The following is a 72,089-nucleotide window of genomic DNA, read 5'->3' on the forward strand; positions in this document are numbered from 1 at the left end:
ATATATATATTGTTCCTAAGACATTCTTATGGGCTAATTCTTGTATTTAATTGGTAAGGGGTGAATTTATTAAGCCCAACTTACTAGTCTTGATTATATTTATTTTCCTACACCCATTATTTTATAAGTTACTTAAGCCCACATCATTTAATGTCTTACACCCTAAATATTGTATGTATTCTTGGTATATAATTTGAAGATCAAAATACCCTAAAGACTTTCACTCCTTCTTCCTCCTACAACATTTCTACACGCCATTTTCATCAAGAATTTCCCTAAAATTGATCTTCATTTCTCCTACAAGTTTCCAAGTCATGATTGCTCTTTTATGCTTGATTAGGAGTGGGTAAGTGCATCTAGCCTAGAATCTTGCATCTTGTGTTTTAGATAGTCTTTTTACATATTCTTATAAGTGTTCTTTTGGGGTTCTTTGGGAAAAAGATGATCAAGGTGAAGGTGGGGCTTTGTGAGCTAGCTAAAGGCTTGTTGGAGTAGGAAAAGCTCTTTGAGGTAACCATCCATGTCCATCAAATCTATTTTATTCACCTATTCTATATATGATGATCTTGGTGTTGGAAATCCTGAAATTTCTTGTTATTTGGCCTATTTCTTGGATGTATTTTGTTGGTTTTCATCTTGATCTTTTGCCTTGTGTTGTATGATTAATGATGTTATGGATTTCCTTATTTTTGGACTCTAAATTGGATGAAATGTGAGTGTATTTGGTCTGATTTTGTATTCTGGAAGTGGATATGTTGATCTGGGTTGAACTGTCTCTGGAAGGGAATTGGGTTGGCCTTGCGGAAGACCTGAACTGCACAATGTAACCCGTGATGGCGCTCCGCAAGGTGGCGACGGTTGGCTTGGGCGGAGGAGGGTGGTCCGCCGAGGGAGGCCGTCTCCCTCTCGCGGAGGAGGCTGGCGGAAGGCAGTGGTCCGTGAGAGTGTTCCGCAAGTTCACTGGGAATTGATTTCCAGTGAGCAGTTTCTCTGTTGTTGTTGTCTGTTGTTCACCTTTGTTTCTGATTATTGTTGGATTGTTTTGTTGGGTATTTTACCATGTCTTTGGAGTATTTATTCATGTCATTTATTGGGTATTTTATACCATAGCTTGGAGTATTGATTCATGTCTTTGGTTTCCATTTTTGGTATTCTTGATCTATTGATTCTTTGATTCATTATCTGGGAGTTGGTTTGTGTTCATGTTTGAGATGAACACTTTGTTTGGTTGCTTTGAGTTGATGTTGGAGTATGAGGTTGTGATGGTGGTTTGGTTGATGTTGTTGGTGGTTGTTGGTTGGATTTGATTGTGCTACTATTGACTGTGCTACTATTGACTTCTGACTTTGGACTTCGGTCCCTGTGATTGGGTTGATTACCCCTGTGATTGGACTTCGGTCCCTGTGATTGGACTGTCGGTCCCTGTGATTGGACTTCGGTCCCTGTGATTGGACTTCGGTCCCTGTGATTGGGCTCATCACCCCTGTGTACCGGTTTTCCGGGTTGGACTCGTGACTTTTAACTTCTGACTATGTGGTTTGACTTGGTTTGGTGGTTGGTTTGGCTTTGGTTGGGAGGTTTGAGTTGGGGTTCCTTCTTGATGGGTTGTTGTGAATCCTTTGTGTTATTCGGTTGATATCTTGTTGTTCTCGTTGAGTTTGGTTGGTTCCTTTTGGTTCGTTGTTCAGTTAGTATCTCGGTTGTTGGTTCGTTATTGCATTACGCTTTCGTTATTGGATATTGGCTTTGTTTGACTGAGTCTTGGTTATTGATTCGTTCAGCTTATTGTTATTGAGTATCGGTTTGAACTATTGAACAGTTCGTTGGTGTTTATATTCTATATGGGTGTGTAAACCTATTTATAAGCTTATGTATATCTATATCTCCTTGCGGGTGTGAATGGTGGTTGCTTAGCATTCTTTTGCTAATGGTTCTCCGTGTGTTTTCGAGGTATGGTTCTCCGTGTGTTTTCGAGGTATGGAGTAGTTATGCGAGAGCGCGCTAGAGCTTTTTCCATATTATGATGCTCTTGTTAGTGATTTGAGTACTTATGACCTTGGATTGTGGATTTATTTCTATTTGATATGTGACAGCTTAGTTCGTTTTATTTCTATTTGATATCTATGACAGCTTAGTTCGTTTTATGATTAGCCGCAAAGGAGAAGACGCAAAAGGAGAAAAGAGAAGCCTATGGACCAAGCTGATGTTCACGCCGAGAATCGAACCCGCGTCCAGCGCCTAAGGAGAAGTGACCGAACCATTGGACCATTCTGACTCGTTGGCTTTTAATCGCAAGATTGAGTTTTTAATTTCTGGAAGCTCAGTAGTTGCAACCGTGCGGTTGGGATGAGCGGAGCAGTGCTCCCCGTGAAAGTGTTCCGCGTGTGTATACGGAAGAAGGCAACGGATCTACATCCTCCGTCAGTGCCCCGCGAGGAAAAAGGGAAGCAAAGCAATGGGGTGGGGTCTTCCGTTGAAGAAATCCGCAAGACCAAAGGGCACATGCGTCTTTTCCTGTTTTGAGCGTGTTATAACCCTAATTCCCCCGCCTTTCCTCTCCGCTTCGTCTTCTTTTTCCTTCCCGCAAGCAGAGAGCAGACGGCAGAGCAACAGAACACTCAGGTCCGCAGATCTCTTCCGCCACGGTCCGCAAGCTTCTCCGTCGTCTACGCCAGTTCCGCAAATCGCCCGCAAGTGGTCCGCAACAGCGACACCCTCGTCTTCATCCGCAACAGCCCAAGTTCGATCCTCAACAATCACAACAATGTCAAAAAGAAATCAAACCGAGGTAGGAGAAGGCTCAAGCAACATTCGTTACAACATAATCGATGGTAAAGCCCTTGACCCGCTACATTTTTCGCCCGAAATTGTGAACATGTTGAATTTTCAAGGTTTATTGAATATGTTTTTGAGGATTGAGAATGTTGTGTACCCCAACTTGGTTCATCAATTTTATCAAAATATGAAGGTTAAGACTACCAACCAAGTGCCCGTGCTCACTTCGATAGTGAAGGGCGTAAAGATTTCTTTTCATCCACCTAAGTTGGCTAGAATGCTTAATTTACCGTTGGGAGGAGTTAATGAGTACGAGCGTACTAATTGGGTGGAGACACAGGAAGTGGGGTTCCGTGATTATCTGAGATACATGACAGGGCAGAATGAGAATATTGCTTTAGATACTCGCCCCGACAAGCACAACCTGACGGGTGAGCAGAGGATTCTGACTTTGTTGGTTGGGGAGAGTTTGTTGCCTAACCAGAACAACAGCCGACAGGTTACAGCTATCGAGTGTGCCTTTGCATACTTTCTGAAGCACAGAGTGAAATTTGATCTGCCTACTCTGATGATCTTGCACATGGATTTCTGCAAGACAGTTAAGAGGCGCAACCGGCCTTATGGAATGATTTTGAGTTGGTTATTTCAACAAAGGAGGGTCAATGTCACTGGGGAGTTGGTCAGGCAGCCGGTTCACAGCGCGTTCAATGCGCCGGTTCAAAGGCAACGCAGCAGCGGCTTTCCTCCTTTCATCCTCTCTGTTCTTTCCTACGGCGACGGCGGCGGAAGCTGAAGGCCAACGAGAACCGGCGGCATCCCTCTCTTTTTCCGACGGTACGAGCAGAGTCACAACTCGGCGAGCTTTTCCGGTTTCGCGACGTTGCAGAGTAGCGGACAGCAGCGACGGAGCGCTCCTCTCCGTTCGGCCATGCAGCAGCAGCTAGCGGTGGACGTTGGCGGTTCTCCCTCCTCCGCGCGACAGCTCCGTTCGGCCAGCAGCAGCGGTGGATGCGGTCGGTCTCTCCTCCTCCGCACGTTGAAGCGAGCAAGTGCAGCAACGGCATGCCTTCCTCCGTCAAACGTGAGCACCGGTTCGACAAGGAGGCTTCGACGATGGTGATCGGGAGTTCAGCGGATGATTAATAACTTGGTGATCGCGCAACATAACACAAGGAACAACGCGACTCAGTGGTATGATGCTTGGATGTTAGGCTTGAGGGCTCGGGTTCGACTCCAGGGCTAAGCAGTATGTTTTAAGGTAACCTCTTATGGTTTATTAATTAAGCTTTTAGTTATAGCATTAGTTATAGTGTTATAGCTTAAGTTTAGATTAGTATGGTTTATAATAATTGTGTTATATTAGCCTCTAAGCATGGACTATAGATAATTATTACGGACCGAGTAGGAATATTAATATTATTATTAGTAGCCTATAGTGATGGTATTAGATTATGTTAATTCCTCAGGTTCACGATTATGAACCGAGCTTTGAGTTTGGTGTTGCTATGGGTTAAGTACGCTTTTGGATTAAATACGCTTCAAAGGTAACCATCCATGTCCATCAAATCTATTTTATTCACCTATTCTATATATGATGTTCTTGGTGTTGGAAATCCTGAAATTTCTTGTTACTTGGCCTATTTATTGGATGTATTTTGTTGGATTTCATCTTGATCTTTTGCCTAGTGTTGTATGATCATTGATGCTATGGATTTCCCTATTTTTGGCCTCTAATTTGATGCAATGTTGGTGTAATTTGGTCTGAAATTGCTCTCTGGAATTGGATCATTTTCGTGTCTGCTTTGTTTCTGGAATCTGGGAATGGGTTTGACCTTGCGGAGGACCCCAGCGGCACTATGTAACCCGCTGGAGTGTTCCGCAAGGCCACGGCGGTGGCGTTGAGCGGTTGCGTGGGTTCCGTTAAGGAGGACCGCCTCCTCCTTGCGGAGGGGTGCGGCGGAGGTCAGTGGACCGTTGAGGTGTTCCGCATGAACACTGGGAATTTCGATTCCAGTGGACTGCTTTCTGTTGTTGTTGTCTGTTGTTGGCCCTTTGTTCTGATTATTGTTGGATTGTTTTGTTGGGTATTTTGCCATGGTTTTGGAGTATTTATCCATGCTTTTTGTTGGGTAATTACTATCTTGTTTTGGAGATTGATTCATGTCTTTGGTTTCCCATTTTTGTACTCTTGGTCTATTAATTCTTGGAATTCATTAACTGGGAGTAGGTTTGTGTTCATAGTTGAGATGAACACTTTGGTTGGTTGTTTTGGGATAGTGTTGGAGTATGAGTATGAGATGGTGGTTTGTTGGTATCGTTGAGATTTGTTGGATGAACTAACTGTGCTACTTTTGACTATATTGACTATATTTGGGTTCATTACCCCTGTGATTGGACTACGGTCCCTGTGATTGGGTTGATTACCCCTGTGATTGGACTTCGGTCCCTGTGATTGGGCTTTTGCCCCTGTGATTGGGTTCATTACCCCTGTGATTGGACTTCGGTCCCTGTGATTGGACTACGGTCCCTGTGATTGGGTTTTTACCCCTGCGTACCGGTTTTCCGGATTTGACTCTTGACTTCTGACTATGAGACTGATTTGGTTGGTGGCTGGTTTGGGGATTTGGAGGTTTGGAGTTGGGATTCTCCTTTGGTTGGTTTGTGAGTCCTTTATGTTATTCGGTTGTACCTTGTTATTTTCGTTGAGTTTGGTTGGTTCTTTTGGATGACTATTCAGTTGGTATCTCGGTTATTGGTTCGTTCTTGTGCTATACTTTCTTGGTTGGATATTGGCTTTGCTCGATTGAGTCTTGGTTATTGATTCGTTCAGCTTCTTGTTGTTGAGTATCGATTTAAACTGTTGAACGGTTTGTTGGTGTTTATATTCTATATGGGTGTGTAAACCTATTTACAAGCTTATGTATATCTATATCTCCTTGCGGGTGTGAATGGTGGTTACTTAGCAGTCTTTTTCTAATGGTTCTTTGTATGTTTTCCAGGTTTGCCTTAAAGTCTATGCGTGAGCGCGATAGAGATACACCCGTATGAGGAGGCTTAGATAGTGGTGATGTTCTTAGATTTACGCTTTGGCCTGTGAGCCATTTGAGACTTTATAAACTCTTGACTAGTGTTTGGATAATGCTGAACATGATTTGAGGATTATCGTTTATACAGTTCAGTTCTTTATGGTTAGCCTGTGCATCTAGGCTGTGTTTTTTTACCTAGATGTGGCATGACGCCCCTTAGGTTTTAAATTCGCTTCCGCTATGTTCTGTTTGGTTGAGTTAGGCAGCTGTTGTGTTGAGATTTTATCTATCTCAGCCTGTGTGAGGTTGGGGGTGTCACACTGGCGGAAGGCAGTGGTCCGTGAGAGTGTTCCGCAAGTTCACTGGGAATTGATTTCCAGTGAGCAGTTTCTCTGTTGTTGTTGTCTGTTGTTCTCCTTTGTTTCTGATTATTGTTGGATTGTTTTGTTGGGTATTTTACCATGTCTTTGGAGTATTTATTCATGTCATTTATTGGGTATTTGATACCATAGCTTGGAGTATTGATTCATGTCTTTGGTTTCCATTTTTGGTATTCTTGATCTATTGATTCTTTGATTCATAATCTGGGAGTTGGTTTGTGTTCATATTTGAGATGAACACTTTGTTTTGGTTGCTTTGAGTTGATGTTGGAGTATGAGGTTGTGAGGGTGGTTTGGTTGATGTTGTTAGTGGTTGTTGGTTGGATTTGATTGTGCTACTATTGACTTCTGACTTTGGACTTCGGTCCCTGTGATTGGGTTGATTACCCCTGTGATTGGACTTCGGTCCCTGTGATTGGACTGTCGGTCCCTGTGATTGGACTTCGGTCCCTGTGATTGGACTTCGGTCCCTGTGATTGGGCTCATCACCCCTGTGTACCGGTTTTCCGGGTTTGACTCGTGACTTCTGACTTCTGACTATGTGGTTTAACTTGGTTTGGTGGTTGGTTTGACTTGGTTGGGAGGTTGGAGTTGGGGGTTCTTTCTTGGTGGGTTGTTGTGAGTCCTTTGTGTTATTCGGTTGATATCTTGTTGTTCTCGTTGAGTTTGGTTGGTTCCTTTTGGTTTGTTGTTCAGTTAGTATCTCGGTTGTTAGTTCGTTATTGCATTATGCTTTCGATATGGGATATTGGCTTTGTTTGACTGAGTATTGGTTATTGATTCGTTCAGCTTATTATTGTTGAGTATCGGTTTGAACTATTGAACAGTTCGTTGGTGTTTATATTCTATATGGGTGTGTAAACCTATTTATAAGCTTATGTATATCTATATCTCCTTGCGGGTGTGAATGGTGGTTGCTTAGCATTCTTTTGCTAATGGTTCTTCGTGTGTTTTCCAGGTATGGAGTAGTTATGCGAGAGCGCGCTAGAGCTTTTTCCTATGAGGATGTTTAGCCTTAGTTGGTTTTGTTTAGACTTTGAGTTGTTGGGCCTGTGTGCCGTTGAGACATTATGATACTCTTGTTAGTGATTTGAGTACTTATGACTTTGGATTGTGGATTTATTTCTATTCGATATCTATGACAGTTTAGTTCGTTTTTATGGTTAGCCTGTGCATCTAGGCTGTGTTTATACCTAGATGTGGCATGACGCCCTTAAGTTTTAAATTCGCTTCCGCTATGTTTGGTTTGTTGGTTGAGATAGGCAGCTGTTGTGTTAAGTTTTATCTATCTCAGCCTGTGTGAGGTTGGGGTGTCACAAGCACGATGGTTGGAAAGCCAATACGACAATCATTTCAGAACATGGCAGCAGTTGCATCGTGAATTCATGAACGAGTTCTTTCCCATTACAAAGACTATGAGGATTAGAAGGCTTATACAGGAATTCAAGCAAGGAAGACTTGAAAGTTTGGGAGAGGCTTGGCGAAGATTTAAAGTTCTTAAAAGGCAATGCTCACAAGATCCGAGCAACACTGAAAATAACCCAAAAGAGAGAGTCAACGCCATTGATGCCAAAGAAGAAACACATGAGAAATGTGATCCAATGGATGCTATCCGTGGAACTTGCCAATGTAAGGTAGACAACCAAAGAAACGAGGCTACCTCTTGTAGTCTTAATCTTGAATTGAAAAATGCAAGCAGTGCATGCACCATATCCATGAAGGAACGCAAGAATGAAACCACTTCGGAAGAATGCCCGAAAGAAGAGGAACTACCAAGAGACAACATCAAAAGCTCAGAAGGAAAAGAAACAGCTCGAGAAGGTAAATTTAAAGCTTTTATTCGAAAATTATTTAATAGTGAAGAATGCCGTGAGTTGTTTGAGAATGACATTAGTAATAATTTTACATGTTTAAGCCAAGAATCTTCGGCTTGTTTGACTGAGGGAAACCCCAGAAAGAAGGGTGACCCTGGAGCTTTATTGATCCCATGTTCTATACAGAACATGGAACCTAGAAACGCTCTTGCTGATCTTGGTGCTTCTATCAATGTCATGTCTTTAAATCTTTTTGAAAAATTGAACCTACCATGTTTGAAACCGACGAGGCTGACTCTACGTTTAGCTGACGGAACCACCTGGTATCCTGAAGGCTTGGCGGAAGATGTTCTAGTAAGAATAGGAAAATTTCTTGTGCCTGTCGATTTTATTGTCTGTAAGATGGGAGATGATGATCCCCCTGAATCCTCAATTCTTGGAAGACCATTTCTGGCTACTTGTCATGCACGAATAGATGTTAGTTCAGGAGAAATCACCCTGAGATTCGAAGGACAAGCCAAGAAGGATGACAAGAAAAAAGCAAAAGAAGGAGCTAATGACGATGAAAGGGCAAAGGTCAAATCGAAGGCGAAACCAAAACCGAAGCGGAGGAACGATAAGCTTACCTGGAAGAACACGTGGGTACCAAAATGCTTTCTACCCACTACCAAAGAATATGGTTGAATCAAAACCAAGGTATGATGCGTCTAGCCAAGGACATAAACCGTGGCGCTACTTGGGAGGCAACCCAAGATTTTAATAAAATGCTTTCTATTATTGCAGTACTTTCGTTTTTAATGTTTTTGTTCTAATAAATTGCTACAATCATTTGGAACCATGTTTTGAGGACTAATTTGTAGGATTCGAGATTAGAAATTGCTTTGGAAGAGCTTAAATTGGATATAGGTGTGGAAGGGAAAGCCAAAAATCAGAAGAAAAAGATGCAGTGAACCTACACGAGGCTCACACGTGTATAGCCGTGCGTGGGAACAAAGCAGTAAGCTCCCACGCACGATCACACGCGTGTTGCTCGACGTGGGAGCGAGGCAGAAAGCCTCCACGCACGGTCACACGCGTGTGACCGGCGTGGAAGGCTTCTACGGGTTTAAAACCCTTGTTCGGCCATTCCACCATATTTTACTCCCAAAACTTATTTTTCTCTTCTCTTCTCCACGCAAGGAAGAACCAAACTCAAGGTTTGAACATACTTTTCACTTTTTACCATTCAAGGAGATTAAAACATCCATGTCAAGGATGGGACACACAAAAGAGATTGCGAAGAAATCGAAACATGATAAAGGAGAATCGAGTCGGTCAAGGACACGGCAGCAAGCTACAGTTCAACAGGCTATGCAAGAGCCGGGATCAAGGTCACTACGACACTTGACACCCATTCAACTTGCAACAGTAGACAACTACAAGGGAAAGCAGCTTTCTGTTGGCCGTTACTTTGAGGACAATGTTTTGAGAGAATTCAGTTGTTTGAATGAGGTAAATGAACTTTTGAGGCACCAACAGCTTCGCTATCTGTTTCAGTGGAGAGGACCCACTTATGGACCTGTGACCTATGAATTCTTAGCAACCCTGAACATCAGGAAGGAAGTCAACGATGCAAGGGAGTCCATCTCATTCACTCTTTTCGGCAACCACTACAGTATGTCTGTTAACACTTTAGGTGTTACACTCGGTTTTCATGATGAGACGAGCGTGTCCATGCCTTATTTCAGAGATTTCAAAGACGATTTTGATTTAGATGAAGTTGCTAGACGATACTGGAGAAGCATCACAAACAATGCCCCGTACAACTCTTCGAATTTGAAAGCAAAGCTCATCACCCGGAATGCTTTGAAGGCTATCAGATTAGCCTTTGCTATAAATCTCTCTGGCCGAACCACAAATAGAAACAAGGTATACATGCAGGATTTATTCTACATGTGGTGCATGGAGAATAATGTCGGTATCAACATGGACGTTCAGGCTAAGAAATGGCTCCAAACCCAGCAAAAGACAAAGGTTCAGACTGTATTTATTGGACCTTTCGTGACTAAACTGTGCTATGGGTTGGGCCTACTGAACCAGTTGATGGGCGAGAGATCGGATGGTTGCTCAATTCCTTTCACCGTGGGTGAGTTCTTTGCTGCAGAATTGAGGCTTGGAGGTGATGATGCACCTGATTTGAATGATTCTGATGATGATGAGGATGAAGAAGAGAATGAGAAGGAAGAAGCTGCGCAAGAGCAAGGTTCTATCCCAATGGATTGGCCCTCGACACAGAGACAGCTCCATGAGGAACAGATGAATTATTGGCGTGAGCAGCGCACATGGCAAGAAGGCCAGTTCACTTCTGTATTTGCGCGATAGGATAGGCAGGACGAGCAGTTCTTAGCATTCCAAGTTAGTCAGAATGAAGAGCTTCTTCGTACAACAAGAGCAGTTGAGGAGAATGCTAGGATGATTCAAGAGCTTCAGGCTCGATTTGATAGTCAGTTCCACCCTGTGACACCCCAACCTCACACAGGCTGAGATAGATAAAACTTAACACAACAGCTGCCTATCTCAACCAAAAACCATAACATAGCGGAAGCGAATTTAAACTTAAGGGCGTCATGCCACATCTAGGTATAAACACAGCCTAGATGCACAGGCTAATCATAAGAATCAAACTAAACTGTCATATAAAAGATAGAATAAATCCTCAAGTCATAACCATCGAACCCAAGTACTAGTCAAAAGTGTATAATGTCATAAAATCTCAAAGTGGCACACAGGCCCAAACAACCAACGTCTAAACAAGATAAACTAAGGCTAAACATCCTCAGATAGAAAAGCTCTAGCGCGCTCTCGCATAACTACTCCATACCTGGAAAACACACAAAGAACCATTAGCAAAAGAATGCTAAGCAACCACCATTCACACCCACAAGGAGATATAGATATACATAAGCTTGTAAATAGGTTTACACACCCATATAGAATATAAACACCAACAAACTATACAACAGCTCAAAACCGATACTCAACAACAATAAGCTAAACGAATCAATAACCAAGACTCAATCAAACAAAGCCAATATTCAACCACGAAAGCATAGCACAAGAACGAACCAATAACCGAGATATCAACCGAATAACCATCCAAGAGAACCAACCAAACTCAACGAGAACAACAGGGTAACAACCGAATAACACAAAGGACTCACAAACAAACCAAAGAAGAATCCCAACTCCAAACCTCCAAATCCCCAAAACCAGCCACCAAACCAAGCCAATCTCATAGTCACAAATCAAGAGTCAAATCCGAAAAACCGGTACGCAGGGGTAAAAACCCAATCACAGGGACCGTAGTCCAATCACAGGGACCGAAGTCCAATCACAGGGGTAATGAACCCAATCACAGGGGCACAAGCCCAATCACAGGGACCGGAGTCCAATCACAGGGGTAATCAACCCAATCACAGGGACCGGAGTCCAATCACAGGGGTAATGAACCCGAATATAATCAATAGTAGCACAGTTAGTTCATCCAACAAATCCCAACGATACCAACAAACCATCATCACATACTCATACTCCAACACCATCCCAAAACAACCAACCAAAGTGTTCATCTCAACTATGAACACAAACCAACTCCCAGTTAATGAATTCCAAGAATTAATAGATCAAGAGTACAAGAATGGGAAACCAAAGACATGAATCAATCTCCAAAATATGATAGTAAATACCCAACAAAAGGCATGGATAAATACTCCAAAACCATAGTAAAATACCCAACAAAACAATCCAACAATAATCAGAACAAAGGGCCAACAACAGACAACAACAACAGAAAGCAGTCCACTGGAATCGAAATTCCCAGTGTTCTTGCGGAACACCTCAACGGTCCTCTGACCTCCGCCGCACCCCTCCGCAAGGAGGAGGCGGTCCTCCACCACGGAACCAACCCCTCCGTTCAACACCACCGCCGTGGCCTTGCGGAACACTCCAGCGGGTTACATTGTGCCGCTGGGGTTCTCCGCAAGGTCAACAACCCTCCCAGATTTCCAGAATACTCCCAGACCCGAAAATGTTCCAATTCCAGAGAGCAATTTCAGACCAAAATACACCAATATTGCATCAAATTAGAGGCCAAAAACATGGAAATCCAAACCATCAATGATCATACAACACTAGGCAAAGATCAAGATGAAATCCAACAAATAGATTCAACAAATAGGGCTAATCACAAAGAATTTTCAGGATTTCCAACACCAAGAACATCATATAGAATAGGAGTGAATAAAATAGATTTTGATGGACATAGTGGTTACCTCAAAGAGCTTTTCCCTACTCCAACAAGCCTTTAGCTAGCTCACAAAGCCCCACCTTCACCTTGATCATCTTTTTCCCAAAGAACCCCAAAAGAACACTTATAAGAATATGCAAAAAGACTATCTAAAACACAAAATGCAAGGTAGATTCTAGGCTAGATGCACTTACCCAATCCTAATCAAGCATAAAAGAGCAATCTTGACTTGAAAACTTGTAGGGAAATGAAGATGAATTTTTGGATGCAAGATGAAGGGAAATGGCGTGGGAATGCTTTGAGTAGGGAGGAAGAGGAGTGTAAACTTTTAGGGAAATTTTGATCTTCAAATTATATACTAAGAATACATACAATATTTAGGGTGTAAGACATTAAATGTGAAGTGGGCTTAAGTTAGGAATATAATAATAGATATGGGAATTGAATATAATCAAGACTAGTAAGTTGGGCTAATGAATTTACCCCTTACAATTATATATAATGATTAGGACAAGAAAGCCCATAAAATGTCTTAGGATCATTACATATATATATATAATATAAGATCAATAAATTGGGCTTGTAGGAATATTTGATTACAAAGGTTGTAAGGATCCAAATTAAATAAAATCCCTTACAAGAATAAATTCAATTAATTGGGCTCTTGATTAGAATAATTTAATTAGGCTCAAGAATATATATATATACAAGTGTATATATATTAAGTAGAAAGAATTAGCCCAATTGGAATTAATTAAATTGCCCAAAAGAATTAATTAACGAACGATAGGCTTGAACGAATTTACGGGGTGTTACACTCTACCCCCCTTAAAAGGAGCTTCGTCCCCGAAGCTCAAAGCTAACGGGAACTTGAAACGACACGATTCAAAGGAAACGAAGATTCAACGGAAGATTCGAAAAGAACGATTGCTCAACAACTCCTAAACTCACAAACACACTAACATGCAACTAAACTCAAGAACGTACTAACACTTCTAACAATCTAAACTCATAACTTACCCAACCCAAACTAGCATGCAAGAACATAACTAAACAACTTACCTAGAGCAAACAAAGCCGGGTAGCGCCGCCTCATATCGTCCTCCATCTCCCAAGTTGCCTCCTCGACTCCATGGTTGGACCAAAGCACCTTCACTAGCTTGATTGCCTTGCGCCGGGTCTCACGCGTCTTGGAGTCCAAGATCCTCACGGGCTTTTCTTCGTAGGACAGCGCCTCGTCTAACTCTAGCGTCTCGGGGGCTAACACATGCGAGGCGTCGTGCACGTACTTCTTCAGCTGGGAGACATGAAACACATTGTGCACTCGGTCTAGCTCTGCTAGCAAGGCTAAACGATACGCCACCGGTCCAACTCTCTCCAATATCTCATAAGGTCCGATGAAGCGGTTGCTCAACTTCCCTTTCTTCCCAAATCTCATCACTCCACGAGTTGGGGAAATCTTCAACCACACTTTCTTACCTGCTTGATACTCCACGAATTTTCTTCCCAAATCAGCATAGGATTTCTGGCGGTCTTGTGCAGCTTTCATTCTACTTTGAATTAGCTTGACTTTTTCCGTGGCTTCTTGCAGATATTGAGGTCCCAAAGTCACTGGATCTACCAAATCATCCCAACATAACGGGCTTCTGCACTTTTGACCGTAGAGCGCCTCATATGGAGCCATCTGTATACTGGAGTGATAACTGTTGTTGTAGGAGAACTCTATCAAATCGAGATGCTCTTCCCACGACCCTTGCAAATCAAGCATGCAAGCCCTCAGCATATCCTCCAAAGTCTAAATGGTGCGCTCAGTCTGTCCGTCAGTGGCAGGGTGAAAAGCTGTACTCATCTTCAACCTCGTGCCCAACGCTGCCTGTAATGACTTCCAAAACTGTGATAAGAACCTCGAATCTCGGTCAGACACGATGTCACGAGGTACCCCGTGGTACTTCACCACCTGGTGTATGTAAGCTCTGGCCAACTGATCCATAGTCCAAGTTTCTTTCATAGCGATGAAGCGAGCTGTCTTGGTGAGGCGATCCACTATCACCCAAATCTTGTCTTTCCCCGATCTGGTCAAGGGCAAACCTCCAACGAAGTCCATAGATATAGATTCCCACTTTCCTTCGGGCACTTCCAGGGGTAGTAGCAGTCCTTTAGTCTTGCACCTTTCTGCCTTGACTTTCTGACAGTTCAGACAACGGCTCACGAAGTCAGCTATTTCCTTTTTCATATTCGGCCACCAGAACAGTTTCTTCATGTCCTTATACAACTTGTCGCCACCAGGATGGACTGAATATGGTGTGTAGTGGCTTTCTTCCAATATCTGTCGCTTCAAGTCTTTACACGAAAGTGGCACGCACCACCTCCCTAAATATCGAATACTGCCGTCGGGGTAGAGCTCGAAAGGTCCCTTCTTGCCATTAATCATCTTGGCCCTTACTCTGTTAACCGGGCATCGCCCGTCTGGCCCCTTCGGATCTCGTCGAGCCAAGCTGGTAAGATCTGCATGCTAAAGAGTCGAACTTCCTCATCCATCTGCCCTTCTTCTACCACGGCAATATTCATTCTTTGAAATTCTTTGCACAAATCGTCGGCGAGCACCCACGTGGCATTGAGTGAATGACTCGTCTTTCTGCTCAGCGCGTCGGCCACTACATTTGCTTTTCCCTCGTGATACTGAATAATCAAGTCGTAGTCTTTAATGAGCTCTAGCCAACGTCTTTGTCTCATATTCAGTTCCTTTTGAGTGAAGATATTCTTTAAGCTCTTGTGGTCGGTGTAAATCTTGCACTGTACCCCATACAGGTAATGCCTCCAAATCTTGAGTGCAAAAACAACAGCAGCTAGCTCCAAATCATGCGTGGGGTAGTTTTCCTCGTGACTCTTAAGCTGTCGGGACGCGTAAGCCACTACTCGGCCCTGCTGCATCAGCACACACCCCAACCCTTTCTTCGACGCGTCACTATACACCTCGAACCCCTCAGACCCTGATGGCAAAGTCAAAACAGGAGCTGATGTCAATCTTTCTTTCAACTCTTGGAACGCTGCGGCACACTCACTGTCCCATCGGAAAGGTGTAGTCTTCTTCATAAGCTGCGTGATCGGTCGGGCTATCGTAGAGAAGTCCGGAACAAACCTCCTGTAGTAACCTGCCAAACCCAGAAAGCTTCGGACCTCAGACGGAGTTGTTGGTGCTGGCCACTCTATCACTGCTCGGATCTTAGCAGGATCCACCGAGACCCCGTCTTTAGCTATCACGTGACCCAAGAAAGCCACGCTGGTCTTCCAGAACTCACACTTGGACAGCTTGGCATACAACTGTTTCTCCCTTAGAATATGCAACACAGTCTTGAGATGCTTCTCGTGCTCGGCTGGATCAGGAGAGTAAACCAAAATGTCGTCGATGAACACCACCACGAACTCATCCAGGTACGGCTGGAACACCCTGTTCATCAAGTCCATGAAAGCAGCTGGAGCATTTGTCAACCCGAACGGCATAACCGTGAACTCATAGTGGCCATAGCGGGTCCGGAATGCCATCTTCGGAATATCTGCCTCCGCCACTCTAAGCTGATGGTACCCGGATCGCAGATCTATCTTCGAGAAGATGCCGGCTCCCTTCAGCTGATCAAACAAGTCATCGATTCTCGGCAAGGGGTACTTGTTCTTAACTGTCACCCGGTTCAGCTCTCGGTAGTCTATACAGAGTCGCATGCTACCATCTTTCTTCCTCACAAAAAGCACCGAAGCTCCCCACGGCGAAACACTCGGTCGGATATACCCTTTGTTTAATAGGTCCTGCAACTGCTCCTTCAACTCTTGCATTTCCTTCGGAGCCATACGGTACGGGGCTTTCGATATCGGGGCCGTCCCTGGCATCAGGTCGATAGTGAACTCTACCTCCCGGGGAGGCGATAATCCAGGAATCTCCTCTGGAAAGACATCGGGGAACTCACGTACCACGGGTATTTGCTGCACTTCATCTTTCGGAGCGCTGAGATCCTCAACTGCACATAAGAAAGCTTCATGCCCCTTGGCGACATATTTCTTGATCTTGATCATCGAGACCAGCTTGACCTCGGGCTCCTTAGTTACCCCTCGATACGACACCCGCTTGCCCCCGGGGCCCTTCAAGACCACTTTCTGCTCGCTGCACAAAATCTGAGCCTTATACTGCCCCAGCCAGTCCATACCCAGTACCACTCCGAAGTCATCTAAATCAAACTGAATGAGGTCGCTCGGAAAGGTCACCTCCTTAATCTTGATAGCACTACTACAGAAATCACATACAACGTCGGCTAATTAACGTCGGCTAAGTACTTAGCCGACGTTATATTTGCTTTGAAACCTTTAACGTCGGTTATTATGAAATAACCGACGTTAAAAGTTTCAACTTAATGCTACAACGCGATACGACGTCGGCTAGGTGGTTGGCCGACGTCGTATCGCACATTTTCACCGGCGACGGGGGGATACGACGACGGCTACGGCATTAGCCGTCGTCGTATCTCCAATCGGAGCGCAATACGACGTCGGCAACGTGGTAGCCGACGTCGTAGCGCAAAATTTCACCGGCGACGGGGGGATACGACGACGGCTACGTCATTAGCCGTCGTCGTATCTCCAATCGGAGCGCAATACGACATCGGCTCACGTCGTAGCCGACGTCGTATTGCGCGATGTGTTATATGAATGACCTACAACGTCGGTTATGTAACATAACCGACGTTGTATGGTTTAAAAATCCAACCCGTCGGCCCAAATCCCTAAACCAAAATTACGAATTGAAATTCCATTATTTTGTCGCCCCCAACACCGAAACCGTCGTCCCCGTATGAATGTATTTAAAATTTAAAATAAAAAATAAAAACAATTCTTTTGGCGGAAAGTCAAACTAAAACACCCCCAAATCAGATGCTAAACCCTCCTTCACCGCAACCACACACCCTCCGTCGCACACCGCACGCACCACCGCGACGCAACCACAGCCGCCGATGCCAGAGCCGCCACGCCGCCACAGCTTCGTCGTTTGGAACAGTGCGCCGTCGATCTACAGCCGCCTACCCTTCTGATCTGCTTCGTTGTTCCCTCCTCCGGCTCCCCTGCGATGCCACAGCTACCGCCTTCCACGTACTGCAGTTGCAGGTTCGTTTTTTTTTTCAATGGTTAATAATATATGTGTTTTATTATTATTTTGATTAATGTTTTCCAGCTTCACTGCTTTCTGGTATGTGTTTCTTATTTCTACTGTTTAAATTTCTTCTTTCTTGTTATTATTAATTTTCTGTTTGATTTTTAATGCTTTAACCTGCTTGTTGTCATTGCTACTGTATTTCTTTTATTTTGGATGTCTTCTGTATTTGCTAACTAAATCTGTATTCCTTTTATTCTGGATGTCTTCTGTATTTGCTAGAAACAAAGGGAGAATGGCATGATATCTTGCAAGCAAATGCTCTATAACTTAATCCTTCTGCTCCAACTCTTTCTTGCTCCTTGTTTGTAATGTATTGGATTAAACTTATTTATATTTTTGCAGATAAAAATACTACTTCCTTTGGAGAGAAACTCCGGGAACAAGTTGAGGAGTGGCTTGATTTTTATGATAAGGGTGTTTCACTGTGCAAAAACATAGATGTGATGAAAGCTTAGCTGCTATAGAAAATTTCCAAAGTCAAGGTATGCCAATTAATTTATGATATGGATATCTAGTTTTCTTTGGAATGAAGACATGTTTCAGTGCATTTGCATTATTTTTATTAAACCTTTTACTACAGGAGGTTAATCGGTATGATGATTTAGATAATCTCCTTCAGAAAGATGGGTTCAGAGGAGTGTACCAGGTATTTTTTGGACATCTTTTCCATTAGATATGTTGTTCATGTCAATTGAAAGTATGCATTCCAACTGTTTGACTTTGTTTTACTAGCCTCGTACAGGGGATTCATGTGATACTATTTGTCCTTATTTTAAGTACTTGAATACAACGAGAGTTACTGAGTTGCATATCCTTTTTGGCTTATGTTTTTCTACTTGTTTGATTGACTCCCGAGCTAGATTCTGTCAACAAGAAGGTTCACTTTAGCCCCCATATTCAAATGGATCATAGGCAACATATACAGTCCAGAGCTTTGAGATCTCATAAAATTTGTAACCGGTGGGATATAAGAAAAGAAGAAAGAACATAAGTAAAAGATGAAGAAAAAGAAACACAATATTGACATCATGGCATAGCTTTTGTGAAAGAAATTGATAGATAAAAACAAAATGTCTATAAAAAGAATTATTGTATGAATATCATTATAGCTTTCTAGATTGCATTGTCGCAATTAAAGTTTATTTAGAGATAAAGTCCAGATCATTCACTATGTGCATACTGCATCCTATGATCTTTAAATATCCCATCCTTAGTCTCTAAGACATCAATGGATGTCTCTATCTCTAGATGTAGTACTGTTTTTTTTTTTTTTTTTTTTTTTTAATTTCAATACAATGATACTATTCTGTGTTAAAAAAAATCCCATTGTTATATACATTATGGATTTGCTAGGTCAAGTTGCTATTAACCTGTATTAAACATTTCAAACTTTCAAGTACATAATTGTACAAATGAGCTGCTTTTTACTGTTTCTAGTGTCTAGAGAAGATTTTTTGCACACCTCATCTGTGTCTGTGTTTGTGCTGTCTCTGTTGATACCACCTTTTTCTACAAACTGATCTGCAATGGAAGAACGCGTTAGAATGATTCCCTTATCATGGAATTTTATGTGATGTTTTATTTTGAACTCTAGATAGATAACATTTTTTTTTTGGTGCTGCTCCGTTTTAGGAGAGGGGGAACTGAGAATGTGTTGAATGAGATGCAGGATTATGGTTGTAAACCTTTAGTGCAAGTGCAAGACTATATTTAAAATATCTTCCCCCCACAAGTATTGTTCTCTGGATTCTGGACAGCCTAGATAATCTAGATTCTTTATAAATAAATGAATTAATATTATGCCCAACTGCAGATTGCAAGAATCGCCAAGTAAGTATAATACTAGATTAAATTAGCTTACTAATTATTATTTATTACTTTTCAAAATTATTACAGATAGTGGAGAGAGTTGGTTCATTGAGCTACAATCAACAAGAGATTGATGAAATTAGAGACACATGGGCCAAGTACTTCGTTGATGAATGGATTAATACATTGCATTAGCTAGTATGTGAAATAGTAATGTGATGTATTGCTTTTATTGATTCGGTACAAAGTTTGGGATAATATTATGACTTGTATTAATTAATATAGATAATTTTTGATGAACATCTGTTATTAATTATTATCAATTGTGAGATTTATTGCTTTTATTAATTTTGATATTATAAATATAAATTGTCCATGTTTTGAATGTGATTGTGATTGCTATATATATTTGAGCAGATTTTGGGTGTAAATAGAAAAATAAAATTAATATTTAAAAACAAAAAAAATTACCCTACAACGTCGGCTAGTCTTATTAGCCGACGTTGTAGGGTAATTTTTTTTGGTTTAATATTACCTACAACGTCGGCTATTTGTAAATAACCGACGTTGTAGGGTACCTACGATGTCGGCTATTTGTAATTAGCTGACGTTGTAAGGTATTTTAGTAGCTTTCAAATTCCCTACAATGTCGGCTATTTTTAATTAGCCGACGTTGTAGGGTACCTACGACGTCGGCTATTTGTACTTAGCCGACGTTGTAGGGTATTTTAGTAGCTTTCAAATTACCTACAACGTCGGCTATTTGTAATTAGCCGACGTTGTAGGGTATTTTAGTAGCTTTCAAATTACCTACAACGTCGGCTATTTGTAATTAGCCGACGTTGTAGGGTATTTTAGTAGCTTTCAAATTACCTACAACGTCGGCTATTTTTAATTAGCCGACGTTGTAGGGTATTTTAGTAGCTTCCAAATTACCTACAATGTCGGCTATTTGTAATTAGCCGACGTTGTAGGGTATTTTAGTAGCTTTCAAATTACCTACAACGTCGGTTATTTTTAATTAGCCAACGTTGTAGGGTATTTTAGTAGGTTTCAAATTACCTACAACGTCGGCTATTTGTAACTAGCCGACGTTGTAAGTGTACCTACAACGTCGGCTAACTCTTAGCCGACGTTGTATGTGTACACTTACAACGTCGGCTAACTTTTAGCCGACGTTGTATGTGTACACTTACAACGTCGGCCAGATCAACGTCGGCTTTTAGCCGACGTTAAAGGGTCTACTTAGCCGACGTTAAAAGCCGTCTGTGTAGTAGTGTAGGCACACCCTCGAAGATGTGCTCACACGCCTTAACTTCACCCGACGCCACCTTGACTGCAATCCTCGTCGCTGCGCTAGGCACAATGCCCAGCTCACGGACCAACTTCGAGGATATGAAAGAATTAGAGGCTCCAGAGTCGAACAACACCAAGGTGGGGACGGAGAGTACTGGGAAGATGCCGGTGACCACGTCGCAGCTCTCGGCCTGGGACTTGTTCATAATGAGAAGCTCCCCCGTCGAAGATGGGACTCCTTCCTTTCCACTTGCTCTCTCGAAGCCAGGAAGAGTCACTCCCTTGCTACACGAGCTGCTGCCTCCTGAAGTCCTTGCCGTTCCAGCGTCGACCGCCTTCAGCTTCTTGAGGCGATCCAGCGTTCCTCCTCCCACGCCTGGGGCTTCCTCCCGCTTCCTTGACGGTAGCATGGTGCAAAAGAGGGAGAATACTAACAGAAAGCGGGCAGAACTGCGGTCGGCCTTAACCAAACACGCAAGAAAGCAAGTGAGAACGAGCTCACAGCAACAAACAACAAACAACCTGCAAAGCATAAACAAAAGCAAGTAAACGAGTCCTCACCGCGCGGCCTAGAATTCACACATCTTAGAATGCTTAAACATCTTAACTTCTACTGATCAAGTCCTAGAGTCTCAGATTACAACCCTAGGATCTCTATTCAGACCTCAACACAGGCTCTGATACCAACTGTGACACCCCAACCTCACACAGGCTGAGATAGATAAAACTTAACACAACAGCTGCCTATCTCAACCAAAAACCATAACATAGCGGAAGCGAATTTAAACTTAAGGGCGTCATGCCACATCTAGGTATAAACACAGCCTAGATGCACAGGCTAATCATAAGAATCAAACTAAACTGTCATATAAAAGATAGAATAAATCCTCAAGTCATAACCATCGAACCCAAGTACTAGTCAAAAGTGTATAATGTCATAAAATCTCAAAGTGGCACACAGGCCCAAACAACCAACGTCTAAACAAGATAAACTAAGGCTAAACATCCTCAGATAGAAAAGCTCTAGCACGCTCTCGCATAACTACTCCATACCTGGAAAACACACAAAGAACCATTAGCAAAAGAATGCTAAGCAACCACCATTCACACCCACAAGGAGATATAGATATACATAAGCTTGTAAATAGGTTTACAAACCCATATAGAATATAAACACCAACAAACTGTACAACAGCTCAAAACCGATACTCAACAACAATAAGCTGAACGAATCAATAACCAAGACTCAATCAAACAAAGCCAATATTCAACCACGAAAGCATAGCACAAGAACGAACCAATAACCGAGATATCAACCGAATAACCATCCAAGAGAACCAACCAAACTCAACGAGAACAACAGGGTAACAACCGAATAACACAAAGGACTCACAAACCAACCAAAGAAGAATCCCAACTCCAAACCTCCAAATCCCCAAAACCAGCCACCAAACCAAGCCAATCTCATAGTCACAAATCAAGAGTCAAATCCGGAAAACCGGTACGCAGGGGTAAAAACCCAATCACAGGGACCGTAGTCCAATCACAGGGACCGAAGTCCAATCACAGGGGTAATGAACCCAATCACAGGGGCTCAAGCCCAATCACAGGGACCGGAGTCCAATCATAGGGGTAATCAACCCAATCACAGGGACCGGAGTCCAATCACAGGGGTAATGAACCCGAATATAATCAATAGTAGCACAGTTAGTTCATCCAACAAATCCCAACGATACCAACAAACCATCATCACATACTCATACTCCAACACCATCCCAAAACAACCAACCAAAGTGTTCATCTCAACTATGAACACAAACCAACTCCCAGTTAATGAATTCCAAGAATTAATAGATCAAGAGTACAAGAATGGGAAACCAAAGACATGAATCAATCTCCAAAATATGATAGTAAATACCCAACAAAAGGCATGGATAAATACTCCAAAACCATAGTAAAATACCCAACAAAACAATCCAACAATAATCAGAACAAAGGGCCAACAACAGGCAACAACAACAGAAAGCAGTCCACTGGAATCGAAATTCCCAGTGTTCGTGCGGAACACCTCAACGGTCCTCTGACCTCCGCCGCACCCCTCCGCAAGGAGGAGGCGGTCCTCCACCACGGAACCAACCCCTCCGTTCAACACCACCGCCGTGGCCTTGCGGAACACTCCAGCGGGTTACATTGTGCCGCTGGGGTTCTCCGCAAGGTCAACAACCCTCCCAGATTTCCAGAATACTCCCAGACCCGAAAATGTTCCAATTCCAGAGAGCAATTTCAGACCAAAATACACCAATATTGCATCAAATTAGAGGCCAAAAACATGGAAATCCAAACCATCAATGATCATACAACACTAGGCAAAGATCAAGATGAAATCCAACAAATAGATTCAACAAATAGGGCTAATCACAAAGAATTTTCAGGATTTCCAACACCAAGAACATCATATAGAATAGGAGTGAATAAAATAGATTTTGATGGACATAGTGGTTACCTCAAAGAGCTTTTCCCTACTCCAACAAGCCTTTAGCTAGCTCACAAAGCCCCACCTTCACCTTGATCATCTTTTTCCCAAAGAACCCCAAAAGAACACTTATAAGAATATGCAAAAAGACTATCTAAAACACAAAATGCAAGGTAGATTCTAGGCTAGATGCACTTACCCAATCCTAATCAAGCATAAAAGAGCAATCTTGACTTGAAAACTTGTAGGGAAATGAAGATGAATTTTTGGATGCAAGATGAAGGGAAATGGCGTGGGAATGCTTTGAGTAGGGAAGAAGAGGAGTGTAAACTTTTAGGGAAATTTTGATCTTCAAATTATATACTAAGAATACATACAATATTTAGGGTGTAAGACATTAAATGTGAAGTGGGCTTAAGTTAGGAATATAATAATAGATATGGGAATTGAATATAATCAAGACTAGTAAGTTGGGCTAATGAATTTACCCCTTACAATTATATATAATGATTAGGACAAGAAAGCCCATAAAATGTCTTAGGATCATTACATATATATATATATAATATAAGATCAATAAATTGGGCTTGTAGGAATATTTGATTACAAAGGTTGTAAGGATCCAAATTAAATAAAATCCCTTACAAGAATAAATTCAATTAATTGGGCTCTTGATTAGAATAATTTAATTAGGCTCAAGAATATATATATATACAAGTGTATATATATTAAGTAGAAAGAATTAGCCCAATTGGAATTAATTAAATTGCCCAAAAGAATTAATTAACGAACGATAGGCTTGAACGAATTTACGGGGTGTTACACACCCTCCATCCTTCGGCGATCAGTGATGCCACCTTAGTTCTTCTCGATCTTGACTTTTGATACTTGATTCTGAGTCCTATAACTTTGGTTACTTTGATTGGTGGTCCCATGTGAACATTAGGTGCCCTATGCGCGGGGTTCCGACCTTTATTTCTTTATCTCTTTACTTTACTTTACTTTATCTCTTTATGTTATTTTCCAACTGCTTTACTTTTCCGCATTTCTATTCGGATATTTTTACTTATTTTTATGCTTTATTATCTAAGTTTTTATTATTATTATTGCCTTCATATTTCTTTCATTTTATAATAATTGAATAGTACTCCGAAAACCCTTTTTGTATGTTATGTCTCCATTTCTTATAGAGCATATATAACGGGAGCAGACCTATGCTGGAAGCTAAAGTGTGGAAAGAGGGATGCATACTTGGTTTATCCTCTTATCCCTTTTCTAATTTCAAGCCCCATTTTTTATCTTTAAAGTGTAGAAATATTTTCTTTATAGTTTTGTGTATTAGTATATTAGAGTTTGCCATGACTAATAGGATTGTTTGATGCATACCCTTTATCCCAGAGCAATTTCCAAAGTGTGGAAAGGGATTTTTATTTGTCTATCTTTAGAATCCCAGTTTTGATCCTTTACCTTGTGCGTATAGAAACATCGAGGACGATGTTTGCTTTAAAGTGTGGAAAGGACGCACTTTGTGCTTTACATGTTTACATGCTTAGTTTAGAAGTAAAGCTCTTGGGAACGATAAGCGGGTGCATTTGCAGTTTTGAAAAGAGAGTTATTATTTGTGTTATCTAGGGAGAATTTTGACTAGATGCCTAAAAATTTTTACTCTCGAAATATCTTTGAGAAAGTTACTTTTCGCACCCATGAGAGAGTTTAGAGCCAAATAAGTTTACTCTCGAAGTGAAAGTGTGCACTCTTTAATTTGAGAAAGATAAAACTAGCGAGGCCCGGAATTGAACTAACCTTGGTAGGGCATGGGGCAAAAGGAGAGCCTTATGGTGAGCTTAATGAGAAAACAAAACCCTTGAATATTAAATAGAAAAAGGCATGAGGGGTTGACACGAGGAGGAGTCGAAAAGGCGAAAGGCCAATCACCAAAGAGTTTAAAATTGAGGTAAGCCAATTCGTTGGGTTGTGTCCAAACCATAGTCTTCGGTAAGCAAAAAGCTTTATCTGGAGTCGGTTGTTCACATAAAAAGATCCCAAGAATTGAGAAAATAGAGCTGAGGTGAGCCGCTTTGCTAGGATTCGAGTACCCATTGCACTGACCTTCGAAAAAGCATGGATCTCCATGTGAAGTCGGGTGGCTCGATGACGTTATCCTAGGAAGTGAGAAGAAAGAGGGACCGCGTTAAGCCAAAAGCGGTGAGTGGTCCATGCCCCTACCCTCATTTACATTTACGTTGGGCTTTGGCGTATAAGGATGGAAAGTTGATTAGCTAGTGCACATCGTTCTCACTAGTGAGATCGGCTAGATGCCCTATTTAAATAAAAGGTGAACCAAAACTTTGGAAATGCATGCTTGCGTATGGTGCGAGGAGTGTGATCCCTTGTTTTACTTGTTTATCTACGAAAGGTTTTTATTTCCCGAAAATATTTCTTGAGTTGCTGGCATCTGACCAAAATCCTTTGTAGATAACACAAATGATTTCCCCCGTTTCAACAGTCTTAGACACCCATTATTTTGACTTGCTAAAAGCTTTATTTTGCATGAGAGAGTATCTCGGAAGACTTATATGCTTAAAGAGTAAAAAGTCTTGCTTGAGGACAAGCAAGAAACAAAGTGTGGAAAATTTGATAAGACTCCGAGATACCCTTATTTCAGGCACATTTTAGGGTGTTTTATCGCATCTCCGCTATAACGTCTTTATTTGGTAAATTATGTGCGTAAATGCTTGAAAATCACTAACTGATGCACAAAAGCTATTTTTAGCTTAAAAGAAGTAAAACAGGAACCCCTGGAGCAGATAGGACCAAAAGATGAGCTTAAAGAGCAAACCAGGCAAAAGCGGAGCCCAGGAGGACTGATCTGGAAGGCCACACGCGTGTGAGCAAGCGTGGAAACTTTCCAGAAGCTCGCCACGCACGCTCACACGCGTGTGAGAGGCGTGGAGGCGTGATGCGCGAAATTCAGCTTGGGTTGTCATTTCGGAGAGTATTTAAACCCCTTTGATGAATTTTCAGAGGGGGATTTTCCAGAATTTTAGTCTTCACTTTTCTTAGTTTTTCTTTGGAGAATTTTCTCCATTTTTCTTAGTTTTTAGATTAGATCAATGTGACACCCCAACCTCACACAGGCTGAGATAGATAAAACTTAGCACAACAGCTGCCTATCTCAACCAAAACCAAACGTAGCGGAAGCGAATTTAAAACTTAAGGGCGTCATGCCACATCTAGGTATAAGCACAGCCTAGATGCACAGGCTAAACATAAAGATAAACTAAGCTGTCATATAAATAATCCAGAATAAATCCTCAAACATAATCCATAATTATCCAAAAATACCCAAAAGACTAATCAAGAGTATATCATAATAATATCTCAAGGCACACAGGCCCAACAACTCAAAGTCTAACATCATAACTAAGTCTACGCATCCTCAGATAGAGAAACTCTAGCGCGCTCTCGCATAGACTACTCCAAACCTGGAAAACACGCAAAGAACCATTAGCAAAAGAATGCTAAGCAACCACCATTCACACCCGCAAGGAGATATAGATATACATAAGCTTATAAATAGGTTTACACACCCATATAGAATATAAACACCAACAGACTGTTCGATAGTTCAAAACGGATACTCAACAATAATAAGCTGAACGAAGCATAACCAAAACTCATTCGAATAAAGCCAAAGCACAACGATGAAAGCATAAGACAACAACGAGTCATAACCAAGATACCAACTGAACACGAGTATAAGGAACAATCAATCATAATCGAGAACAACGAGATATCAACTGAGTAAACAAGGACTCACAACTAAAGAACCGAAAGAAAATCCCAACACCAACCACCAATCCTCACACCGAACCCAACCCCAAATCAGGAGCCAAGTATACAGGGGTAAAAACCCAATCACAGGGACCGAAGTCCAATCACAGGGGTGAATCGACCCAATCACGGGGGTAATGATGTAACCCCTCGGCTTTTCCGTAAGACTAAGGTTCGAAAAATATTTCCTTAGGCTATGACATTCATGAATGGTCCCTCGAGGGCTTCAAAAGAATTTTTTTATAAGGAAGTATAGTGGTTATTAAGTTGCGATCATTCGTGCCGGTCACGAACCGTAAAATTTTAGGAATTAGTATTCGGACCCGACTATCCTAGGAAATGGATTATTAGACACCATATTATTATTCTTGAATTTCCTATTCAATTAAATCAGCTCATAGCAGCGAAAATTTATTTTGATCGTAGCATCGCAGAATTTCGCGGTGTACCGAACCTAGCCCAATTTCAAGTTTCAGTCTGGGATAAATTTTCGGTTTCAAAATTATTCCTGTTTAAATTATTTTCTACCGAAACTTTATCTGTTTGGACCCCAACTGATAAGTTTAAAAATACTTTATTATTTTATTCCATTTCTTCTTCCCATAAGAACATTTGCCTCAAAAGTGATAATGTCCCAAAGCATGTTATTCCTCTTGTTCCATTCTTGTCTTCCTTGGCTGATTTCACACGAGAGAGAAAGGGAGAGAGCAACTTCATCTCCTTCACCATTTTCCTCCATTAAAACCATAGCCAAGCTTGTACACAACTCTCCAATTTGTTCGGTAAGATTTCAATATTATTCGGTAGAAAGCTTTGTATTCCTTCCTAGATCATGAATCTAAGCTTAGTTTCTTTGTATTTGTGGTTATGGTGTTGATTTTGACCCTAGGATTTTAAGGTGAATTTGGGGAAAGATCCAAGAGTTGCTTCTACGGTATTAGTACACTCCCGAAAGGTAAGAAATCCCTTAAGTCGGTTTAGTTACTTGAAAGTGGACAATTGCTAGTAAATAATGAGATTAGGAGTTTTATGAATATGTTTTTATACATGATAATGGCCGTATATGCATGTACCTATTATATTTATACCCATATAGACTTATACTTGTGAAAATATTGACAAGAATTTAAGATAGTCTCTGGCAGTGACTTCCGTGAATTTCTGGGAAAAATCGGTAAGGTATTTTGATCCAATTTTTTTTATACATGTAGTTCTATAAGTGTAGAACCTACATATAAAATTTCATAATGATCGGAGTAGTATAAGTATGGTTTTCGANTAGGCTATGACATTCATGAAATGGTCCCTCGAGGCTTCAAAAGAATTTTTTTTATAAGGAAGTATAGTGGTTATTAAGTTGCGATCATTCGTGCCGGTCACGAACCGTAAAATTTTAGGAATTAGTATTCGGACCCGACTATCCTAGGAAATGGATTATTAGACACCATATTATTATTCTTGAATTTCCTATTCAATTAAATCAGCTCATAGCAGCGAAAATTTATTTTGATCGTAGCATCGCAGAATTTCGCGGTGTACCGAACCTAGCCCAATTTCAAGTTTCAGTCTGGGATAAATTTTCGGTTTCAAAATTATTCCTGTTTAAATTATTTTCTACCGAAACTTTATCTGTTTGGACCCCAACTGATAAGTTTAAAAATACTTTATTATTTTATTCCATTTCTTCTTCCCATAAGAACATTTGCCTCAAAAGTGATAATGTCCCAAAGCATGTTATTCCTCTTGTTCCATTCTTGTCTTCCTTGGCTGATTTCACACGAGAGAGAAAGGGAGAGAGCAACTTCATCTCCTTCACCATTTTCCTCCATTAAAACCATAGCCAAGCTTGTACACAACTCTCCAATTTGTTCGGTAAGATTTCAATATTATTCGGTAGAAAGCTTTGTATTCCTTCCTAGATCATGAATCTAAGCTTAGTTTCTTTGTATTTGTGGTTATGGTGTTGATTTTGACCCTAGGATTTTAAGGTGAATTTGGGGAAAGATCCAAGAGTTGCTTCTACGGTATTAGTACACTCCCGAAAGGTAAGAAATCCCTTAAGTCGGTTTAGTTACTTGAAAGTGGACAATTGCTAGTAAATAATGAGATTAGGAGTTTTATGAATATGTTTTTATACATGATAATGGCCGTATATGCATGTACCTATTATATTTATACCCATATAGACTTATACTTGTGAAAATATTGACAAGAATTTAAGATAGTCTCTGGCAGTGACTTCCGTGAATTTCTGGGAAAAATCGGTAAGGTATTTTGATCCAATTTTTTTTATACATGTAGTTCTATAAGTGTAGAACCTACATATAAAATTTCATAATGATCGGAGTAGTATAAGTATGGTTTTCGAATTTTTCTCCAAAACTGGTCCAGAGAGAGAGAAATTCCGGACAGCACACTGCCAAGGGCAAAAATGGAATTTCTGTGTTAATTCGTGAACCTAGGTGACCAAAACTTTTTATGAACATCAAGTACTATGAGTTAGGGTTCTACCATAAAAATTTCAAGTGAAAAAGAGTTCGGGAACTATTTTTACCGGCTCAATCTTTCGGACTGCGCAAGCTGAATTACTGTCCAGAATAGGCAGAATCCGTGGACGCGGTAGCGAACGTGCGTCCACCGGGCGTCCAAGGGCGCGAAAGTAAGATTAAATGGTGTAAGCTTGATTATTGATTATTGATGTTTAGAAGATGAGGTTGTTTGATGTTCGTGAGATCAAACTAAGCTTTGATAGTTGTTGATGTTTAGATGATGGGGTTGTAATGAACCTAAGAGGTTATGAGACTGATGATGATGTTATAACATGTTGATACATGGGTTATGAAATGGTGACAAAGTTAGGATGGATATTACTGATGATTGTAATGATCATAGATAGTAATTAGAGCTTAATTAAGGACTTAGTAATTAATGATGGATTAACAATGGAGTTCAGAAGGTGATTAAGCTCTAATTATAGTGATTAAGGACTGATAATAGTTATTAAGGTTTAATGACTGGATGAATAGACGGAATGGTAATTAATATATTATCAAGGTGGGACTAATTATTTGAAGGATTATCTTTGGTGATTATTGTGAGATCTTTGTTATGGGCAATACTCTCTATTTGGTGGTTATGTTGAAAGATTGGAATTACTCTTTTAGAATTTATTTGGAGAGGTTGGAATTCTCTCTTTGGTTATTATTTTAAGAACTTGGAAGTGATTCTTTTGATTTGGGGATTGTTGATGTTTACTTGAGGATTTAAAATATCTCTTTGGTAAATATACTATGGTTTAAAGGAAGTTTGAGTGGTGATGATATTACGATGTTTATTAAGGAAATTGTTATATGGAAATATTGAGATAAAGATTGTATATGGTGAATTTTGAGGAAATAGTTGTTGAACGACTTTGGATTATGGTTAGGCAATGACTTTACCTCAAGTTACGAACTAATGGTATTAATGCTTTCGAGGACTTGATAATGATGTTATAATGTTGTTGACTTGTTGTCGATGATGGATTACAAGGTTAGTAGTTACTAATGACAATAATTAATGTTTAAGAGTGATTAAGGTCAATTGTTGGATTATGGGTGACTAAGTATCGATTATGGAGGTGCGATATCCTCAAGTTATGATCTAATGGTGTTGATCATGGTAGAAGTTGTTGATGTCGATAGTGACAAGGATAACTATCTATTATTAGTTAATTGTGGAACCATGATTATGGATTACCGATGATGATTGGATTGTACGATGAACTGAGATTCATGATAAGGAATAAGGTTAAGGATGTGAATATTAACGGCGCTATGAATCGATTGATTCATAAATGATTGACTATGGGTTCATACTATTATTATAATAGTAGTGGAAATGGATATATGTAGTGTTAGTAGAATATACAAGTGTATAACTAGCGGGATTGATTTCAAGTATGGGACTTGAATATGAAGTATATCCAAGAATATCCTAGTATTGTATATGATGAAGTATCCGATGAGTGACCAGCTTGTGTCCAATTATGCTTTCTTCGAATCTTTGCTCGTGCTTGAGCTATGCTTGAAAAGCCTTTCGGCAAGTAAAAATGTTTATAAAACTTACGTTGTAGAACGTATGCTATTTTGGTAAACGGGTTGTCAAAACCTTATTTTTGGGGAAAATACCACTTTTGTAAGTGTGTACTTTACATGAGAGTGATGAGGAAATGATGTTTGAAAAGCCTGCGGGCACTGAAAGTATTTTGAAAATCCTTCAGGGGCTAATGAGGTAACCAATTTTAAGTATTGGACTCAATTGTGAAATATGTCCAAAAGAAATGATTTAAGAAAGAAAAACTGAAGGAAGGAAAATGTTTTCAAACCCTTAGTTTCTGGAACAAGGTGGGGACCTTCGGGAAGGCTTAAATGCACGACCCGGGGTTGGAATAAGGGTGGACCTACGGGAGGGCTGGAGTGCCATGGCCCTAGGTTGGGATAAGGAGACCGACGGGAAGGCAGGGAAATGCCACTGCCCAAGGTTTGAGAAGGAGAATTGAGAAATGTTCAAAGTGCTTACTCAGGGGAAACTAAGTGGAATTTTTGGCTATGAAAATTATTGTTACTCTGGGCTGCGGTTCAGATTATTATAGAGCTGCGGTTCTATTTGCAAATGAAAATTGTTGTTACTCTGGGCTGCGGTTCAGATTATTATAAGCATTAGAGCTGCGGTTCTATTGCAAATGATGGAATTCCTGGAAATGTAAAATTTTGCAAACTTGTCCAAAAAGGGCATGAAAATGATTTTGAGCGGCAAGTTATGCCATTATTCTTATTTGAGAAGAGCTTTACAAGATTTAAGGTTTATACGCTTTTATGCTATTCATAAATCGTTTGGTTGCAGGTAGATTTTCAAATCATGGGTAAAACTTTATAAAACTTTCAGATTATCTATGTTTTCAAACCTTTGTCTACTCTAAAGTGACAATGGATTTTCTTACTTAGCCGTCGCGCTAACTGCACTTCATTGTGCCCTTTATCAGATGCAGTTTAGTGAGTACCTCTGTGGCCAATGAGCTCAGAATAGAAGAGAAGTGCAGGTTGAGGCCTACTATGATGTTGTTGTAGTATGTTGGTGTTGTAAGTTTAGCCTGTGCACTTAGACTGGAGTTTGTCAAAGAGGTGATAGAATTCACTCTAGGTGTGGCGGTAGCACCCAGTTTTCTGCTGATAAGATGTAAGCTTCCGCTGATGTATTATTACGGATTTGTAATAAATGTAAGAGTGAAAATTGGGGTGTTACATACACAAAGGGCATTTAAGTCATTATATCACTTATTCCCTTTCAATTCCCTGTTATTCTATTCCTGCATACCAAACATTGTAATTTGAATTCCTACTTTATTCCCACCGAATTACAATTCCTTTCCCTCCTAATTCCTTCCTTCCAACCAAACGCCTAAATTTTTAGTCTGCGTCTTTTGCAATGTGTGCCTTTTCTCTCTGAAGGTCTGAGAACTAATCACTCTCTATCTATTGATGCTATGTACTTTAGAACCTGATTGTGGATTTCTCATCAAACTTATACAGAGAGAAAATGGGGGTATTGATATTTTTTTGTGTGGCCTTTTTCAAATGGTATTTGTAGATTTAGGTTTGTCGTTAGTGTCATATTCTTCTTCGAGTGTTGAATCGTTTCAAGTTACGTTGGTCCTTTTTTATTGCTGGTGAAAATGGAAGGTTGGCTTTTCTCTTGTAATGTAATAAGCTATCAAATTCATCCAAATATTTTAGGATTGATGTGTGTATTTGAAAACAGGTTTTAGTTGTCAGGCAAAAACTGTGGTCTGAGGGTATTGATGTTGCAAGCTCTGTATACATAGAATGTTAGGCTGAATGAAAGATAATCCAACTCTTTGTGCTCAATAGCTGTTCACACTACTGCTCTGCCATATTTATTTGTTGCCAATCTTCATGCATGGACTTATCTTTTCTGTATTACATTATTCCAGGTTTACTTGAAGAGGGAGAGGAGGGGAAAAACATATATTCTTTGAGGTCAAAACCTGAACTTCCAGTGCAGGTAAGTCAACTAGATAACTATGACATTAACCTTTGGTTTTATTTTAGTTACTTTAATTTCTTCTTTCCATCATGGTTTTAGGACAGATGCTACTTTTGTTGATTAATGCTTTTCCTGAAAAATCTAAATTTCTGCTAAAAAACCATTATAGAGTCTTGTATTAGTAAATACTTGAAACACCACAATTTACCTTTCTTGTTAAAGAGAGTTGTGTTACTAATACATCACAAACATTGCAATTATTCATTTGTTTGTAGTGTAATATAGTTTTTTTTTTTTTTTTTTCTGTGCATACATGCATTAAGTTTTGAGCTCCATTCTAAAGAAGCCTAACAGATGAAAAGTAACGGTTCTCCATTTGAGCACTCATATGATTTTCTGATGGCTATATTACTTCTTTCATTGCTTGAATCACAAACATTACTATGATTAATTTGTTTGTAATGCAATATAGTAATTTTCTATTCTCTGTTCATACATTAATTTTTGAGTTACATTCTAGAGTAATAGATGAAAAGTATAAGTGTTCCATTTGCGCATTAGTATAATTTTCTGATGGTTATTGAGTAACATGAGTTTAGTATTTTTTGTTTATTTAAAACTGTTCATTAATTTTATTAGATTCCTGTATATTATCATGAAAAATGTGAAATATACTTTTAATTGATATAGAGTACATCTCAATAATCAATCAATAATATAATAACTACAGTATTTATTATCATGAATTCTCTACTGAATATGGGATTTACCATTGGAACTCATTTCTAATTAATGTTGCAGACATATAATATTTTGATTTGCATTTTTAGTCCAATATACTACAAAATAAAAATAATTAATGGATGTTAAAGGAATTTTTAATTAATTTTTTAGCATAAAAGTGAAAACCAACCCAAATATCAGAATCAATGGAGATACCTGGAAACTGAAAGTTGACTGAAAACGGATTGAACTGAACATATCTATTTGTTTTAATTTTGGTATGTTTAAAACCCAAGCCAAATTTGACTGTGTACACTTCTAGAGTAACTTAAATCTCTCAATACTAGGAGAAATGGATTGAATTGTTTCAACAGTTTGATTGCACCAGTTGTGAGCTAATTTATGTGATTTATTATAATTTGTTTTGGTTGGTATTCTCTTATTTTTCTTAACATTTCAGATTTTTCTGTTGGCCTCCCAAAGTGTACTGAATTGAAAAACTATGGCAACTGGGATCCTAGGAAGACCCCTAAAAACCTTGAACCGTTTCATCCTCAGAACCCTAACCGCCTCTGGTTCCCGAAACATCAGTGGCCTTGCCACAGCTGGGCAACCCGAATCTGATGGTCAATCTTCATCCTTTACATTCACCTCTGACAATGGAGATCGAAATGTTCAAAATACATCTAGTAGAGATGATAGTATCTATATAAAGGGACCCAAGAAGGATTCTTCTTCTCAATTGGATGCTTCGTCAGTGACCATTCCCATGTCATTCATGACAGGCTCAATTGTGGGCAAGAGGTTTTACAAGAAGGTAATCACCCGAGAGGCTGATGATGGTATTGGTTGGACTGTTATGCTTGACTATCGAACCCTCAAAACCCCTGCCAAGCGCCCTCTCAAGTGCCCCACTCACGCTCTTGCCAAAGCCATTGCTGCTGAATGGGAATACCAGGTAACCCCCCTCCCCAAACGAAGAAGGTTGATTTTTAGTTGTTAGACATCAAAACATCATTGTATCTGCAGAAACTGAATGGAGTTTGTTATCATAGCCTGTTATTACTATTAGGATCTACCAGCTGCACACCTTATGTGTTAACATTTGACTGGAGATAACTTATGCTTGTCTTCTTTTCATATTTCCTGGGTATTTTGATTTATTTTTGTCGCTATTTTAAGATGCTTTCCTTTTCATAAGCTTCCACTTTTAAGTTCTATGTTTTCTGAGCTTGGGGTATTGGAACTGTGATTGTAGGAAGTGGATGGTATCAGACCCTTTACAATGCCACTGATGCAACTTGCTTGTACCGCATTTGAAAGAGTTCCACTCACCAGACCAAAGATTATTGAGAACTTGATGAAAAAGTTCAATCAAGATTTAGTCTTCTGTCGTGCTCCAGGGGATAATGACCTCACAGCTGTGGTTCTTGGTATGTTGTCTTGGAATATTCTCTGTAGATATTTTATGTTTTATGCTATTGCACTTGTCAGATGATGTTTCTCTCGAAACTCATAGCACTTTCAATTTTAGTTATTCCTCAACTATCAATTTGACCACATTTTAGTTCTTAGACTTTCAAAAATCCATAAAGTCTAGTCCTTTTCTGAGACTGTGTTGGGTTTATTTTAAAAATTTAAGCACTAAATGTGGTGAAATTGATAGGCAAGGACTAAATGTGGAAATGCCATTTTAGTCGTGTGATCAAAAGGGAATTAGTTCTTGGAAACACATGGGGGATTGTCATGTTGCAAACCCTGCCTAGATCATATATTGAGTTTTTGGTTGAATTATGTATTACACCACTTCAGAATTTTGTTTTGGTAGTTATCCTTCAAATTCAAATTTGATATTGGGCTGGTAAGTGCTGATTAGAGTGCCATAATAGCTAGGAACTGCCAAGGATTTTGATTATAGATAAACTTTCCTCTTTCCTCTTTCCCTTCTTTTGCATTTGGGAGCTTTTGAGATAAATCTACTGCATTTTTGTTCTTTCAGTTATTGTTTTAATGCAGATGCACAACCCTGGTAATAGTTGTAATAATAATATGCAAATTTTCACAATTATCAACACCCCTGCCCCTCTTGTGGGAATACACATTCCATGGATTTGTATAACATGAATATTTTGATGCTGTGCTGTTAAACTTGTAATCCTATTCTGTGACTTGCTGTATTTTTCACCATTTCTAGCTGAAGGCATAGCTGCAATACGGCTGTGGCTGTGCATTATTTTGATTAGATGCCTGATTTAAAGTTTTAAAAGTTCTGAGTAGTATTTGTTCCAAATTTACAGAGCGTCAAGTGGAGAAAGTTGATCCTCTACTTCACTCGTTGGAATCAGAGTTCGGCTTCAAACCTGCTATATATTCCAGCTTTTTCGGTGGAAAGCAGGAGGATGGTCTTGTTAACGCCATTGAGGACTTTTGTAACCCCTCGGTTTTTACGACAAAGTTAAGATTCGAGAATAGCGATATAAATTTTTTTAAGTTATGACATTTAAGGGAAGACTGTTTGGTGCTCGAAATAATTTTTCTCTTAAGGATTAATTATCGATAAGCTGCGAACTACGTACCGGCCACGAACCGAGAAAATTTTAAGGATGTAGATTCAATTCGAATTTCCAGAATTGGGATTATTAAATATCATACGATTAAGCCTGAAATGCTAGCTAGTTCGAGGAAAATTTTTAATTGGACTGTAAGGGATAAATTGTTACGGACTCTGTACCTAAATTTAGTGGATTATCGGAAAATTCCCAAAATTGGTGATTTGCGACGGGAATATTTTTACGATAATTTTGGTATTAGAATTTTCCCGAATTAAGTTATAATCCTCCGAACATTCATCTGATTTAAGCATAAACTGGCAAAATAGATTTGAGATCTTGTAAGGACTTCATGGGGTGTTGACATGTGGCAAGTGAATCCAAGCTTGGATTGGGCATTTAATGTGGCATTAATGAGGTATGGAGGCAAATCTAGACTAAGATTGATCATTTAATGTGGCATTTATGAGGTGCACTTGTTACTTGATCTTCAAGAACAAAATCACACAAGATCACTCATCTCTCTCTTACTCCCCATCCCATTTTCGAATCACACCTTAGAGAAAGAAGAAGAAGAATTATTCTAAGTCTTCCATTGTGATCCAAGAACTCCTTAGGCATTTCTTCAACTTCAAGAGCTCTTCTATAGGTAAGAACTTCGGTTTTGTTCGGTTCAATCCCTCCTAAGATTTAAGCTTGAACTTAAGATTTATGAAAATATTGTTATTATGGTATTATGTTAGGATCTTTGGTGAAGGAATCCAAGGAAAACACCAACTAGTACGGTTTTTAAAGGTTTCTACAAAGGTAAGGAATCCCTTAAGTCGGTTCAATCGCTTGGAAATAGGCAAATGCTAGGAAAAATTGCATGATTAGAAATTTTTTTATATGAAAAGTATGTGCTATGTTATAGATCTAAAAGTTGGCTCAAAAATCTTTGCTTTGATTTTTGATAAATTTGTCATGCGTGTTCATAGCTATTTTATGCATGTATATGTTGTATTTATGCCCATATAGGCTTATACTTGTGAAAATATTGAAATAAAATCAAGCTAGTCTCTGGCAGTGACTTCCGTGAATTTCTGGGAAAAATCGGTAAGGTATTTTGATCCAATTTTTTTTATACATGTGGTTCTATAAGTGTAGAAGCTGCATATAAAATTTCATAATTTTTGGAGTAGTATAAGTATGGTTTTCGGAATTTTTTCCAAAACTGGTCCAGAGAGGAAAAATGCTGGACAGCACACTGCCAAGGGCAAAAACGGAATTTTCTGTGCTAATTCGTGAACCTAGATGACCAAAAATTTTTATGAACATCAAGTACTATGAGTTAGGGTTCTACCATAAAAATTTCAAGTGAAAAAGAGTTCGGGAACTATTTTTACCGGCTCAATCTTTCGGACTGAGCCAAGCTGAAATTTTCTGAAAAAGAATGGTTAGAAACAATTTTGACAAATATTACTTTTTGTGTATTATATTAACGTGGAAAATAACTATGTTTTGAAAATTATTATGACTCCTATACTTGATTTTCTGTGACGTGACTAATACTAACCTAAGCATGCGGGTTGGGAAAATATATTTGAGTGAGTTATTGGTAATGGAGTCGTGTGATGAATTAAAGGTGGATGTATTTCGTACCCCACCGTGAGTTAAACGTGGATGTGTTTCGTACCCCACGTGAGAGTTGGAAAGGTGGATGTGTTGTGTACCCCACCGAGATCTAATAGTGGATGTGTTTCGTACCCCACTCGTGAATTAAAGGTGGATGTGTTTCGTACCCCACCGTGAGTTAAACGTGGATGTGTTTCGTACCCCACGTGAGAGTTGGAAAGGTGGATGTGTTGTGTACCCCACCGAGATCTAATAGTGGATGTGTTTCGTACCCCACTCGTGAATTAAAGGTGGATGTGTTTCGTACCCCACCGTGAAATAAACGTGGATGTGTTTCGTACCCCACGTGAGAGTTGGAAAGGTGGATGTGTTGTGTACCCCACCGAGATCTAATAGTGGATGTGTTTCGTACCCCACTCGTGAATTAAAGGTGGATGTGTTTCGTACCCCACCGTTAATTAAACGTGGATGTGTTTCGTACCCCACGTGAGAGTTGGAAAGGTGGATGTGTTGTGTACCCCACCGAGATCTAATAGTGGATGTGTTTCGTACCCCACTCGTGAATTAAAGGTGGATGTGTTTCGTACCCCACCGTGAGTTAAGCGTGGATGTGTTTTGTACCCCACGTGAGAGTTGGAAGGTGTATGTGTTGTGTACCCCACCGAGATCTAATAGTGGATGTGTTTCGTACCCCACTTATGAGTAAGGCGAGGATTGTGTACCATGGGTGATGTGTGAGAGCTAACCATCGGGTGAATTAATGACTGAGTTATATGCTCGACTTACTGAATAAAGTGAAACTGTTGTTGTTAAAATGTTTGCAGGTTGATTGCGATCGTTGGGTAATGTTATCTTGCCCTGTTATTATTGAAAATTATTTTTGAAACCTTTGTTTATTTTCGAGTGACCATGGATATCCTTACTTAGCCGTCGCGCTAACTACACTTCATTGTGTCATTTATTAGATGCAGTCTAGCGTGGGCCCTTGTGGCCGATGAGCTCTGAATAGGATGGGAGTCGAGGTGGAAGACTACTCTATCCTAGGATAGACACCCTTGGAGGATTAGTTCCATATGTACATTTTGGAAATGTTGATATGGTTATTTGAGGTTGTAAGTTTAGCCTTAGCGTTTGGGTATAGGAAAGATACCTAAGCGTGGCGGTAACACCCAGTTTTCTGCTGGTTAGACGCTTCCGCAATGTATTATATTTTAAGGATTTTGTAATAAATCCAAGATGTGAAAATTTGGGTGTTACAACTTTCTTAAAAAATCAAATGATTGCGAATTGGCAGCAATTGATGCAATCGCTGCAGCTGCACACTCTCTAGTTATTGCAATTGGTGTGTTCCGTGGTAGATTGGGAATCGAAGAGGCAATTGAATTGATCAGGCTTGAGGAAGATTTGCAGGTCTCTAATATTTGCAACTTTCATTCCTAGACTTTAAACCCCCCCCCCCCCCCCGTCGATTTGTAACATTCAAAGTATATCTTGCTTAGAATCTTATTATTTTAATTCCAAACATCTATTCCATTCCCATTTTGCTCCTCCTTAAGATTATTTTAATTCCAAACATCTATTCCATTCCCATTTTGCTCCTCCTTAAGCTAAATCCTGGCGTTGATGATATTGTGCAGATTGACAAATGGGGTCTGGTTGAAGGTGGACATGACCTTGACATAGCCGATCTACAAGTGCAGGTTGCTTCTGCTGCTGTGTTTCTCAGGCTCTCAAGGACTAGTTAGATTTCTATTCAAGTCTGCGTAGCGGTAATATTCTTAGAGTTGTGATTCTTGAAGATAAAACGGCCTGTAGTATTGATAAAACGGCCTGTAGTATTAGTACATTTTACAACGTACAAGAGCATTTTTGTTATGGACTTGTGGTGTAAGTTGTAATTGAATGTTCCGTTGTTAGTTGAGAGGCAAACTATACATCATGTAATAATGTTGAGGCAAATTATTTGGTGTCTTGCAAGACGAAAATTGCACACAAGTATTCCTTCCAATCTTCAATTTTGAGTTGATGAAATGATCTTGCAAGGCTTTACAAAATATTAATAATGTTGAGGCAAATTATTTTTATTTTTATTTTTGTTATTATATTACAATGTGATGTGAAAATGTATTAGTTTTAAAAGTGAGAGAATATTGTAAGGATGTAGAAATAATAATTAGGGGTTTGCTTGGGAACTCGAAAAATGACTTTTGGTAGTCATTTTCTGGATTTTTTTTGTGTTTGAGTATTCAAAGAAATTAAAATTAAAAGTGAATGAGAAAAATGTTCCATTTTTATTTATTTTTTACTGAATATGTAGTTGGAAGATGTTTCTTGATTTTTTTGTTTTTTGTTTTTGTTTTTTTTTTAATTTTCTCGTCTCTCTTCTCATCTCTCAAGTTACATTTCTGAAACCAATATTGGAAAGTTATTATTAGTGAGTAAATACGCAAAATGGTCTCTCGACTATGCCATAGTTCACAAATTAGTCATCGACTATCAAGTTTAGAAAATTATGTTCTCAATTATTCAGTTCTTACTTAGTAATTAAAGCCTTCAACTATTTAATTCTTATACAATAAAGTCCTAAACTATTCAATTCTTACTCAATAAATTCTTCAACTATTTAATTCTCACTCAATAATGTACTCAACAACGGATTGGATAGTTTTGTGAATTATTGAGTATGAATTGAATATGTGAGGACTTAAATAGTCGATGACTAATTATGAATTATGGCATAGTCGGGAGACTATTTTAGGTATTTACTCTTTATTATATAGTTGTTATAAGACTGCTTTTTGTTGGTTGGAGTAAAAAAACATTATTGATTATGTTGGAGCATTATTCAAATATTCAACTCTAACTTATTGTTATACATTTTAATTGAGTAAATACCCAAAATGGTTCATCAACTATAACATAATTCACAAATTAGTCATCGACTACTGATTGAATCCAATTAAATCCTCAACTATTCAAATTTTACTTAATTTGGTCCTCTGTCAACTCTTCCGTCTAAAGCCTGTTAACTCTAAATTCATATGCGTAATTTCATCAGACCTTGAAATTAAGACCTGATACGTCATCGTTCTATTGTTTGTCTCCCTTTTCATTCTTGACTCCATCGCCGCCAGGGATAATCGTGGTCTCCTGGTCGGCTAGGGGCAACCATCGCTGCTAGAGAGAACCTATTGCTCACCTCTGACGACGTATACGTCTAAAATTTCTGCAACAATGTCTGCGGCTTCCATTATATCGCCTTCCCGTCCATTGTTGGCTACACGTTGTCGTACGCCAAGGTCAGAAACTCTGTCAAATTATGCCCGGGAATCTGCGCGTACTGTTCACCATACCCGACTACATTTCGGGTATGAAACCCCTAAAATCCCCTAACGGAAACGTTGGGGTAGACGCATGGTTGAAAAAATCGCTAGGCGAGGATTAATTGGCGCCTAAGCGCCCGTGTATTTTTTTTTTTTTTAATTTTTAAAGACTAATAATTATAAACTATATAATACTTTAATAGTTAATACTAAAATATTAAATATTAACCTAAAAAATATCTAGACTTTGTACAATTTAGGGTTATTTCGCTCAAAATGATGTTGTTTTGAGTTAAATAACCCATTAAAAAAAAGAACAATAGTTAATCGGCCGACTAGGAGGTCTAGTCGGTGCCTAGGAAGCCTAGGCGGTCAACCCGTAAGCGGTCTAGGCGGTGCTTAGGCGGCCTAGGCGGAGCTTAGGCGGTCGCCTAGTCGGCCAGCCGCCTAGGCCACCATTTAAGGTGATATGCTAGGCGGTCGACCGGCGCCTAGCGCCTAGGCGGGGATTAATCGACGCCTAGGCGAAATTTTTACAACACTGGGTAGACGGGATGATAAGCGTGATCGCTCACGAGATTGTCGAGCTCTCGACGAACCCGCTGGTGAACGGTTGGTACGTCGGCCAGGACTCGAGCTTCCCCGTTGAAATCGTCGATCTCTGCGAGGGGATTTACAACACTGGTGGTGGGGGGAGGGGGGTCGTACACCGGACAGATGTTGCACGGTGTGCCACGTATAACATGAATAGGGTGAGGTGGTGGTTCTTGGTGCAGTGGGAGGGTGGGAGGTGAGGTAGGAGAGGACGAAGGTAGTGGTGAAGAAGAGAAGAGTAGCAGCGGAAGTGGAGGTCAGGAGAGAGATGGACGATGCTGGGGATGTGGCGAAGGAGGTGGAGTGGGAGAGTAGTGAGGTGGTGGGTGATTTTGGAGGTTGAGATGGTGAAATTACGCATATGACCTTAGAGCCTGTTTGAGACCATACAAGGAGCGTTTAAGCAAGCATACATGATCAGGAAATTGAGTATCAATATAACCGGGTGGCTGACGCATGTAAACAGTCTCAGTTAAGCTGCCATTCAAGAAAGCATTGTGAACATCCAGTTGGCGGACCACCCAACCAGATGATATAGCCAAACTCAACAGAAGTCGCACGGTAGTAGGCTTGACAACTGGACTGAATGTGTCAAAGAAATCCTGACCAGGGACCTGGTTAAACCCTTTTGCCACAAGCCTTGCCTTGTGCCTTTCTATCGAACCATCAGCTTTTCGTTTAGTACGAAAAACCCACTTACAGCCAATCAGATTCATACCTGGTCGAGGCGGAACCAGATCCCAAGTGTGATTGTGTAGCAGGGCATTAAACTCCTGATCCATCGCTTCACGCCACTCAGAAAATTTGACTGCCTGAGTATAACAAGTAGGCTCAGGAGAGGAGACCTGAGCAGATAGAGCCACATGCGGAGCTACGGACCTGCTGCGAGTGGCCATGGAATGTGTACGGGTCGTGGGTCTGGACGACCGGCCTCGAGGACGCCCGCGCTGCCGAACCGGAGCTGCCGCAACCGTGGGCGAGACCGTGTGTGTAGGTGCCGCAGCCTCAACAGACGGAGAAGGCTGTAACACCGACTCTCCCCAAGGTTGTGATGGAGTAGAAGGCACCTGTATAGCAGACTTGCTAGCAAAAGGAAATATAGTTTCATCAAACTGAACATGCCTGCAAATATACACTTTATTAGTCTGTAAGTCCATGCACCTATACCCCCGAAACGACTCAGGATATCCTAAGAAAACATAGGGAGAGGATCGATATGACATTTTGTGACGATTGTATGGACGCAGATGAGGATAACAGAGACACCCAAATACACGAAGAAAGGAATATGATGGAGGAGACCTATGCAACAAAGAATGAGGACTGGAATTATGCAAGACAGTAGAAGGCATTTTGTTTATCAAATAAACTGCAGTTTCAAAAGCATAATCCCAAAATCGAGAAGGAATAGAAGCACGAGCCATAAGAGTGAGACCCGTTTCAACTATATGCCTATGCTTACGCTCAACTTTACCATTCTGTTCATGAGTGTATGCACAGGACTGGCGATGACGAATACCTAGCTTTAGAAAGTGAGAATGTAACTTTTTGTACTCAGCTCCTAAGTCAGATTGAATCGACACAATTTTCCTATTAAATGAGCGTTCAACAAGGGCATGAAAATGATCAAAGATAGCATATAGATCTGACTTTAATTTCATAGGAAAAAACCACGTATACCGAGAATAATCATCGACAAACAGAACAAAGTAGCGATGACCAGAGGAAGAATAAATAGGAGCTGGACCCCAAATATCAGTATAAATTAAATCAAGAATATTCGAACTAGAAGACACAGTACGCGGCAACGGAAATCGTGAGGATTTTCCTAACTGACACGCAGAACATAAAGCAGAAGTATAATTATTATGATGACTAGAACTACTAACAGGACAGAAAGGCAAAATACTACGAAGAACACGCTGATGCGGATGACCCAAACGATCATGCCAGACCGAAGAAGAGGCACGAGACGACAGAAAAGCCTGCGGATGGGATCCAGGCACAGGCAAGGTGTAAAGACCCCCCGAACTACTGCCGCGCAGAAGGATATCTTTGGTGGTGATATCCTTCACAACAAATTAAGAGGGGTGAAACTCAAAAAAGACATGATTATCAGTGGCAAACCTCTGAACAGACAGAAGAGAAGAAGATAAACCGGGCACATGTAAAATATCAGACATCTTAAAAACTCTAGAAGGAGTAGAAACGGTAGCATGGCCAATACGACTAATAATCAAACCCTTACCATCACCAACCCGAAGGGAATCATCACCACGGTAGTCTTCCGAGGCAGACAAGGCAGCTATATCAGGAGTGGCATGATGAGTGGCTCCAGTATCAGGCACCCACAAGTGAGAATCAGGAGGAATATGCGCAGTATTATCATTATAAACCATATGAGCCTGAGGTTGCGAGCCAACATATGAATAGCAAGCTAAAGCAGTATGCCCAAGAAGCCCACAAATCTGACAACGCGGCTGCCAAGAACCACCACGGCCTCCCCTTCCACGAGACCTGCCACCACCGCCGGAAGAGCCCCGCTGACCGCCGCGACGCCAAGACCGACGCCCGCCTCCTCGCTGCGTCACAAACGCAGCCCGACCAGCCGCTGCAACACCGACGTAACTCCCACCAGCCATGAACGACTGGGTTCCGAGCAGCGACGCCAGCTCCTGGAGAGAAACCGGCTGACCCCGAACAGCTAAGGAAGCGGTGAGAGGAATAAACTCCGGTCGCAAGCCCCGGCAAACATAAAGATTCTGCTCATCCAACGGAACGGGACGACCGGCGAGAGCAAGATCCTCAACCAACACTTGGGCGCGCGCAATGTAGTCCGCAATAGATGAATCACCTTGCTGAATTGTCTGAAACTGGCTGAGAAGATGAAGCGTATGCGCACGAGTCGAAGATGCCAACGCCTGCTCCAACGACTGCCAAAGAGCTTGCGAAGTAGGACAGCCAACAGCTAAATGCATGACTTCCTGCGACAACGAAGAGATCAGCATGCTTAAGACAGCTTGATCTTGCCGAACCCACGTTGCATGAAGAGGATTGGGTTGCGCCGGCGGTATTGCGGAAGACTCGCCGGCAGTAGGGTTCGACGCGGGAGGCACCACAGCAACGGCAGGTAACGTGGCAGGAGGGCACGGATTCGATCCGTCAACGAACCCTAATAATTCGTGTCCGCGAAGAAACGACACGACTTGTGTTCTCCAGAACAGAAAATTGTTATTTGTTAGCTTGAGACTCACATAGTGATGAGCTATGGACATGGAGGCCACCGCTGGAGAGGCCGCAGACGTAACAGCGGCATCCGAGACAGTCCGTTCAGAAGAATTAACAGAACCGTCGGCCATCAGGAGAGAACCCGAACAAACTGATACCAGATGAGAACACAATATCTGTATTGATTGAGTTGAATTGAATACAATGACAAAGGTAGAATATATACAAGAAGACTCACAGAGATACTAGGATAGACAATCCTATCATGACTCAGACTCACAGAGATACTAGGACAGACAATCCTATCATGACTCAGACTCACAGAGTCCTAATAGTTATTACTCCTTTTGGAAGAAGCTCATTCGTCCAAAAATCTCCTCAGATCTTCAATTGAATTTCCTTAGATCTAAAGCCATTAATTTTGACTTTTCAAGTGTGAACAAACTTTCAATTTCTTTTGATCTAATTTGTCAAGTTGATCTCTCCAAAATATTTCCTCGGGTGATTCTTGCTTAAGCTTTAGTTATATATATCACCGAAAATTCACCGACAGCTCCAAGTTGGTTTTCTTCAGCTCAATTCGAAATTTGTGTCCAAAATTTAATTTTGAATTTTTGAATTATTATCCCAAAAATTAAATTAAATTTTGGCTCCAATTTCATTCCAAAAATTTAATTTTGGATTGAATTACAAAAAAATTAAATCTTCATTTAGGAATTTTATCTTCCAAGTATTTGATTTTTATTTGCATTTTCGCTCCCAAGTAGCATTCTTAGCATTTTCTCCTTCTTGAATAAATTAATTCACTTCGTCTTCCTTCCTTGAAATTAAAATATTGATCCTAGGTTTTGAACCAATGACCTTTAGCTTGTGTTGTGCTTACTTTGTCCATCCTTCCACTTCATCTTTTAATAGTTTCTACAGCATATAATTAATAAATAACAATATGCTGAATAAGTCTAATTCTCCTCAAATTCGTATGACTTTGACTTTCAGGAAGGGATAAATAATTAAAAATATAAGGCACGTAAACAACAGATAAAATCAAATACCAAGTCTCACAAGTAATCATGAGCTAAAAATAATACATGTTTACTGACATGGGACATATGTAACATATAAATGCATTTAACTTTTTCTATATAATTTCTGAGTGACATGTAAGAAGTCTATTTTCTTACAGTTGTTACTCTAGTTACTCTAGTAAAAGTTAAAGATGGTAAAAATTGGACACATATACACACCTATCAACTCACATGCAAAGAGATAAGTCCACTCTTTCTCATATCTTACAAGACGAGAAATTAAATGTCAAATAATAGTCAACAAAGATTTTCTACAATACATACACTTATGCATGTGAACACTCAAAAATAAACACAAAAAGAATGGTAAATACGTACCATGTATTATCTAAAGATTATAATTACACAATACACATAAATATACAATTCGAAATAGGTTAAAAACACAATTATGCAAAATTTTCACAATTAATCATGTACGTACGTAAATTAAAACACAATTGTAAATTAATCATAACACTTATCATAACCAACTAGGCTAATAATACATTGTTGTACATATTTTATTAAGGCTCCTACCTAGCTATTGGTTTATTCAACTTACTGTTTCTATCTTCACGGTCTCTTCCCTTAGAATAGGAGCTTTTGCTGTACATTAGTTTCTTTCATTCTCTCTGCATGTGTATATATAAGCTTGTAATGGTCTGTGTTAATACAATACAATATATACCTTTTCTCTAAACACTTATATATTTGTATGGTTATATATTTATATAAATCGTTTTTAAACATTATATATTTTGATAATTACATACGTCATGTTCCATGATTATATATTTGTATAATTTATAATCATGTAACTTATTTATTGGTAGACATTTAAGGAACAAGCCTGATATATATAACATATAAATAATAAATAAATAAATAAATATATATATATATATATATATATATATAATTTTATTCAAATGTGGCCGCGCCCTTACGTGCGGCCGTGCGGTTTATACCACTCAATGTTAAGAAATGCACCACTCAATGTTACGAAATGCACCACTCAATAACATTGAGTGGTGCATTTCTTAACATTGAGTGGTGTAAACCGCACGTAAGGGCGCGGCCACACCTGAACATGACTCTATATATATATATATATATATATATATATATATATATATATAGAAAGAGAGAGAGAGAGAGATGGTCCGACTTCCATGAAAATCAATCCCTAGGTGAGAACTCTGGTCTAATATGTCCATTTTTCTTGTGACAAAAAGGTGGAATCGGCCACCCAAGGCACCCACACACCTCACCTCGACAGTTTTGTGGAGGAGTGACTCAGCTGACCAATAGAGGCCCTACACTACAGCTGGTGGGACTCGATCATTGGTCTCTTGTGACAAATTTCTGCGACCAGTTAAGCTACCTATACGGACAATTGTCTATTTTTCTCCATCTACGGTTGGTTGTTAACCCCCCGCCCCACCCCACCCCTTAATTTGGGTATATTTGTTCACAAAAATAAACCTTTAACGACCAAATTAATACAAAATCCACACATTCATATTCTTGCTCCATCAACTACTCGCCATTATGAATTGTGAATCAAAAGTTTCAAAGTATCATCTCCTTATCTTTGACCTCCGATTCAGGGCTCGATCATACTAGCAAATAATGCACAATAAATGACTGTCATTACTTTAAACCAATATGTTACATATATGTATATTGTTAAATGAATCTGTAATAGAGTTAAAATGATACTTTAATGTTGGTATAATGAATCTATTGTGGGTATAAAATGATACTAAATAGCAAAGAGCTCATACAGATATGTATATTGTCAAATGAGCTTGTAATAGAATTAAAATAATACTTTAGTTTTGTTATAATGAACCTATTATTGTAAGTATAAAATAAAACTGAATAACAGAGCTCATACAGATATGTATATTGTCAAATGAACCTGTAGTGAAATTAAAAGGCTAAAGTGTCATCTAGCACCATGAACTATATCCAATTATTCATGCCGCACCCTGAACTGTCATATAGTATATATCGAGCCGCAAACCAAAATAAAAAATTCACCTAGAACTTTTAGCAGGTTTCCAGGTCTTCTTGCTGACATGGCGTCTGATGTGGCATTTCTCTTAACCTTAGGTTGTCCATGTAAACATTTACATATTTAAAATTTAAATAAAAAAAAAATTATTATATTAAAATAACCAGAATTTTTTTTTCAGAATTTATATTTTTTGGCCAATTTATTGTTTAGTATTTTTTTAATTTTCCAAATTTATAGAAATGCTAATTTTTTTGTTTGTATTTTTTGTTTTTTTTAAAATTATTTTTAATATGTAAATGCTTACATTGACAACATAAGGTTAAATGAAATGTCACATCACTTGAAAACCTGTGCCATGTCAGCAGGAAGACCTGGAAACCTGCTAAAAGTTCTAGGTGAATTTTTTATTTTGGTTTGCGGCTCGATATATACGATATGAAAGTTCAGGGTGCGGCATGAATAATTGGATATAGTTCATGATGCTAGATGACACTTTAGCCAAATTAAAATTATACTTTAGTATTACTATAATGAACCTAGTGTGTAAAAAAAAATGAAGATGATATGAATAGTAGTACTGTCAAATGAACATGAAATTAGTGTGTGAAAAAATGAAATTAAAAAACATAATTCATACCACGATTATGAACTAGGAAATATTGTAACATATTTTTTTTTTCTAAAATTAAAATCAAATGACATCATTTTTCTTCATAGTCCACGTTGTTACATGGACCATGATCCACAATAAAATTTGTTGAATAAAACCTATTGGACCATCGAGTGAGCTCAATAAAGTTCAATAAAGGTAGGATGTTAAGTAGGCCAATAAAAACCCTACAATTAGGATGGTTTATTAGAATAGTCAAGAAAACCCAATGATATCAATTGTTAGGTATCGTCAGCGGTAAATTATTGTGTAGACCATAGTCCACATAGTTGTGTGGACCATAAATATAAGGTACATTTTTAATATATTAAAAATACATTATTTGTATATTAAATGTATATTATTTGATGGTATATAAAATAATATATTTTCAGTACCCAAATAATGTACTTTACGTACAAAGATAATGTATTTTTTATTTATGGTCCATGTAATAATGATTGATCGTCAACCTATAAAGTTTATCGTATTTTTTTTATTGAGTCAATCATGAAAACCCACAAGTTTTATTTTAATTAGGTGAATCTAAAAAATTTAACAAAAGTAAATTCATGATTCATGAATGAGATGTATTAGTTGAAATCGGTTAAGTGTGACCATCATTTGTTGAGAAAGGAAGAAATTAATGGATGTTCAAATTTTAAGCAAAGAGTTCTTATATAGTGAACTAGACAATTATCAAACTACGGAGTATTATGCAATTTACTATTATACGCATTAAACCAAAACTTTTCCGCTTATTTCTTTAAAAAATTCCTTACAACTTTCAAGCTTGAGTTGCCTTTAGTAGAACTATTAGTATTTTTTTAATATAAAAATTATACTCATTAATATTAAATTAAATATTGCAGAAATTAAATTATGAATAGGTTGAATCAAATCAAAGACTTTGTGGTCAAGTGGCATTCGGTGTCCCGATTAGCACTCCAACATGGATGATAGGAGTGGATTCGAGCATCAGTGGAGGCAACTGTTGACTCGTTGTGCTTCAGTAGGTTGAGAAAATAACTATGAACAGATACTACATTGTAACAGAGTCAGTAGTACTCAAAAAAAAAAATCTAAGATATGCAGAGATCCCAGGCAAAACAGGATGGGTTACATATTTAATCACTATATAGTATCTACTATCTAGTATCTACATAGATGCATCAAATTAAACAAGGGCACCAACATCAAGTATGCTTCAACGCAGGGATACACCACTCTTCAGCAGGGAAGAATACAGAAATGGAAAAGTTTTTAAGTGTAGGTTACACATGAAGAGCATTAATCACCATCCCTACTGCTTTGCAAACCACACATAATGAAAAAAAAAAAAAATCAGATTTCAGAAATTACAACTTTAAACAAAAGCCACTTTGATCTTACATAGTCAACAAGACAATAAGAAACTAGAGTTATGTGTCTCTTCAAAATTGCTTTTTCAGGGAGAGGAAGAGAGGAGAGAGTGTTGGGGCTGGGGAGAGGAGCAGGTGGAGGTGGAGGTGGAGGTGGAGGTGGAGGTGGGTGGTAGAAGTTAAATCCCAGAGTTGAATATGAAAAATTGATATCAGCCACAAATGGTTCAAATTTTCCCAGACTTTTCATGGTAAATAACTTTGCATGCATTTCAGATCATCATGGTACAAGAGGCTTGCTATCCCAAGTCTCCCTTGCTTCAATTAAGGAAGGACAGTATCTTTTGGCTAGGACTTCAACTTGTTCTGAAAAGGGTTTGCTCCCATGGTTCCCTATGTGAAGAACCATTTGCCTCCGGCGCTTAAGACATATCTCTCCGGACCTATGTTCCACAAGATTATCCCCAGTCCACATTTTCTTTGCAGGTTTCATCCAAGTTATAAAGTGCACCAATTAGGCGATAATCATCAGAATCAGACCATAGACCTTCAGCTACCATAGGTGATGTCAACTGCTTGTACCACTTCAGACAACAATTTGGACCATTACGTGTGGACAATTTATCACTAATTGCTGTCCAACAGATGTTATCCCGTAGCATTCCATGCTTGGATTTCTTCTCTTCAGTGACCCTCACTTGCAGATCAGTGTTGACTAAATCAAATAAGTTCTGGTACTCATCCTGAGACCAATGTCCTGTCTTCATCTTAGGTAATTTTATCCTGCGCCATGTATCCTTCACATGAAACCTGTGTCTGCCAAGTTCCTCAGCAAGTGATTTCCACTCATTCCCATGTAATTTCACGTGCTGCAGTACCAAAGCTTTTTCTTCTTCAGTCCATTTAGGGTTTTCAGCTCTTCGAAATATTATTTGAGCACGATAATAGACTGCAATGTGAGGCCTATTTGGTATGGCAGCTCCTATTTCCTTCCAACAGTTTTTTACTTCAGGGTGAGATCTACTATTTAAAACCATATTCAAACCTTCCTCACCCAAATGATGTACCTCTATGTACTTATAAATGGCTTCTTTAATTTTCTCATCTTCTATTTTAGTGAACCGCTTACCTCGAATCAACTCCACTTCTTCATTTTCATCATTCCCACTCTCACGAACATTAGACTCGGGAAATACCTCCAACTCATTGGAAAATCTCACTTTCTTCTTGCTACTTTTCAGTTTTGGATCTTTAGAACTATCTTTGCCCTGGTTCTCGCTATTATTATCATTTCCCACCCCACTAGCTTGTGTTTCATTTACACTAAANTTCCACAAGATTATCCCAGTCCACATTTTCTTTGCAGGTTTCATCCAAGTTATAAAGTGCACCAATTAGGCGATAATCATCAGAATCAGACCATAGACCTTCAGCTACCATAGGTGATGTCAACTGCTTGTACCACTTCAGACAACAATTTGGACCATTACGTGTGGACAATTTATCACTAATTGCTGTCCAACAGATGTTATCCCGTAGCATTCCATGCTTGGATTTCTTCTCTTCAGTGACCCTCACTTGCAGATCAGTGTTGACTAAATCAAATAAGTTCTGGTACTCATCCTGAGACCAATGTCCTGTCTTCATCTTAGGTAATTTTATCCTGCGCCATGTATCCTTCACATGAAACCTGTGTCTGCCAAGTTCCTCAGCAAGTGATTTCCACTCATTCCCATGTAATTTCACGTGCTGCAGTACCAAAGCTTTTTCTTCTTCAGTCCATTTAGGGTTTTCAGCTCTTCGAAATATTATTTGAGCACGATAATAGACTGCAATGTGAGGCCTATTTGGTATGGCAGCTCCTATTTCCTTCCAACAGTTTTTTACTTCAGGGTGAGATCTACTATTTAAAACCATATTCAAACCTTCCTCACCCAAATGATGTACCTCTATGTACTTATAAATGGCTTCTTTAATTTTCTCATCTTCTATTTTAGTGAACCGCTTACCTCGAATCAACTCCACTTCTTCATTTTCATCATTCCCACTCTCACGAACATTAGACTCGGGAAATACCTCCAACTCATTGGAAAATCTCACTTTCTTCTTGCTACTTTTCAGTTTTGGATCTTTAGAACTATCTTTGCCCTGGTTCTCGCTATTATTATCATTTCCCACCCCACTAGCTTGTGTTTCATTGCTATTATTATCATTTCCCACCCCACTAGCTTGTGTTTCATTTACACTAAAATCTGCAATGCCATCAGTACATGCAAGACCTATAGCCAGATCTTGGTCATCCTCCCCCTTTTTCTTCTTGTTCATAGCCAGATCTTGGTCATCCTCCCCCTTTTTCTTCTTGTTCTTTTTCTTCTTCCTTTTAACCTTCTCCACTTCACCCTCAGTGCAACCATCAGAGAGTTTTCCTGCCTTCTTTTTGTGTTTCTTTTTGCTTTCATGTATCTCAGTTGCAGTTGAATTTACATAACCTCCATTGTCTACAGAAACATCATTTGCAGTATCTTGGGACACATCATGTAACTCATTGTTATTGCTTTCAACCTCTCTTTTCCTTTTCCTCTTTTTTGCTTTCTCAACAGTAATCCCATTAGTATCCTCCATAAGTGCTCCCCCTTTTTTATCTCCTGCACTTTTCTTCTTTTTCTTCATCCTTTCAACACCTTCATTATCACTCTTCTTTTTCATCAAATTTTCTTCCTCGAAGCTTTTATCTCCCTCAACTCCCACATCATTCACAATATGAACAGGATTGGCAGCTAACATATCATTGTTTCTCTCTTTCCTTTTCTTAGACTTCCTAGCCACCACTTCATCTTCTGCAGCCATGACCATACCAGTAGCTTATTATTACCAACTTCCACTAGTAGCAACTGCAAAAATGAGAAATATGTCGGAGAGTAAGTAACCAATTACAATATTGGTGTAAATATTTGTACACTTGGTCGGTTACATAACTGACCGAAAAACCATAGAAATTTTTGACCTCCAGACACAAACCGAAGGAAATGACTTAACTGACTGACCTCAGTTACCAAAAAACCGAACAAAATTACAAAAATACATTATTCAAAAATTAATAGTTAAAAAATCCATACATGCAATACTACATAATTCCAAATTGTCCTGGCTCACTTCCAAATTGTCTAAACACAAGATACTAATTATGCTTCGGTTGTCGGCTGTCTCGGATATGTTCAAGTCTGTACTAGGCCGGACATCGCCTTTGCTGTTGGAATGCTGGGACGATATCAAAGTGATCCGGGTTTAGACCACTGGAGAGTTGCAAAGAAGGTTTTGAGGTATCTCAAAGGTACCAAGGATTATAAGCTTGTGTTCAGGAAGATGAACACTTTGGACATTGTTGGGTACTCTGACTCGGACTTTGCCGGTTGCGTTGATTCTCGGAAATCAACTTCGGGAAACATTTTCATTATGGCCGGTGGAGCTATTTCATGGAGAAGTGTTAAACAAACTCTTGTCACCACTTCAACCATGGAAGCCGAGTTCGTTTCTTGTTTTGAGGCTACATCTCAAGGTGTATGGCTTAAGAATTTCATTTCAGGGCTTAGAATTATGGATTCTATTTCTAAGCCGTTAAAGGTTTATTGTGACAACTCAGCTGCAGTTTTCCTGGCTAAGAACAATAAGAGTGGGAGTCGAAGCAAGCATATCGACACCAAGTACTTAGCCATAAGGGAACGTGTTAAAGATAAGAAAGTGGTCATTGAGCACATAAGCACTGAGTTGATGATTGCTGATCCCCTGACTAAAGGCATGCCACCATTCAAGTTTAGGGATTTTGTTGAGAAAATGGGACTTGCGCCCACTTTGTAAAGTTTGTATACATACAGTTATTGTTATATGAAATTCTTAAAGCATTCAGATATTTTCTCGTTATTGTATTGTGCACACATTTTGTTGAGAAAATATATTTTTGGACCTGGATTAAACATAAGGTTTATCCATTAAGTTTTGATTACCACAAAATGCTTAGAGAACAAGTTACATTGTGATTATAGTAGATACTACTCACTTTAAGAGGACGCATCTCTATAGTTCATGTTTCTTTGTTTTCTTTGAGTTTGTACTTGCACCAAGTGGGAGAATGTAGCATTTCTATTTTGAATGGTGCAAGTAATGATGGCCTTCAATAGCCATTATGTGGTTCCATGTAACGGAAACCGTTACATGAACTATATTGATGGTTCTATAGGTATAAAAGGGATAGGTCCCCCACTGCTCAGGTTACAGACTACAACACATACACCATCTATTTTGAACCTGAGAACAAGTGGGAGACACTCTGCAGGAATTTCTACCACTACACACAATCAACAGCACACACCAAAAGCAATCTAAAGGACAACTATGGCCGGAGGTTAGTACAGTTATGTGTATTAGTCTAACAATATATTGCCACTTTAGTCATTCTACATTATAATTTATTAGTTTTAATACTTCAATTATATTATGGTTGAATGGCCTGCAATTTTAGTTCCTCATTGTTTATCTTGGGAAAAAATGACTTGACTAAAAACGCATGCACTATTTATGTTTACACTAAAAAAATAGGGATTTTAAATCACTATTCAATTATAATTTATATAGTAGTATAGTGCCGCAATTATTTTTAAAAGTTAGATAAAATAAACAAATTGACATGCAACAATGATTCAATATGTATGTATTATAGTTAAATACAAATAATGGTGAATTTTAGAAATAACTGTAACACCCCGACTTGGCTACACCGAACCACCGGAGTAGTTACCGCCACACCTAGACTAAGTCCAACCTTATTCAGGTAGGATTCATTCTAGATGCACAGGCTAGACAACAAAAGAACAAGGATCGAGTTTCTTGGCGTCAAAATTTAAGGCAACTTTAGAATAGAACTGCATCACATATATATATATCTGAGTGTCACCAAGAAGCGTAGCTAACAAGCTACCAAAATCAGGAGGGTTAACAATAATAATAACCCATCGAGAGAGAGAGTTGGTTGGACCTGACCAGACAACCATCAGAGTAGCAAAAAGATATATGTACACAAAATATATCCTGAATTCCCCTTACTCTAGACTCGACCTAGTCTAGTGAATGGTACACCGGGCCCGTATAGGTACCCCAAACTACATGCCAATCATCCTCAAACCACATGACATGATCTAGAAACCTACACGTACTCATGTACATCATCCATTCTTCAGGGTAATCCGGAGGACTCGGATCCCATGGATATGGATAGTGCACCACGAACTCAAGAGGGTGGCTGTCAGGGACAATCTCTATGGGATAGAACCCATAGCTGGCCTGTAAAGCATCAAAGGGGCAGAGAGGCTCGACTAGAGGAGGAGTCCACACAGGAATCTCGGGCGAATCCGGAACAGGAATGGAGTCAGGAGTATTGATCAGCACTGGCGGGTCAGGCGCGTAACCAGGGGCATAAGGATCGTCATCTACTAAATACTGTGTGTAGTCGTCAAAATCATAAATGGGAAACTCGAACTCAGATGGGTCTGAATCCGGCGAGCTGCACGAACCTACACTAGATGACATCTGATAAAATACACAACGAAGTGTAGTTAGCGCGACGGCTAAGTAAGGATATCCATGGTCACTCGAAAAAAAACAAAGGTTTTCGAAACCACAATAGTAATACAATAAGGTAAGGTAAACGTTACCCAGCAATCGCAGTCTACCTGCAAGCAGTCTAACAACAACAATAATTTCACATTATGTCAGTAATTTCGGCACATAACACAGCCATTAATTCACACGTGGGGAAAACACAACACCCACACCACTATTTAAGACACCCGACAGTTAGCTCTCACACATCACTCAGCGAATAGACTTCGCTCTGCAGTATGAATCAATCATACAAAATCCTCACATGTTCACTCAGCGAATAGACTTCGCTCTGCAGTATAGATTAATCGTACAGACCCCTCACCATTTCACTCAGCGAAGGAACTTCGCTCTGCAGTACCGATTAATCATATACAGACTCCCTCACATTCATTAATTATTATCACACGACTCCATAACCAATGTACTTACTCAAGTATATTTCCCCAACTCACATACTTAGGTTAGTGTTAGTCACATCACAGAAGTTCAAGCATAGGAGTCATAATAATTTTCCAAGCACAAATATTTTCGAAGTTAGTAAAGTACACAAAAATAATATTTTGCCTTCAAAAATTTTCACCCGGATGCCCATAGGCTTTCAAAATATCACAACATTCAAGGTTAAATACATCGGGGAAAAACCGGGTCACAAACAAGTCAAAAACGAGTCCGCGTCGCGTGGACTCGCGGCTGGCCGCACCAGCGGACGCACGGCGGACGCACGTCCGGACCGCGTCCGCTGGTTCGGCGCGCGACGCCGAAACTGGGCGCCCACGGATGTAACCCCTCGGTTTTTTTTCGATAAAGTTAAGGTTCGAGAATATAGATATATTTTTTTTAAGCTATGACTTTGAGAAGGTCTCGGTGATCGAGAGAATTTTTTTTACTAATAAGCTACGATATTTACGAGATGATCTCTCGGTACTTCAGAAGGATTTTTATAAGTGAGACTAGTTAATAATAAGTTGCGATCTACGTATCGGTCACGAACCGAGAAAATTATAAGGATATGGATTTGATTCGAATTTTCCTAGAGTTGGATTATTAAGTATCATACGATTAAGCCCGAATTTCTAGTTAGTTCAAGGAAATTTTTAAATGGACGGTAAGGGATAAATTGTTACGGACTCTGAACCTAGATTTAGCGGATTATCGAAAAATTCCCAAAATTGGTGATTTGCGACGGGAATATTTTTACGATAATTTTGGTATTAGAATTTTCCCGAATTAAGTTGTAATCCTCCGAATATTCATCTGATTTAAGCATAAACTGGCCAATTAGATTTGAGATCTTGTAAGGACTCCATGGGGAGATGACAAGTGGCAAAGCAATCCTAGACTAGGATTTGATCATTTAATGTTGCATTAATGAGGCATGGTGCAATTGCACTTGATTTCTTAGTCTTCAAGCAAAACTCACCATCATCCCCTCTCTCCTATCCCCCAAGTCCGAAAATCATAAGGAAAAAGAAAGAAGAAGAAAAAGCTTAGTCTTCTACTTTGTGATCCAAGAATTCCCTAGCCATCTCTTCAACTCAAGTGCTCTAAAATAGGTAAAGACTTTGGCTTTGTTCGGTTAAATCCTTCCTAGAATTTAAGTTTAAGCTAAAGATTCATGAAAATATTGTTATTATGGTAATTTTTGTTTAGGACCTTCGGTGAAAGGTTTGAAGGAAGAGATCATCATCTTTCTACGGTTTTAGAAATCTACTTGGGAGGTAAGGAATCCCTTAAGTTGCCTCAATCACTTGAAAGTAGACAATTGCTAGGAAATTATATGATTAGGAATTTTCACATGAAAATTATGTGCTATGTTATAGATCTAAAAGTTGGCTCAAAAATCCTTACTTTGATTTTTGATAAATTTGTTATGCATGTTCATAATTATTTTTATGCATGTATATGTTGTATTTATGCCTATATAGACTCATACTTGTGAAAATAGTGAAAGAAAATAAAGGTAGTCTCTGGCAGTAACTTCCGAGATTTATTGGGAAAAATCGGTAAGGTATTTTGATCCTATTTTTTTTGGACATGTAGTTCTATAAGTGTAGAACCTACATATAAAATTTCATAATGATCGGAGTAGTATAAGTATGGTTTTCGAGTATTTTTCCAAAACTGGTCCAGAGAGAGAGACAGCACACTGCCAAGGGCAAAGATGGAATTTTCTGTGTTAATTCGTGAACCTAGGTGACCAAAACTTTTTATGGACATTACGTACTATAAGTTGGGGTTCTACCATAAAAATTTCAAGTGAAAAAGAGTTCGGGAACTATTTTTACCGGCTCAATCTTTCGGACTGCGCCAGAAATTTTCTGGCAGATTTGGGGAGGACGCGACAGTGGACGCGCGTCCACCGTGCGTCCACTGCGCGCCCAGCGCGAAACTTGGTTCGACGCCTTGGCCGAGAGGCTGGACGCGGGCACGGACGCGCGTCCGCTGCGCGTCCGTGGGCGTCCAGACTTCGGCGAGAAATGCCGAACCAGCGGACGCGGTCCGGACGCCTGCGTCCGCCGTGCGTCCGCTGGTGCGGCCAGCCGCGAGTCCGCGCGACGCGGACTCGTTTTCGACTTGTCCTTGACCAAACTTTCTCCCGATGTTTTTAATCCCGAGTATTGTGATGTTTTGAAGGCCTACGGGCAACCGGGTGAATTTTTGAAAGGCTCGAATATTATTATTTGTGTTCATTATATTTATTGACTTGGAGAAAAATTTATGTACATTACCTTAGAAGAAAATATTTTTGTTAAGAGATAAGTACAACTCTTGTGACTCGGGGAATTGTGTTGTAAAGCCTGTGAGTAAATAAAAATGTTTATAAAACTTACGTCGAAAGAACGTATGCTATTTTGGTAAACAGGTTGTCAAAACCTTATTTTTGAGGAAAATACTACTTTTAAGGAGTGAGTACCTTACGTGAGAAAGATGAGAAAATGATGATTGAAAAGCCTACGGGCACTGAGAGTATTTTGAAAATCCTTCTTGGGCTGATGAGATAGCCGATTTCAACTATTGGACTCAAATGAGAAATGTGTCCAAAAGAAATGATTTGAGAAAGAAAAACGGAAGGAAGAATCATGTTTTCAAACCCTTAGTTTCTAAAGCGAGTTGAGGAGGACCTTGATTGACCCACGGGTGGCTTTAAGTGCCATGGCCCAGTGGTCGTTGTGGATATTGTATGACCAGTTCATATTGCAGGGCGAAGTCTATTCGCCGGGTACTATATAACTCGTAGGATGAGGTATTCCTATGGGGGTGTGCACACTTAAGGTATAGTTACTCCAGGAGTCCGGGTAGGTGTTGTTTTTATGGACCTAGCTAGGCCAGCTAGGAATCATTTTAACGAACCTTACGTCCAGGGGATCAGTGTTAGACCGGGTGATGACCACTGAACCCGAGTTCGATGATCCAAGTGGTCAGAGTGGGAGTTATGAGAATGCTCCAAAGGCCTCACGCTTACTAAGAAGAAACTAAGGAGGTTTTAAAGATGAGAAAAGAGTTACTCTGTAACGACTTGAGAAGGAAATGATTCTATCCAAAATGTGACGAATTTTGAGCACGGAAATGTGCTGTTGAACCTCCTTTTGAGTTAAAATGAGGGAACTACTAGAAACGAAATATTTTACAAACTTGTCTGAAAAACAGAAAAATGTGTTTTAAGTGGCAATGATGCCGGTACCTTTATATGAGAAAAGTTTACGTGTTGAGTTAGCTTTACGCCTTATATTATATTATCTATTACTGATAACCTGATTGCAGGTAGAGCTATAACTCGTGGGTAAATTTTACAACTTACAAATGATTATATTTTCGAAACCTTTGTCTACTTTTGAGTGACAATGGATTTCCTTACTTAGCCGTCGTGCTAACTACACTTCATTGTGTACCTTATCAGATGAAGTCTAGCGTGGGTATGCTCCTGCTTCTGCTTCTGATCCTCCAGCTCTGGCTCATGCTCCTGCCTAGTGTACTCCTGACCCCATTCTCATTCCTGTTCAATCAGTGTTACCTATTTTGGTCTCTTGCCCTCGTTAATCCGTTATGTCTCAAGGGAAAAGTCAAGACTGCCCCTTTTCGTGTATATTTCTTTTGTAGCCATGATAATTCTAAGATGGCTAGTAAGGACGGGAATAGTCCAAACTCTTTGTTAATGGGCTGTAAGAAACTTTTATACTTACATATATATTCGTAGCTGGTATAGCTACTCTTTCGCTGCCTATATGCATAAATGAGGATATGATGGGTTTTGACGATAAGAAACACGATCCTTATCTTTAGTCTGTTAGCCTGTGCACCTAGAGTGAACTCTATCTGTATTCGAGTGGGGTTCAGTCTGGGTGTGGCGGTAACTACTCCGGAGATACGGCATAGCCAAACCGGGGTGTTACAACGGACGCGCTGCGGACGCGCGCGTCCGTGCGGCGTCCGGTCTCTCGGCCGAGGCGCCGAACGATGGTTCCGCGAAGGGCGCGCGGTGGACGCGCGTCCACTATTGCGTCCTTCCGTTTTCTGCCCTCTTTGGGCCGCAAGATCGGGGTGGTAACGGCCCGATCTTCCACCTTTTTCACAAATATAAGCATTTATGGGTCTCATACTATATATATACATGCATAACAAATTTATCAAAAATCAAAGTAAGGATTTTTGAGCCAACTATTAGATCTATAACATAGCACATAATTTTCATATAGAAATTTCTAATTCATATAATTTCCTAGCACTTGTCTATCTCCAAGTGATTGAACCGACTTAAGGGATTCTTTACCTCAATAGAAGATTTCTAGAACCGTAGAAGTGTTAGATCTTTCCTCAAATCCAAAGCCCCTAAAACATCACCATAATAACAATATTTTTCATGCACTAATATTAACACTTAAGTTAAAGCTTAAGTCTTAGGAGGAATAAAACCGAACAAAACCGAAGTTCTTACCTAGAGTAGAGTTCTTGGAGTTGAAGAATTGCCTAAGGCTTTCTTAGATCACAATAGTAGACTAAGCTAAAAAAAATAAAAATGACTCACTTCTTCTTTCCTAAGTGTAAAATCCAAAAGTGAGAGAGAGATATGTGATCTTGGTGTGATTTTGTTCTTGATCTACAAGTAACAAGTGCAACTAGGCCATACCTCCATTAATGCCTCATTAATTGCTCAATCCAACTTAGATTTACTTGCCACATGTCAACACCCCATGAATTCCTTACAAGATCTCAAATCTAATTGGCCAGTTTATGCTTAAATCAGATGAATGTTCGGAGGATTATAACTTAATTCGGGAAAATTCTAATACCAAAATTATCGTAAAAATATTCCCGTCGCAAATCACCAATTTTGGGAATTTTCCGGTAATCCGCTAAATTTAGGTTCAGAGTCCGTAACAATTCATCCCTTACAGTCCATCTAAAATTTTTTTTCTTGAGTTAACTAGAAATTCAGGCTTAATCGTATGATACTTAATAATCCCAATTCTAGAAAATTCGAACTGAATCTATATCCTTAAAATTTCTCGGTTCGTGACCGGTACGTAGTTCGCAGCTTATTGATAACTAATCCAAAAATAAATTCGAGCACCAAACAGTCTTCTCTTAAATGTCATAGCCTAAAAAAATTCATATCGCTATTCTCGAATTTTTAACTATGCCGTAAAAACCGAGGGGTTACAATAACGATCTTTAATCTATGCGAAATGAATAACTAACATTATTTGTAAAATGATATTGTTGTTAATGCTCATTTATTCTACTCTGTTAGTTAAATAAAAAAAAAATTTAGACTCATAGTCATCACTCTAACAAATTTTAAAAAATATTTCTAAGAAAGTGGAGTCATAATGACATTTGGCATATTCTCATTTCTCAATGGCCCAATAAAAATATTTCTAAGAAAGTGGAGTCATAATGACATTTGGCATATTCTCATTTCTCAATAACTCACTGAGCCCTCAATCACAATGCCCCATCAAATGTATTGTGTGATATGTGATAATGTGATATGCATGTATAGTACGTTAGGGATTTATAATAGTTCATCATGAATTATTTATGTACGTAATGAAACTCAAATAAAATGTTTATGAAAAAAAAGGTCCATAAGTCCATTCAACGTTGTTAAAATATTTCTTGGTTTAATATTTATTACATTGAAAATGTGGTGTGTATTATGGATTTCGAATTATACTATTCTCTCAACCCTTTTTAATTTTTATATTTGTCTTTTTTTTTTTGGAAACAAACAAAGGAAATGCATTAAGAAATAATTAAATAAGTGCGAAATACAAGCGGGTGGGTAGCCTCTCACAACCCAAGGACAGATGAGGAGCCAATTACCCGAGCTAGAATGTGAGCAATCTGATTCGGTTAACCTCTTGACATGACGAACAGTAACATTCTCAATGCCCCTAGCAATCATATGACATTGCTTCATAACAAGACCCACATACGAGTAATCTAACAAACGAAAAAAGGGTTGTACTTGAACTATCTATTAGAAATACCACTTGTTTTGTTTTTAACAATAATAATAATAATAATAATAATAATAATAATAATAATAATAATAATAATAATATTATTATTATTATTATTATTATTATTATTATTACTAGTATTTTTGCCCGTGCGTTGCACGAAATGAATTTTGTTATAATGTTTTAAGAATATTTAGATTGATATATAATTATATAAATTATAACATCAATATTATATAGTGCAAATGATGAAAATGGTTGAATCGATTATGTTTTCTAATGTTATCCTTGCTTGAATTCAAGAAAATAATTGGTCAATTACTCGTGCGATGCACGAATAAATATTTTAAATTATATATTTAGATAATAAAATTAAAGATAGAATAATAAAAAAAATTATAATATTGAATGTGTAAAAATATTTTATTATGTGATTAGTGTAAAAATATCATTCAATATAATATTTGTTCTCTTGTAATATTGAATTGCTTGTATATATTGATCGTCACAATATTTTACCAAAAAAACATATTATAAAATATTATGTTATTAGATACAACACGTGATTTTAAAACATTTGAATTCAAATAAATCAAATGTGCCTAGAATATAAACATAATTATGCAAATTACACATACATAAAATATGCATAGTCCACATATATATATATTGTATACATGCCATTTAATATAGATACATATAAAAGATAATCATTGCTATTATTTTAGTCATCCAATCTAAGTAAATAAATAAATAAAATACAATAAATAATTGAACAAATAAAAGGTCCAATAAAATATATATATATATATATATATATATATATATATATATATATATATATATATATATATATATATATATATATATATATAGCAGCTTATTAAAATTGTTTTCGGCAAAACAAAAAAAAAATTATCTCAATCTTTTAACCCTAACACCCCGTACAATCGAATTAATCGTACCCTAATTGTCTAAGCAGTACATTAGGCATTTACTCCATTGACTAAAACGAAAGTAAAAACCAATATGGGTAGAGTTTTATTATGTGGCTGAAAAAAGCAAGAGATACAATGAAAAATGATGAATTATGGTAAGGTAAAAAAAAATCTTGAAATGTAATGATTTATAAATTAGTCACAAAATCAATTAGATACAAATTATATTAGGAAAATTATATATAAAAAAAGGCTGAATAATTATAGTACATTAATGCCAAAAAAATTATTCAATTATTCTTTAGTTATAATTATAATAATATTATACTTTTATATATATTACTTAAATAATTACACGGAAGAAGAGAATGAGAATTACCGTAATGATTACAATAAATAAAGATTAGAGAATTATATATTTAATTATTAAGTTAAGTATTTGCACCTAAAAAAAGATAACTATAATTTATTTTGTGCCAATAATATTATACCTTAAGTATAAAAATATGTATATAGATTATCATAAGAGTTAATTCCATTTTTGGTCCTAGATTTATAGGTGGCAGTCCACTTTTAGTCCCTTTTTTTCAAAACATCCTTTTTTGGTCATAGTATTATTGTGACATGACCATTTTTTGTCCTTTATCAATTAAATAGCTTAAATATCGTTAAATACAAAGACATTTCGGTCTTTGATTATGAATGTTTTTAAAAGATAAACATAAAAAATATAACGAGTCAACAGACTTTGTATTAAAAAGATCGAAATGTCATTGTATTTAACGGCATTTCAACGATTTTGTTGATGGAGGATCAAAAATGATCATGCCACAATAATACTAGGACCAAAAAAGGATGTTTTGATAAAAATGGACTAAAAGTGGACGGTCGCCTATAAATCTAGGACCAAAAACGGAATTAACTCATTATCATAAAATAATCATAAAAATCACATGTGAGTAGGTGATGGGAATTACCATAATAAAATATTAATACAAAATCAATTATACTTTATAATGGCAAGTATAAAAAAAAACCATAAAAATATCATAATAATTACTCAAAAGAAGGGAATGATAATCTATTTTTGTACTAATAATATTATACCTTAAATATAAAATAAGAATATTAGGCAATTATGTTAATAAATAATTAATATTATAATACATTAATTTCGGCTAGGAATTGAAATAATTAGGTTGGAAATAATTAATAAGAATATTAGGCAATAACAATGTCATGAAAATGTGTTATTGGAATCCAATTTGCACTCTTAGACAATTTTATATATTATTATGATTAGATAATTATATTATTATTAAAATAAATATAGAAAACTAAAGAAGAAATAACTTAAAAAATAAATATAATGTCAACTATTATATAATAAAAATGCATATTACATGTTAATGGTGTAGAAAAGATATCTAATAGTATAACTTAATTAACCGATCAACTTTTGCAATATATATACTTACAACATTAAATTTTGAATATTTGAACCCATAAGAGAGTGCAGAAATATACAGGTCGCAATTAATTTAAAATTTTCATGAGAGAGATTACTTAGACATCACAAAATCATTCATCTATCAACTATAGAGTTTTTTTTTTGAAAAAAAATTATAGAGTTATTTTTAAAGAAAACCTGCATCCAATCTCGTTTCATGCTTGCAACAATCTGCAACGCTCTCTTTGATACGCCACTCTTGTAGTCACCTTTCATTAAAACTGATGGAGGAAGAGAAGTCAAAATTATGCATTTCAACTCCTACAACCCACAACGATTTGGAAGAAAGCACATTCGATAATTATCTAAGCATTTTGGATGGAGATGCACCAATTCATAGAGACAATTAATCATTATCCTTTGCAATTTAGTTTACACATCAAAAATGAGAAAAAAAGGGGACAGACTTAAACGAATAGATGATGAATTATTTTGACCCTCAGACCATTAGTATAACGATGCATGAAGAGGCTAGGATCAACAGGTTTCTGAACAATTGGATGTTCTTTGAGGCTCAAAAGCTTGCAAACACCTGGCCTGTACATAATTATAAAAAGAAAACGTAATAATTAATTCATATCATAAAAGGAAGATTTAGCGTAATATCATAACCTTGTAATATGATTTTTTATTGGGCGGTGGAAGAAGGGAATGATAAAACTACCAACATGAGGAGGCGAGGGAGGTAAGTGCAAAATGAAGAATTATAATTTTTTTTTTTGTAACCATCCATTGTATTTATAGGTAGGGAATGTGAGAATTATAAATTAATAATATCAAATTCCTTTTTCAATTTACCTCTTAATTAAATATTATTTCAGTCAATTAGGAATCTTTGTAATTTTCCATTAATTAATAATATTCGTTTCCTTTTCAATTTGTCAATAATGATTATTACCAATTATAATTAAATAAATAGATTAATAGATATTATTTAATAAAATTTTCCATTAATTAATACATTTTCCATTAATTAATAAAATTTTCTTACCAATTAAGCTTTACTAATTATTTTACTAATAAATTATGTAATTAAATATTAACAAAAGTATGTTATTTGGANATCAATTATATTTTATAATGGCAAGTATAAAAAAACCATAAAAATATCATAATAATTACTCAAAAGAAGGGAATGATAATCTATTTTTGTACTAATAATATTATACCTTAAATATAAAATAAGAATATTAGGCAATTATGTTAATAAATAATTAATATTATAATACATTAATTTCGGCTAGGAATTGAAATAATTAGGTTGGAAATAATTAATAAGAATATTAGGCAATAACAATGTCATGAAAATGTGTTATTGGAATCCAATTTGCACTCTTAGACAATTTTATATATTATTATGATTAGATAATTATATTATTATTAAAATAAATATAGAAAACTAAAGAAGAAATAACTTAAAAAATAAATATAATGTCAACTATTATATAATAAAAATGCATATTACATGTTAATGGTGTAGAAAAGATATCTAATAGTATAACTTAATTAACCGATCAACTTTTGCAATATATATACTTACAACATTAAATTTTGAATATTTGAACCCATAAGAGAGTGCAGAAATATACAGGTCGCAATTAATTTAAAATTTTCATGAGAGAGATTACTTAGACATCACAAAATCATTCATCTATCAACTATAGAGTTTTTTTTTTGAAAAAAAATTATAGAGTTATTTTTAAAGAAAACCTGCATCCAATCTCGTTTCATGCTTGCAACAATCTGCAACGCTCTCTTTGATACGCCACTCTTGTAGTCACCTTTCATTAAAACTGATGGAGGAAGAGAAGTCAAAATTATGCATTTCAACTCCTACAACCCACAACGATTTGGAAGAAAGCACATTCGATAATTATCTAAGCATTTTGGATGGAGATGCACCAATTCATAGAGACAATTAATCATTATCCTTTGCAATTTAGTTTACACATCAAAAATGAGAAAAAAAGGGGACAGACTTAAACGAATAGATGATGAATTATTTTGACCCTCAGACCATTAGTATAACGATGCATGAAGAGGCTAGGATCAACAGGTTTCTGAACAATTGGATGTTCTTTGAGGCTCAAAAGCTTGCAAACACCTGGCCTGTACATAATTATAAAAAGAAAACGTAATAATTAATTCATATCATAAAAGGAAGATTTAGCGTAATATCATAACCTTGTAATATGATTTTTTATTGGGCGGTGGAAGAAGGGAATGATAAAACTACCAACATGAGGAGGCGAGGGAGGTAAGTGCAAAATGAAGAATTATAATTTTTTTTTTTGTAACCATCCATTGTATTTATAGGTAGGGAATGTGAGAATTATAAATTAATAATATCAAATTCCTTTTTCAATTTACCTCTTAATTAAATATTATTTCAGTCAATTAGGAATCTTTGTAATTTTCCATTAATTAATAATATTCGTTTCCTTTTCAATTTGTCAATAATGATTATTACCAATTATAATTAAATAAATAGATTAATAGATATTATTTAATAAAATTTTCCATTAATTAATACATTTTCCATTAATTAATAAAATTTTCTTACCAATTAAGCTTTACTAATTATTTTACTAATAAATTATGTAATTAAATATTAACAAAAGTATGTTATTTGGAAGGAGGATGTTACTTTTATATATAGTACAGATAGTATAGAAGTATAGATTATATATAGTTACATAGATTATATAGATATAGATTATTAGCGCATATATATATATATAATATGATTGACATTACCAAAAATTGTAACAATCAAAACCACATTCTTATCTCATTAATATTATTCTATCTTAATAATTACCGTAATTACTAATAACATATTATAATCAATTATAATTAATATTATTCTATCATTAATATTATTCTATAATAATAATAATTAATTAATATTTAACATTATTAATATTATTATTATTATTACCATATTACTAAAATACCCCTACATTTGGGCGGGAAAATTCTAGAGGAAGATAATGCTTTTATATATAGTATAGATATAGATTATTATTATTTAAATTTTAAGTACATGGATCTGCCGCGCCTTTTCTGCCCTTACATTTACATGCTGCATTGCACAAGTTTTTGAGTAAATATATAATTTGCGGGAAGAACGAAAAGGATGCTTAATTTCCTAATTGGGTCATTGAGTTTATGTAATTTCAAATTGACCTTAATGATTTTGAAAGTTCTTTCAATCACATCATTTATTTACTTTCACGAACCTAACCCCATGATTGATAATTTCTTACAAATTTATCCTTTTCTACATGAAACTGGATTTTTAAACGATTCAAATTAGCTCTAAAAATTAATATTTTAAAGTAGCATACATCAACTAATATTTTTAAAGTAATACATATTATTTTTATATTGAAAGCGAATCTATACTATTAATAAAAACAAAATCCTCAATTTTAACTTCCCGCCCAAAACACTCATATACTATTAAAGTTTGCGTAATGTTATAAAATATGATAATAAAATTCCTAATAAAATATATTCTTCCCTACGTTCCTATTCGTAATACAATTATAAAATATTATATTGCGGAAGATAGACCATTCTCTTGGTCTTTATAATGGTATGCGACTCTTCATCACAAGATTGGCAGATCACATTATTGAAGCAAGAATAGTTGATTGGACACATGAAGAAACCAAAGTTCTTATCCCTCGAATGTCTCTCACTCTTTCTAATGCGAGATTGCCCTTCAAGTTCCAGCATAAATAATTAAAATTGATGCTTGCATATGCCATGACTATCAACAAAAGCCAGGGCCGAACACTAACTCACATTGGGTTATTGTTGATCAAATCAGTTTTTAATCACGGTCAATTGTACATGGCTTTCTCCCGAGTCACCCATCCTGAAACCAAAGTTCTTATCCCTCGAATGTCTCTCACTCTTTCTAATATGAGATTGCCCTTCAAGTTCTAGCATAAATGATAATTCGTAAATTAACCTATAAATATGTTTTAATTGTACTAACTTCTACGTGAATTTTATGTGTTTGTGCAAGAACGAAGTATATTTCAAGTGTTTATGGCGCAATGATTGAAAACCGGGACCTAGGCATGACGAAGCGTAAAATGAAGGCGAATCAGGATGAATTCAAGACAAAATGGTGTGATATCTATTCTTATGTGCACTGCCCATAAATCTCTCGGTTAATTATTATTTCCCTAATTCTGAGTTGATTGGAACATCAAGATTTCAATTCCTCTAATCTGACCCATTACCTTATCATACAGTTTACTCCTTAGTCAATTGCTTTCTTTTAATTCACATCATTCAGTTTTAGTTGCTTGGATTCTAGTTAATTCACATACTCTAGTGCCTAGTGTTCTTAATTCATACAATTACGTGCCATAGCCCCAATCCTCAACGGAACGACATAACACACCCACTTTTACACTCCCATTTATACATCATCACATTTTGGCGCCGTTGCCGGGGATTGGTTTATTTGGTTTTGATTGTGTGATTAATTTCTTACTAGCATTAGAGTTAGTGAATTTTAGGAGATCAAGTTTTTATTTTATTCCTTATTCAAAAAAAAAATTACACTAACCCATAACCAGTTTCTTCTAAGTGTGTCTGTGGTTGTGTTTGACAGCAGGATACCCTTCTTTTTATGCACACTAGATCGAAAGGGAGAACGAATCTTCGTCCCTACGATCCAAATCTTGAGAGGAAGTTAAGGAGGGAAAAGAAGGTGTTACGTGATTGGCTTCGAGAGTTCTAGGACTTCGAAGTAGACATGGAAACCGGAGACAGTAGCAATACTGGGCAACCAGCCCATACTGTTAATAACACACAGCAGCACCCGAGGCAGAGAGAGGTAGCTGGGGACAACCCTGGAGTTCGTGCTGATCCTCCAGTACCAAATGTTCATAATCAGGCACAGAACTTCAAGGCCGATCCAAACCCGAATGTCTATGTTGGGGGAGGATTGGGAGTTCCTTTCATGCAGCAGCAGCCTGTGTATCAGCAGCCAGGCTATGGTGTTGGGATGCAAAATCTTCTTCATCAGATGAATCCCAACCTATTTCAGCAGTTTGCCCAGGAGGTCCCACAAGCATATCCCATGGCAGCCCATTTAGCTCCTGAGTTCACTAAAGAAGATTGCATTGTGTATCCAGGAATTGAAGCAAATAATTTTGAGTTGAAGACTGCTCTCATTCAGATGGTCCAGAATAATCAGTTTGGAGGAGCTCGGGTTGAGGACCCGAAAACCCATATTGTGAATTTTGACCGAATCTGCCAGACTATTAAGATGAATGGTGTTCCCAGTGAAGCCATCAAGCTGAGACTGTTCCCCTTTTCCCTGAGAGATCAAGCACGAAGTTGGTTGAATTCCTTTCTAGCCAACCATTTCATTACCTGGGAACAACTCCACAAGGCTTTCATGCAGGAGTACTATCCTCCTTCCAAGGCTGCCAAGTTAAAGAAACAGATTCAGAACTTTCAGTAGTTTGGCAATGAAGATCTTCCTGAGGCTTGGAAGAGATTTAAGGAGTTGAGAACGCAGTGCCCAAAGAATTTGATGACCTCAGGGGACTTTATTTCATCATTCTATGAGGGGTTGACTAACCGGTCAAAGATTATTCTAGATACCTCATCCTTTGGGGGTATTTTCATTGGTATGGGACTGGGAGCTGGAGAGCAGTTGATTGAGAGGATCACCTCTAACAATACTTACTGGTACACTGAGGAGGATGATTTACCCAAGAGAGAGAAGACAACTGGGATGTTTGAAGTCGGAGAAAAGATGGCAATGCAGGCTCAGTTGGATTCCATACAGCACATGCTAAAGCAGATAGTACAGGGCCCTACTCAGAGTCTCCAGGCAGTTGCTCAGCCTCCACTGATTCCTCAGAATCCTTATGTTCCTAACCCCTATTCTGTGCCACAGGTACCTCTTGTAGCCTGTTGTGCAATTTGTGATGGGAATCATGCCTCTTAGACATGTTATCTGTTAGACTCCGGTAACCAAGTCCCTCAGCCTAATGTGGAGCAAGTTGATCTCATTGGTTATTCTAGACCACAGGGCCAGGGCAAGGTTATGGGAACTATTAGCAACAAGGGAGAAATCAGTTTGTTCACTCTTGGAACAATCAGGGAAATCAAGTGAGGAACAATCCACAAAGATTTCAAAGTAATCAAGGGAATAGGGGTGGAAACCAAGCTCAGTGGAGAAACAATCAGAATTTTGGACAGAATAATCAGAATGCAAATCAAGGGCAGTTCCAGCAAGGGAATCAGAATTTTGGGAACACTCAGGGTTAAGGTTCCTCTAGACCATCTCAGGAGGTTGATATGCAGACTCTCATGAACCATATGCTGACTCAGCCAACTCAGATAAATAAGTTACAGGCAACCATAGAGGCTGCACAAGCACAGATACAGAACCTCACGGCTCAACAGCAAGGAGGTAGTAATCAGTTGCCTAATCAATCCCCATTTTCGAATGGTAGACTGCCAGCAAGCACAGAGAATCCAAGGCACCAAGTAAATGCAGTCACCACTAGAAGCGGATTAGCTTTGAAGGATCCCTCTTTTCCTTCGAATGATCCAGTGCCTGAGAAAGCTGATAAGAAGGATGAGGGCGTTCAGGTTGAGGATGTTCCCGATGAGAGTGAGGAGGAGTCTGTGGTGCAAAGAGATAGTGTTAAGGGGAAAGCTCCTGAGTAGGATGAGAGTGTCCCTAGCAAGAAGTCTGAGAGGAACAAGAAGGCAGATGACTCAGTTATACCTTGCAACCTGTTACCTTATCCACAAAGGTTGTGGAGATCAAAGGAGTCTGATAGAGAGAGCAAGTTCCATAAGATGTTAGATAAGCTGGAGATCTCCATGGCTTTTGTTGAAGCAGTAACTCAGATTCCATCATACAAGAAGTTTCTGAAAAATATTTTAGGCAATAAGCAAAAGCCAGAAAAGAGTGCGGTGGTGGATCTGAGCGAAGGAGCCTTGACCTGTGCAGTTCTTCAACATAAACTACCTCCTAAGCTGAAAGATCCAGGTAGTTTTGCCATTCCTTACATCATTGGTGGATTTGTAGTTGGGGGTGCCCTGTGTGATTTGGGTGCCAGTGTTAGCCTCATGCCATATTCTCTATGCAAGAGACTCAGCCTAGGCACACCAAAGCCTACTTCCATGACTCTACAGATGGCAGATCGGTCCACTAAGCGGCCAGTAGGGATTCTTGAGGATGTTCCGGTCATGATTGATCAATATTTTATACCGGGGGATTTCGTTGTGCTAGACATAGAGGAGGATGCCAAGATTCCTATTATACTTGGTAAACCTTTTCTAGCTACTGCTGGTGCACTTATTGATGTGAGTAGAGGAAAACTCGTGATGGAGGTGGCTGAGAACAAGATAGAGTTTAGCATATTCAAAATGGCAAAACACCAGCCCTCGTATGTTGATGAGTG

The 72,089-nt window shown here is 38.3% G+C and overlaps 3 protein-coding genes and 2 long non-coding RNA genes across 5 annotated transcripts in view; 4 read left to right on the top strand and 1 right to left on the bottom strand.

Moving 5' to 3' along the window:
* Positions 1-3,765: 3,765 nt before the first annotated feature.
* LOC116025327 lies at positions 3,766-7,274 on the top strand. The gene is made up of 3 exons (XR_004099676.1): positions 3,766-4,033; positions 4,242-4,319; positions 7,140-7,274. It is a non-coding gene; the product is annotated as an uncharacterized LOC116025327 (long non-coding RNA).
* A 9,902-nt stretch (positions 7,275-17,176) lies between these two features.
* LOC116025322 lies at positions 17,177-19,621 on the top strand. Its single transcript, XR_004099665.1, has 4 exons — positions 17,177-17,428; positions 17,820-17,959; positions 18,058-18,123; positions 19,374-19,621. It is a non-coding gene; the product is annotated as an uncharacterized LOC116025322 (long non-coding RNA).
* Positions 19,622-32,577: 12,956 nt separating this feature from the next.
* Positions 32,578-39,797, top strand: LOC116025319 (ATP synthase mitochondrial F1 complex assembly factor 2-like). Its single transcript, XM_031266528.1, has 6 exons — positions 32,578-32,952; positions 34,118-34,615; positions 34,916-35,090; positions 35,955-36,081; positions 39,080-39,230; positions 39,458-39,797. The coding sequence occupies exons 2-6, from the start codon at positions 34,160-34,162 to the stop codon at positions 39,563-39,565; spliced, it is 1,017 nt and encodes a 338-aa protein (XP_031122388.1). The 5' UTR covers positions 32,578-32,952; positions 34,118-34,159; the 3' UTR covers positions 39,566-39,797.
* Positions 39,798-50,297: 10,500 nt separating this feature from the next.
* Positions 50,298-52,955, bottom strand: LOC116025315 (cyclin-D-binding Myb-like transcription factor 1). The gene is made up of 4 exons (XM_031266517.1): positions 52,403-52,955; positions 52,286-52,360; positions 51,404-52,243; positions 50,298-50,522 (listed from the first exon to the last, which is right to left on the bottom strand). Exons 1-4 carry the CDS (start codon positions 52,916-52,918, stop codon positions 50,346-50,348), a joined length of 1,608 nt encoding a protein of 535 aa, XP_031122377.1. The 5' UTR covers positions 52,919-52,955; the 3' UTR covers positions 50,298-50,345.
* An 18,526-nt stretch (positions 52,956-71,481) lies between these two features.
* LOC116024085 overlaps positions 71,482-72,089 on the top strand; it is a 6,741-nt gene continuing 6,133 nt past the window's right edge. Inside the window, exon 1 of the mRNA XM_031264991.1 lies at positions 71,482-72,089. This exon is cut by the window's right edge and continues 143 nt beyond it. Coding sequence (XP_031120851.1) covers positions 71,482-72,089 — 608 coding nt within the window.

This window comes from Ipomoea triloba, chromosome 7 (assembly GCF_003576645.1).
Source record: "Ipomoea triloba cultivar NCNSP0323 chromosome 7, ASM357664v1".
In the NCBI taxonomy this organism is placed as follows: Eukaryota; Viridiplantae; Streptophyta; class Magnoliopsida; order Solanales; family Convolvulaceae; genus Ipomoea; species Ipomoea triloba.

Excerpts from the sequence above, each read along its gene's own strand:
- LOC116025315 (XM_031266517.1), bottom strand. The coding sequence starts at position 52,918 with ATGGTCATGGCTGCAGAAGATGAAGTGGTGGCTAGGAAGTCTAAGAAA. Across the intron at positions 52,361-52,402 it reads AGAAAAAGGGGGAGGATGAC|CAAGATCTGGCTATAGGTCT; the intron begins CAAGATCTGGCT and ends GGGGAGGATGAC. Across the intron at positions 52,244-52,285 it reads ATGAAACACAAGCTAGTGGG|GTGGGAAATGATAATAATAG; the intron begins GTGGGAAATGAT and ends CAAGCTAGTGGG.
- LOC116025319 (XM_031266528.1), top strand. The coding sequence starts at position 34,160 with ATGGCAACTGGGATCCTAGGAAGACCCCTAAAAACCTTGAACCGTTTC. Across the intron at positions 35,091-35,954 it reads CCTCACAGCTGTGGTTCTTG|AGCGTCAAGTGGAGAAAGTT; the intron begins GTATGTTGTCTT and ends CCAAATTTACAG. Across the intron at positions 36,082-39,079 it reads CTTGTTAACGCCATTGAGGA|CTTTCTTAAAAAATCAAATG; the intron begins CTTTTGTAACCC and ends TGGGTGTTACAA.